This window comes from Nerophis lumbriciformis, linkage group LG27 (assembly GCF_033978685.3).
Source record: "Nerophis lumbriciformis linkage group LG27, RoL_Nlum_v2.1, whole genome shotgun sequence".
Taxonomy (NCBI): domain Eukaryota; kingdom Metazoa; phylum Chordata; class Actinopteri; order Syngnathiformes; family Syngnathidae; genus Nerophis; species Nerophis lumbriciformis.
Genome location: NC_084574.2, coordinates 26,322,756 through 26,394,844, shown reverse-complemented (window position 1 = coordinate 26,394,844; position 72,089 = coordinate 26,322,756).

The following is a 72,089-nucleotide window of genomic DNA, read 5'->3' as shown; positions in this document are numbered from 1 at the left end:
TATTATATTATATTATTATGTAATATATACAATATATAACAAATCCCAATATATGCTTCATTTATCCATCCATTTTCTACCGCTTGTCCCTCTCGGAGTCGCAGTGGTGGCTGGAGCCTATCCCAGCTGCACTCGGGCAGGGCCGACACAGACAACACATGGCTATTATTACGGTGTTCAGTTTCAGTTCAGTTTATTCACTGATACAGCACATTTAAAAACAACCCCACTTGGCCAAAGTGCTGTACAGACATGAGAACAATTTCTGTGAGTGGAAGGACCCCAAAATGGCACCTATTGGAAGACATTATCTGGCGTTTTGTTTCGCCCTATTATGCAAAACCAACTCTTTCTAACCTATTGGTACCTGCTGATGTGTTTTTGCGATCTGCATAAATTCCGAAAATTTGCGCTCGTCCGCCATTGTAGTCCGCGCCGTAGTCAAAGTCAATAAGCTTCGTCTGTTTCTTTATCCTCCTGTTGTGGAGCATTCATCCTCTGCTGTTGCCATTTCTAATACAAAATAGTGTACAGTTCTAACTTATATCTGTCATTTGGCGAGTTCTTTGCAGATTTTGCGAGAATTCATGTTTTTTAATTGCCCGTGTGTTCTATAAGACACATACACAGGCCTCTCTACCGTTATTTTATGCTTTAATTCAGGATGTGACCATAGGAAAATGTAATATAACAGTCATTTTCGGGGTCGCAAGGAGGTACTGGAGCCTATCCCAGCTGCACTAGGGTGAAAGGCGAGGTACACCCTGGACAAGTCGCCACCTCATCGCATAGACGGATAACATTCACACTCGCATTCACACACTAGGGCCAATTTAGTGTTGCTTCACGGGGAGTGTTCTGGCAGGTGTTGTGGTGTCCCATTCTGTTCAGCAGTTCTTGAACGCACCGTAAAAAAATGGTATTCCTCTGAGTGCAGAATGATCGCTCTGGTCTAAAGAGAGCTCAGCTTGTAGGTTAAATGTGCACACTGGGATATCATAGTTGTTCAGACAATAATGTGTTTATATAACTTTAGATTGGGCTATGTTGCCTTTGTATTCATCTTAGCATGAGGGCTAGCAAGCTGGCGGCAGTCAGTCGGTGAGTTTATCAAAGTGCAGATATCAATCCCTTTTGTTTTTATTTATTTTAATTTGAAATAGTAATACCGACCGTCGAGAGTTTTACCGCAGTTATCATAAATACCATATTTTCCGGACTATAGGGCGCACTTATAATCCTTTTTTTTCCTCTCAAAAGTCGACAGTGCGCCTTATAACCCGGTGCGCCTAATGTAAGGAATAAGTTTGGTTGAGCTTACCCACCTCAAAGCTATTTTATTTGGTGCATGGTGTAATGATAGGTGTGATCAGTAGATGGTAGTAAAACATAAGAGATACATATAGGCTGCACTATGTAAACAACACCAACATTTTAAATGTTCCATTGAAAATATAGAACATTACACACGGCGCTCAAAAATCTATCAAAAAGTTTCAGTACGACTTTGGTAAACTATGAAGCCGCACCGCTTGAATTATTGCCGGCGCATTAAACATATGAGTATTATTATGGTGTGTGTACAAGGTAAGAAATATTATCTGGCTTTTTGTTTCGCAATATAATGCAAAAGCTACTTTTCTTACCTTCTGGTACCTGCTGATCTGTATTTGGGATCTGCATAAATCCTGAAAAATTGAGCTTCTTCTTGTTCTCTATCTTCTTGTTATGGGACATTCATCCTCCGCTGTTGCCATTTGTAATATAAAGTAGTGTAAAGTTCTTACTTATATCTGTCAGTAAACTCGCTATGAAAGCGCTAAAACATACCGGTATAGTGAGTTTACATTATTCACCCAAGGAACTTTAGTTATTTGAGTTCCGGACGGATTTTCACGGGACACATTTCCTGTGTTGTTGTTTCCGAATGAGGAGATGCTGCTCTGTTATTGATTGAAGTAAAGTCTGAATGTCATTAAAACAGTTAGCTCCATCTTTTGACACTTCTTCCACACCCGTCCTTGCACGCTACACCGCGACAACAAAGATGACGGGGAGAAGACGCTGCCGAAGGTGAGCCAAGTAAATAAGACCACCCACAAAACGGCGCATCCTGAAGCGACTGTCAGAAAGCGACTTGAAGATGATCTATGCAACATTTTGACCAAAGAACCACCATCACATGTTATGTAGACCACAAGGAAGTGTTTTACATTTAGAAAAAAAAAATAGTAATATGACTCCTTTAATGCGCCCTATAATCAGGTGCGCCTAATATATGAAAAAAGATCAAAAATAGACCATTCATCGGCAGTGCGCCTTATAATCCGGTGCGCCCTGTTTATTGTTACATACCTAGTTCTAACTAGGAAAGTATTCAATGTATCAATAATAAACCTATTTCGCGGAAATGTATTTAACATGGTCAGCCCTGGAACCAATTAGCCTGGATAAAAGAGAGATAACGATTCTGCTAATGCTGTCTTTCTCAAATAGTGGGGCTAAACCCCCATCCTCCCCCAACCCCTGGGTACGATGCCGGGGAGGTAAGGGTGTCTTCGGGTAAACATGCTTTTGCCGGACTAAAATATGACAGTGTATTGTGTATTGGCTTCACTATGGCCACGGCTGGAGACCGGTGTGTTCGTTTCTCTAATGTTGATAAGGATACAGTGGTATGCAGAGGTGTACTTATAACAATTCTACAGACAAATGATACTATTTAAAGTCGCAGTGGAGAGTGCAGGGGGCGCAACATATTTTCTTCCTGAGAAGGCACTGTTTAAATGCAAGAAGACGGACATGCTAAAATAGGATGCAACTATTATGCAACTTATAGTCGTAAATCAACAAAGTTACAACCTAACGCAGTGTTTTTCAACCACTGTGCCGTGAGAGATTATGCAGTTTCACCGATTTGGGTTAAAAATATTTTTTGCAAACCAGTAATTATAATCTGCAAAAAATGTGCCGTTGTTGAGTGTCGGCGCTGTCTGGAGCTCGGCAGAGTAACCGTGTTATACCATACCATATCAGTAGGTGGAAGCCGGTAGCTAATTGCTTTGGAGATGTCGGGAACACGTCGTGTGAGACGACAATGGTTTGTCGTGATCACAATATGCAGGTGACAGCGGGAGGCAGAGTGCAGGTAAAAAGGTAGCTAGTGCTTAAACCAAAAAATAAACAAAAGGTGAGTGGCCCTATGAAAAGGCATTAAAACTTAGGGAAGGCTATGTAGAACGACACTAAAACTGAACTGGCTACAAAGTAAACAAAAACAGAATGCTGGACGACAGCAAAAACTTACAGCATGTGGAGCAGAGACGGCGTCCACAAAGTACATCCGTACATGACATGACAACAATGTCCACACAAAAAAATATAACAACAACTTAAATATTCTTGATTGCTAAAAGAAAGCAGGTGCGGGGAATAGCGTTTAAAGGAAGACATGAAACTGCAACAGGAAAAGCCACCAAAATCGGAGCGCGAGACAAGAACTAAAACACTACACACAGCAAAGCACCAAAAAACTAAAAATAAGCCACGGCGTGATGTGACAGGTGGTGACAGTACACCTACTTTGAGACAAGAGCTACATTGATGCATGGTTGGTCATGGTTTAAAGTCATATCCAACAATTGCGACAACAACTTTTTACTGTCTACTGAGTTCCATTTTTTTAATGATTTCTGCAGGTGGTGTGCCTCCGAATTTTTTCAATGAAAAAAATGCGCCTTGGCTCAAAAAAGGTTGAAAAACACTAACCTAATGTACCCAAAATCGCTGATACATTCCGGTATATTGGGGAACGCAAGATTTTCAGTACTAAAAATCGGAAATGTGACCTTACAACTGAACGTACCAGTACCGGGCTTTCTGCTACGCCGCTACCAGTCTGTGGAACGCTCTCCCTGACCACCTGAGGGCACCACAGACTGTGGATGCTTTTAAAAAAAGGCTTAAAAACCCTTCTTTTAAAAAAAAAACAACATTTTTTAGATATACGTGTGCTATTTCTAGCTATTAGGCTGTTCTAGTTTTAATTTTTTTACTATTTATTTTACTTGTTGGTGGCAGCTTTTTGTGGTTCTAGCATTTTAAATGCACTGTAGCACTTTGAGGTTTTTTTGTTCAATGTAAAGTACCTTTACAAATAAAATCTATTATTATTAGTATTGGGCAGCACGGTGGGAGAGGGGTTAGTGCATCTGCTTCACAATACGAAGGTCCTGAGTAGTCCTGGGTTCAATCCCGGGCTCGGGATCTTTCTGTGTGGAGTTTGCATGTTCTCCCCGTGACTGCGTGGGTTCCCTCCGAGTACTCCGGCTTCCTCCCACCTCCAAAAACATGCACCTGGAGATAGGTTGATTGGCAACACTAAATTGGCCCTAGTGTGTGAATGTGAGTGTGAATGTTGTCTGTCCATCTGTGTTGGCCCTGCGATGAGATGGCGACTTGTCCAAGGTGTACACCGCCTTCCGCCCGATTGTAGCTGAGATAGGCTCCAGCGCCCCCCGCGACCCCAAAGGGAATAAGCGGTAGAAAATGGATGGATTATTAGTATTATCACCAAATCGTGAATATTGCATATCATTACACCCCAATTTTCTAATGAAACAATTGTATTAGATTTATCACAAGAGGCATTTGTATTTGTACTGGAAGAAGATAGATGTTTTTGACAATATGTAATTGCTGTTATATTTATTTGGTGAAGCAATGCAAATATAGCTGTTCCATATTATCCTGAGTTTTGTGTGTGCCTTCCATCATGTAACCCCAATCCACTATACCCCGAATAAAACTGAGGAGTAAGAGAGAGAAGACGAAGGACCTTTGAACCTCATTTATTTATCCGGACGCATTCCAAACACGCATTCTATACGGCCGTACTCCGACCGGGGCGTCGATGCATATACACCGAGCTCTAACAAAGCAAATTGCGGTTCATCCAACTCCATGGCCCCAATCTTATTCGGGGGAGGCAGGCTCGTCACTCACATAGATAAGGTTGAATTAGGGTCTCACTCAGGGTTTTACATTTCAATTTAGCCTCCGGCTTCAGAGCCATTAGGGGCCTAATCTAAAGCCTCGTCCGCAGAGTTCTCTTTCCCCACCCAGCCATCACAATATTGTTGTATTAACTTGCAGCAACCTATTCTTGAATACAGCTCTAACAGATTCATTATTTCACATTAAATTCATATTAGGGTTACTTGTCGGAAGACCTCTTGTTCAGGAATATGCAAGCAATCAATGCGACGGTAATGCAGTGCCGCAGCAGCTCCGACTGGTTCATTTGAGCAGGTAGTACAGTGAGGCTAATTGCAAGTTGATAATGTGCCTGGGCATGCACAATGACCAAGATGGCTCTTGGCAACCAAGCGCGGAGTAGAGAAGGAACACTCTCTCACTCGCTCTCTCTCTCTCTCGTTCCTTCTCTCTGGTGTAATGTCAAATGGGTATTGTGCGTCTCCAAAGAAGTCCCTTAGCATATGGTAAGAAGTATTGTTGATAATGCATAATGGATAAATACTACCCAATGGTAATTTTTTTTAATGAGATGTCAGACTTCCATCAGCAAATCTTGCAAGACATTAGTTATAGTTTTAGCGTTTTTATTCATGTTTGAATAGAAACAACCTCCAACTGGGTGGCAGCATTGCTCAAAAATATGAGAAAGTATAGTTAACTCTGGTAGGGTTGTACAATATACCGGTATTAGTATAGTACCGCGATAATAATGAATCATATTCGGTACTATACCGCCTCTAAAAAGTACCGGTCCCCCGGCCCCATGTCGTCGTCACGTTGTGTCATTGCTGGTTTATGAGAAGACGAGCATGTGCGGCAGCGCACAATCACGGAGTACTTACAAGCAGACACAGTGTGTAGACAGAAAAGGGAGAACGGACGCATTTTGGCTGAAAAACTAACGATAAAGGTGAAGTTATAACACTGAAACGCCCTCAGGAAGAGGTGCTTTAAGACAGTGGTCCCCGACGTTTTTGTAGCTGCGGACCGGTCAACGCTTGAAAAATTGTCCCACGGACCGGGGGGGATGGGGTATTTTATTTTATTGTATTATTATTTTTTTTTTCATAAAGAAATACAATCATGTGTGCTTACGGACTGCATCCCTGCAGACTGCATTGATATATATTGATATATAATGTATATATTGTGTTTTTTATGTTGATTTAATAAAAACAATTAAAAAACAATTTCTTTATTTTTTTTTTTTTTTTAATTTCTTTATTTTTTTATTTCTTTTATTTCTTTTATTTCTCGTACCGGTCCTCGGCCCGGTGGTTGGGGACCACTGCTTTAAGACATGGCGAGCTAGTAATAAAGTAAGTTTCTTACAAGTATCATCCCTGCAGGACGAGGAATAGCTAAACATGCTTCACTACACACCGTAGCTCACCAGCGTCAAAATGTAAACATATGCTATGTTAGGTGTAGATTCACCCAACATCTGCTGTAATGATACCAAGTATAGGAACGTATCTAGTCGATACTACTATGATTACGTTGATATTTTTTGGCATCTCAACATTTTCTTTCGTTTTTTTTTAAATGTATATTATGTTTATAAACTCAGGATATATGTCCCTAGACACATGATAATTTTGAGTATGACCAATGTATGATCCTATAACTTCTTGGTATCGGATTGATACCCAACATTGTGGTATCATCCAAAATTAATGTAAAGTATCAAACAACAGAAGAATAGTGATTATTGCATTTAACCAGAAGTGTAGATAGAACATGTTAAAAGAGAAAGTAAGCAGATATTACTAGTAAATGAACAAGTAGATTAATAATTAATTTCCTACCACTTGTCCTTAATAATGTAGACAAAATAATAGAATGATAAATGACACAATATGTTACTGCATACGTCAGCAGACTAATTAGGAGCCTTTGTTTGTTTACTTACTACTAAAAGACAAGTTGTCTTGTAAGTTCACTATTTTATTTAAGAACAAACTTGCAATAAGAAACATATGTTTAATTTACCCTAAGATTTTTTTGTTAAAATAAAGCCAATAATGCAATTTTTTGTTGTCCCCTTTATTTAGAAAAGTATCAAAGTACTGGAAAGTAATGAAAAAATGTTGGTACCGGTACCAAAATATTGGTATCGGGACAACACTAAACTCTGGGGTTTACTGTGAATACAATATTGTAGCTGTCAGAGTATGTTGGTGACAAACCCCAAGATGCAGAAATGACGGCAGGCATTGAGCGAGAAAACATGATTTAATTTAACACTATAGCAAAAACACAAACAAAAGGGTACAAACAAAAGGCGCGCACAAGGCGGAGAACAAACTTGGCTATGAACAAAAATAGCACAAAGGCTAACTGTCGACAAGAAACAAAAACACTTACTGTGACACGAAGGAACTATGACATGAGCTGAGTGAACAAAAGTAGACAGAGCTACAACCACAAGTATTATGACAGGTAGTAGTGACAATGACAATGACACTAACCCAGCACTGACTGCAGCGGAAGGCAGGTTTAAATAGCAGCTGGCTGATTGACACAAGGTGTGGCCAGGTGCCAATCAGCCACAGCTGAGAGGAAGGAGCACTCAGGGAGACAATCAGGAAATGAAGACAAAATAAAAGCGCTGACAGGAAACTAAGACACACGCAGAGGAAAAACTAAAACAGTCAAACTGTCAGGGACAAGCCTGACAGTAGCTAGGTAAGTACAATACGGCCTTTATTTGGAACATGTGTTCCAAATCAACAACCAGTTTGACAAATGCAGATACAGTAACTACATACCAATGATCAGGTTCTCAATAGTACCTGAATTAAAAAAAATAAGTGTCCTCTAGGGAGGGCGTGACAATATATAATAGCAAACCACTGCTCTACACAGACCGACATGATGCTAGAAATTCATACAGTATACCTCTAGAATTTAATGCATAGCGGACCAATACGATTTTTTTGGCCTCAGATCCGATTTCGAGTCTGGATTCGACACTTTGACAAAAGATTATTGAACGGAATATGTTTTATAGCAAGTACTTGAAGTAAACGCCAACACATTTTCACAAAGCTTATCTTATTCAATTTAGAATGTACTAGTATTGTTGTAAATTAAATTATGTATTGACTGTGTGGTATTGAATGCTACATAACATTTTTTTTAACAAAATAAAGTGGCTACCGTAGTGCACAATAACTAAACAAAAGCGAAAACTACTATTGGCTCCTATTTAAATCATGTGGGTTTTGTTCTCAAAGCCTTCCTGTGTCCAGAGACTTACTCCCTTCATTTGTAAACAACAACAACAAAAAAGAACACATTTTGTCAAAATAAAAACAAGAACAATATTGATGGAATCAATTTAGTATTGTTTATATACTAATACTAAACTAGTTATTAATATCATCGACATCCGGATCGATCACCCCTACTTTACATTAAAGTTTAAAATCCTGCTCGGTGTGTGTGTGAGTGTGTGTTTTGACAATGCTTACTTAATGGGGACATTGCTCTGTTTACACAGTCACCTTTAGGGGACCTCTGACGGTATGTGGACAAAAAAAACCCCGAAAGGGAAAACTTTTTAAATGATAGTCTTATCCATTCTGAAGACGCCTAAGTGATTTTTAAGCTTTGGCCCATAAAATATGTCTACTGGTTAGTTTGGGTGTGAGACATTTGCACAGCAGCCCCCTCACCGGGCTGTCGCTGGTACATTTAAGTTGTAAAACTTCCTATAAGAGGACAGCTGTAGTGCTGTATTCTGAGGATCATGTCATATTCGGTTTGAACTTTTTTTTTTTTTTTTTAAATGGTCCTCAGTAGTCACGTACAAATTTGTGTGAATTATGCAAAATTATTTAAATTTGGTCCCCATGAACCATATTAACTCTTTTTCCCCCAGGGTCCCCAGTAAGAATGATCAGCACATTACTTCATCAATCCAGAGATTTAAAGACGTGTATGAGCTAACTGGGCAGTGGTCATTTTACCTTTTTTTTTTTTTATACCTCCACAACCTGTAGAAAGGGTGGTCCCCACAAGTGATGATCAAAAACTTGGTCCCCATTCCAAATGATAACCAGTATATGTGTGTGTGTGTGTGTGTGTAGCATGCTTAGCTATTTAGTTTCCTCTAGTCCCGCAGTAATAATAATACTTGGAGGAAACTTCATTTATTATCCGCCATGGTGGTGAGGATTAGTACCCTAGAAGCTGCTTCACATTGTGGATAGACGACGCTTTTGTTGCAGCTTGCCCTCAAATTCAAGCTGGTGTTCTGGCAAAATGCACCCTCCTTTAATCTATGCACCTCCTGCATGTGTGTAACGAGGACTATGAAAATGTCATTGTAAATCCCTGAGTATGCATCTATTTTGAAGGAATTGTTCATGTGAGTGCAAAAATGTACCACTATGTAAAAACTGAGGTAAAATCGGCTGAGCTTGGCATCTCATCAGTAAAAAAAAGGCAAATATCGGCCCCTAGTCTAAACCCATTATTGGGATCGGGATGTATCTAGTTAAAACAAATTAGAACAGAGTAAAATTGTATTAACTGCATAATAATTCATATATTAAAACACCTACATAGCAATCGTATGTCTGAACAATCGAGTCTTTAATTGAAATTTAAAAGCATTAAGCTCCATGGTTGATTGCTGTTTAGGCTTTAGGGCACTTGTGTCGAACTCACGGCCCGCGGGCCAAATCTGGCCTGCCGCCCTATTTTATGTGGCCCGCTACAGCCTGGAAATAATATGCGTAATAAAATGCTTAATCTTTTCTTACTAAATATATTTTTTCTCACCCTTTTGACATTTAAAAGCATGTACTGCATGCAATCTTTTAAAATTAAAGTATCAATGATTGTCACACACACACTAGGTGTGGTGAAAATTGTCCTCTGCATTCGACCCATCCCCTTGATCACCCCCTGGGAGGTGAGGGGAGCAGTGGGCAGTAGCGGTGCCGCGCCCGGGAATCATTTTTGGTGATTTAACCCCCAATTCCAACCCTTGATGCTGAGTGCCAAGCAAGGAGGTAATGGGTCCCATTGTTATTGTCTTTGGTATGACTGCGCTGGGGTTTGAACTCACAACCTACCGATCTCAAGGCGGACACTCTAACCACTAGGCCACTGAGTAGGTTGTTAAAATTCAATATGATCAAAATCTAAATATTATATTGGCATGTATTCCAAAAAATTTTTTGGTTTAAATAAAGATAAATACTGTACTTAAATATCTGCTTGACTTATGATTTCAAAACAAACTATCAATCAAATTGTAAACTGTAAAATTGACAATAGATTTTACGGTTAAATTCCGCCGACTGACTTTTTTACCGTAAAATCAACTTTGGTACTGTTTTTTTCCATATACAGTAAGACACTAAAACATTAAAAAAACAAACAAAAACAAAAAAAAAACATTAAAACAACAAGATTTTACGGTAAAAAAAAACAAAAACTGGCAGTTCTGTTACTTGAATTTTAACGCTAAAAACAGTGGTATTGATTTTCCATTCCAATCCATTTATTCCATTTTTTTATATGCTGTAAAAAACCCACTGCTTTTGCTGTAACATTCTGGTGACTGAGCTGCCAGTTTTTAAGGTCAAATTTAAATAGTAAAAATAGATATTTTTAATGTATTATATTTACAGTCGTGGTCAGAAGTTTACATACACTTGTAAAGAACACATAAACTCAGGAAATACGTCCCTGGACACACGAGGACTTTGAATATGACCAATGTATGATCCTGTAAGGACTTGGTATAGGATTGATACCTAAATTTGTGGTATCATCCAAAACTAACGTCAAGCATCCAAACAACAAAAGAATAAGTGATTATTAAATTTTAACAGAAGTGTCGATAGAACATGTTAAAAGAGAAAGTATGCAGATATTAACAGTGGATGAACAAGTAGATTAATAAATCATTTATTTTCTACCACTTGTCCTTAATTATTTTGACAAAATAATAGAATGGAAAATGACACAATATGTTACTGCATATGTCAGCAGACTAAATTAGGAGCCTTTGTTTGCTTACTTACTAATAAAAGACAAGTTGTCTTGTATGTTCACTATTTTATTTAAGGACAAACTTGCAATAAGAAACATATGTTTAATGTACCCTAAGATTTGTTGTTAAAATAAAGCCAATAATGGAATATTTTGTGGTCCCCTTTATTTACAAAAGTATCAAAAAGTACCGCAAAAATCGAAATCATTTTGGTAACGGTACCAAAATATTGGTATCGGGACAACACTAAACTCTGGGATTTACTGTGAATATGGTATTGTAGGTAGGTAAGTAGAATACAGCCTTTATTTGGAGCAAGTGTTCCAAATCAACAACCAGCTTGACAAATGCAGATACAGCAAATACATGCCAATGATCAGGTTCCCAATAGTACCTGAATTAAAAAAATAAGTGTCCTCTCGGGAGGGCGTGACGGTATATAATAACGAACCACTGCTCTACACAGACCGACATTATGGAAGAAATGTATACAGTATACCTCTAGAATTTGGGCCTCAGATCCGAATTCGTCTGACATTGACTCTCTCACTGTCTTCATCCTTTTAATTCAATAAACTGCCATCTGGAGCAGTTTTAACCTAACATGTTGACCAAGACCTGTAGTCTAACATCTAGAAAATCAAAGGATGCCTGTTGATCCAAAACATTTAAGAGCGTGGTAGTAATAAGATGATAGGGCATCTTATTATCAGTTTTTATTACATTCATAATCCTACTAACTGCTAGAGCATTGCCAATGTTCCATACATACATAAGCTGGGTCACTTTACTTCACTTTGGGACTTGTGTTGCAAAGTCCAGCCTCTGCAATGGTGGCAGGGGATGCTTGCCAATAACAGTGTGTATATATGTGTTGGTGTGTGTGTATGAAAGGGAGAAAGAAAAAGGGGGGGAACATGTGGAAGTAATCTGGCTGTTTTACTGTCTGGCTCTGGTGGTGAAAGTGTTGGGCAGGGGCTACGAGCGGTCTGGATCGTGTCAGAAGCCGCCAGAGTCAGGTTACTCTGACAGACCAAGCTGGAGGAGAGCTAGGTTTGGATAAAGCGAACTAGAGATGAGGGGTAAACAAGAGTGTGAGGGATGGGACTGAGGGAGTGAGATGAGAAGCCAGAAACCTCTGACTTATTATGTCCTCCCCAGAACATTTTTAATGCACGTGTATGTGTGTGTGTCTGTGAACCTGGGCCAGAGGGCTCCAAAAGACGACCACTTGAACTAGCCCCAGCTGAGAAAACAAATGGCCTCAAATTCGTCTCTCCCTTCTCCTCTTTTCCCCTCATCCAATTTTCATCTTCTATTTTCCACGACGATGGGCATTTAATCAAGTAAGGGAGCTAATCAAAGCCAGAGAAAGGCTCCTGAACCCTCAACTATCTCCTCCCTAATCCTAAAGCTCTGCTTCTCATTTGCCATTGACCTAGAGGACCAGACTTGTTCACGGAACACACCACGGGGACATACAGGGGGGAGGGAGCTGGGCAGCTTTTTAGCGGTGAGTAAAAGGTTACTGTCTGTGAGTGTATGTATAAATCCATATTCTAAGGCACAGTCAAATGGGATGTCAACCAACCTCTTCAACTGCACTGTATACAACTTGCAGTTGCTGAGAGGGACGGGGGTTATAAAATGGGAAGGGTGAAAAGAAGCGAGAAGGAGAGGACGGTGGAGGCACAGGGGTCGAGGTGATAAGTCGCCTGCTGGGGAATTAATAGGGAGCAGATGGAGCTACCTTTACTTAATGTAAGGTTGTGGACACAAGGGGAGAGATTTATCAGTCTATATGAGGCTGCTGGTCCTACGTTCCTCCTTCATATGATCTGTGGGATAACGTGTGAGCTGGATTCTTGTCGTTAGTTTGTGATGGAATGAATGGTTTGATTTCCGATAGATTTGTATACATGTATGTTTAGTTAAGGATACGACCCAACTCAACGAAAAGACATTCGATAGATCGCAACTGGACTGTTTGAATGGGAGACGAAACATCTTCAAAGACGAACTGAACAGTCGAGTTGCGATCGATGAAATGCAAATAGAATACAATGACCTGGATCGGAATCAGAATCAGAATAGTTTTATTGCCAAACACATATAACACAGAATAGGTAATAAAAATTAGCTGTACCTGAGCTATCAGATCTTGTTATTGTTCATGTGTCTGATGGCCGAGGGGGAAAAAACTATTCAGGTGGCGGGAGGTGTGGGTCTGGATGGGCCGTAGTCTCCTGCCTGAGGGGAGAAGGGAGAATTGTTTGTGTCCAGGGTGAGAAGAGTCAGCTGTGATTCGACCCACACGCCTCCTGGTCCTGGAGGAGAACAGGGAACCTGTTGCCAATAACCTTCTCAACAGTATGTACGATGCGCTGCAGTCGATGCTTGTCCCGGACTGTGGCGCCGGGGAACCACACGGTGACGGAGGAGGTGAGGATGGACTCGATGATGGTCGAGTAGAACTGCACCAGCATCTCGGTCGGCACCTTAAGTTTCCTCAGCTGCCGCAGGAAGTACATTCTCTGCTGAGCCTTCTTGATGAGGGAGCTGATGGTCGGCTCCCACTTGAGGGCCTGGGTGATGGTGGTGCCCAGGAAACGGAAGGAGTCCTTGATGGAGACGCGGATGGGAGAGTCCATCAGGGTGAGGGGGGGATGGTGGGACTTTGACTTTCCTGAAGTCCATGATCATCTCCACTGTCTACTGGGCGTTCAGCTCCAGGTTGTTGAGGCTGCACCAGGACGCCAGCCGGTCCACCTCTCTCCTGTAGGCGGACTCATCACCATCCGAGATGAGCCCGATGAGGGTGGTGTCGTCCGCAAACTTGAGCAGCTTTACGGACTGGTGACTGGAGGTGCAGCAGTTGTATACAGGTGAACAAGAACATGAACATGAACAAGAACATCCATTGACAACTCCATTTCGGAATCTGTCTTTTCCATCCACCGTCATTGGTTCCCCCTCTTAGTTAGCAACCTGAGAGCAATCTTTAACTGCCTGCGGTGGGCCTTCCTTTGCCCTTCCATCTCCCTGAGTAGCCTGAATGTTAAGGTGAGGACAAACCCTCTGCAGTCCACTTCCACTAGGCAAACCTGTGCTTTCCAGCCTCGTTGTTGTTGCAAACGCAAAGACAATCAATGACTTTCTAAAAATATATGCTTGACATTTCCAACAAAAATATTTGAAGTAGTTTATTGTTGTGGTCTCTAGCATTTCAGCCCTCATGTAACTTAAAAAAGTCACCAAAATATTGGAAAAATGTTTCTCTATAATGCAAAAAACCACAATACTAAATACGATGAAATCAAATAAATAAAATGAATACCTCTTTGACTGTGTCAATCAAAACTGAGCATCTTTGTGAGGACCGTTTTTAATTCAGCTCTTGTTTTGAAATATAATTCGATTGTGAAAGGTCCTATTGTGTGGCTGGCGAGGTAATGTGTTTTTGTTACAAGCATGAAACCACATTTCCTAGTTCATGGAATACACAGTTTCCACCTACCATTAAACTTGCATAGCGATATTAGAAATATTAGAAGTACAGTATGTCAGAGATTTTTAATCTTCAACCCCCACAACTGACGAAATAAACGTGTTTACTTGACTGAAACGAGAGCAGTAATTTTGGACCATGTCAGGTTCCTGTCAACTTGACCCAGTCACAGTTATTTCTATGGATACAGTCAAAGAAGCAAAGGAACATGAGTGGGCCAATCACTCTTATCACTTCACTCATAATGGCCGTCACATAAAAGATGACCCGTTGAACTCCTCAAATGCCAAAGTGGCCCAATTAGTAACTATGCATTTCATACAATTTACAAAGGGCAAATGTTCCCAAGCTGTAATTATGTATTCACTTTGCCCACCCTGAGTGACCTGCCAACCAGTCTTGATGTCCATCTGTTGTAAAGGTAGCCACGACAGTGCTGGGGAAAAAGCACCTGGGTCCATCATTTTGTCTGTAATTGGTCAACTAGCACTTGTTAGCTGGTACACATACTGTAGGAAATGTCACCACGGGGGATTACCATGGCATTAAGTATGGTGCTCTTTGTTTTATGGACTCTTTCAACATCTCTGGAGCTCTTTCAACATCTATAAGTGATGAAGTCAATGAAAATGTCATCGTTCAGCCATTGTCATGCACTTTTTGTGGTTCTAAGACGCTCGTCTTGATCGTTGTGCTGGTCTACATACTTCATCTCCAGGATGACCAGCTAACAATCGCAGAAGTTTGTTTTTCCATGTAGTCCAAGAGGTTTTACCTTGACTAGAAACCACAACAGTGGCCATGTTATCTTTGATCCTGTAGTCAGGGCAACATCTTAACCCAAGGTTGCATCTCAGGGCCAGCACATAAACACTAAATACAGTTGTTTAGGGCCACAACCCCTAAGGGGGTCACGTGATTATGGTGCTGGACTTTTAATTGTATAGATTTAGTTTTTTTTTTAAATTTTGACGTCATAAAAATAAAAATAAAACATTGCTGTCAAAGTTCAATAATATGGTTGTTTGAATTAAACAATGAATATGTATGACTATCCACACCCCCTTGCAAAATGTAGCTTGGGACAAACTGCCCAATTCACTCAACAGACGTCATAAGTGACACCTAATTAACATTTAAAAGTGCACTGAAACAGTGGTTGAAAACTAATCAGACATGCACGCACGATTAGATTATCCACATGTTTGTTTTTGTTTGTTGTTTGTTTTATTTTTTTGTCCATGGTCTGTGCTTATGGTATGCTTGTAATGTGTAATGTCTTGTGATTTATGTATTATTTTGTATCATGACCTGTTGAATGTTTACTGTATTAACCTGCCTTAGGACAACGGATGAAAATTAGCTATTGTGCTAACTCCGGAATATTTAAATTGTTGCTCTATGTGGATGAATATGCACTGTCCTAATTCAAATAAATAAATAAATAACATCTTCAAAAATCACATTTTTGCATTCGCACACAACGCCGTTTAATGGAATGATATAGGTATATATACTGTAGGTAAAATATGATAAAACTTTTTCTGGCTGCATCAGACAAAGTTATGTCCAGGGTTCCCTTTTGCATCTCATAGCACATAACTGTGGTGCAATCAAGGAACCTTGATTTAAGTCGAAACAGAGGTGTCATTAGTTTTTTAAAGACAGGGGATCCTTAACTCCCAGTAAATGATCTAATAATATTATATAGATGTACCGTATTTTCCAGACAATAGGGCGCACCGGATTATAAGGCGCACTGCCCATGAGCGGGTCTAGTCAGGTCTGTTTTCATACAAAAGGCGCACCGGATAATAGTGAGCATTAAAGGAGTCATATATATATATTATTATTTTTTCTAACTTTAAAACATTTCCTTGTGGTCTACATAACATGTGATGGTGGTTCTTTTGTCCAAATGTTGCATAGATTATGTTTTACAGATCATCTTCAAGCCGCTTTCTGACAGTCGCTTCAGGATGCGCCGTTTTGTGGGCGCTCTTATTTACGTGGCTCACCTTCGGCAGCGTCTTCTCCCCGTCATCTTTGTTGTAGCGGTGTAGCGTGCAAGGACGGGTGTGGAAGAAGTGTCAAAAGATGGAGCTAACTGTTTTAATGACATTCAGACTTTACTTCAATCAATAACGGAGCAGTATCTCCATCTGTGGCTCACTAGTGCAATAACAACGGCGGAAATGTATCCTGTGAAAAACCGTCCGACCAGAACTCTAATAACTGAAGTTCCTTGGGTGAATAACGTAAGCTCACTACACCGGTTTGTTTTAGCGCTTTCATGGCAAGTTTACTGACAGATATAAGTAAGAACTTTACACTACTATATATTAGAAATGGCAACAGCGGAGGATGAATGTCCCATAACAACAAGATAGAGAAAAAGAAGAAGCTTATCGACTATGGCGTTGGCACCAACTACAAAGGCGGATTGGCGCAAATTTTCAGGACTTATGCAGATCCCAAATACAGATCAGCAGGTACCAGAAGGTAAGACAAGTTGCTTTTGCATAATAGTGTGAAACAAAACACCAGATAATATGTCTTACCTTATACACACACCCTAATAATACAATCCATCAAGCGGTGCTGCTTCATTGCTTACCAAAGTCGTACTAAAACAGTGTAATGTTCTATATTTTCAATGGAACATATAACATTTTGGTGTTGTTTACTTGAGTCATATTGCAGTCTACACATATCTCTTATGTGTGACTGCCATCTACTGGTCACACTTATCATTTCACCATGTACCAAATCAAATAGCTTCGAGGTCAGTTAGCACAACCGAAATTATTCCGTACATTAGGCGCACCGGGTTATAGAGCGCATGTCGAGTTTTGAGAAAATGAAAGGATTTTAAGAGCGCCTTATCGTCCGAAAAATACGGTACTATTATGATGTCAGAAAATCTCTGCCTTACACTTTGAAGTAAAGGGAAACTTGATAAGTTTGTAATCATATTTATCCACTCCAATCCAATCCACTTTATTTAGATAGCACATTTAAACAACAAAATGTTTACAAAGTGCTGCACAACAATATTAAAAACAATATTCAAATATTATCCTTAGCTCCACCAATGACTGAATAAAAACAACAAATAAATACATACTGTATATAAAACAAAACAATATAAAATAATATGATTAAAAATGATTTCAACGCGTAAAACCAATTAAAACAGTAAATATAAATCAACATTTTAAAAACACAGAGGAGAACAGAGGACCACACAACTCACGTAGTGTTAAAAGCCAAAGAATAAAAGTGGATCTTAAGACGAGACCTAAAACACTCCACTGTGGGAGCAGTTCGAACATGGAGGGGCAGAGTGTTCCAGAGCTTAGAGCCGACCACAGTCCACTGTCTCCCCTGGTTTTAAGTCTGGTCTTGGGCACCACAAGCTGGAGCTGGCTCTTGGACCTCAGAGCGCGCGAAGGATTGTAAATTTGGATGAGGTCCGAGATATACTGAGGTGCCAGTTTTGGTGGTAGCGGGGGCGTATTTTGTAGCGTCCCGGAAGAGTTAGTGCTGCAAAGGATTCTGGGTATTTGTTCTGTTGTGTTTATGTTGTGTTACGGTGCGGATGTTCTCCCGAAATGTGTTTGTCATTCTTGTTTGGTGTAGATTCACAGTGTGGTGTATATTTATAACAGTGTTAAAGTTTTTTATACTGGCACCCTCAGTGTAACCTGTATCGCTGTTGATGAAATATGCGTTGCATTCGCTCGTGTGTGCGTACAGAAGCCGCACATATCTTGTGACTGGGTCTGAACGATGTTAGAATGGATGAAAAGTGGACGTGACGAGAGCTCGTAGAGTACGTTAAAGGTTAATTTGTTCAACATTGGCTCGCGGCTTTGTTCAGTTTAAAATTTTGGCCCACTCTGTATTTGAGTTTGACACCCCTGGTCTAGAGCCACACAAAGCCTAGGGTCTACCCTGGTTGCATGGTTGCTATTGCCTCTGCTGACCATGCCTGTGGTACAACTGAAATAGATGTTTTACTGAGTAAGGTTGTCAAAAGTAACAATAAAGTAGCAATACAAAAATGTTGTATCTGGATACAATACTCTTTTGCAAAAGTTAGTATAGTATAGACATTCCCTCCCCTCTCCCAGCCAACACTGCACTCCCGTCACTCCCACAGCAGCAGTAAGCGCCCATGTCCTCCTTATCACGGAGTGACGTAAGTAGTGCAAACATAATAACAGAATGATGAATACATTTTAGATGTCTTATTACAGTATCAGCAATTAGCCGCAGCTAGCCGTTAAAGGCTCACATCACGGTAATTAAATAACATTTAAAAAAAAAAAAGCAGTCATGCCCATCTATTATGTTCGTAGACAGTGTCAGTGTACTAAGGTTACCTAAATGTTGGTGACTGAAAATCAAGTAATTTTATTCATTTTCACTCCGGTAACCTAAAACTTGTTTTTATATTTGCAGTTTTTTTGGTGCATTTATTCTTTATATATTTTGAAATGTTTAATATTCATATTTATTCTCTGGTTTTGTTGATTGTTACAGATTGTTACAGATTGTTACCACATTCTACAGAGGCACTATAGAGAGCCTACTGAACCAACTGCATCTCTGTCTGGACTGGAGCCTGCAATGCCTCAGACTGTAAGTCTCTGCAGAGAGTGGTGAGGACGGCAGAAAAGATCATCGGGACTACTCTTCCGCCTATCCAGGAAATCGCAAAAAGCCGTTGCCTGACCAGGGCTCAGAAAATCTGTAGAGACTCCTCCCACCCCCACCAAGGACTGTTTTCACTGCTGGACTCTAGAAAGAGGTTCCGCAGCCTCCGTAGCAGAACCTCCAGGTTCTGTAACAGCTTCTTCCCTCAGGCCATAAGATTCTTGAACGCATTATAATAATCCCCTCAATTACCCCCAAAATGGATTAACTCGCTGGAATATAAAGACAATATAACATACATCCATAAACGTGGATGCATATGCAAAAGTGCAATATATTTATCTGTACAGTAATCTATTTATTTATATCTGCACATTATTTCTCTTTTATCCTGCACTACAACATTTCTTCAACGTTCTTATCTGTACTGAAAAGTTCATATTTGAATGACAATAAAAGGAAGTCTTAGTCTAGGTATTTAGCATTGTGACAACTCTATTGCAAACAACTCTGTAACTCACCACCTCATCAACAAACAAGCTTTACTGTCAGAAAACATCACATTTTTTAACCAACACAACGTCCCAGTACACTTCACAACAGGCAACCCCCAAAGACAGAGACTAGTGCATCCTAAAGACCGGACACCCCACACCCACAAAAACCATCTGGTGTATGCTATCCAGTATAATGATGAATGCACTGATTCATATATTAGGGAAACAAAACAACCATTAAGCCAAGGTATGGCACATCATAGACAGGCAAACTCTTCAGGTCAAGACTCAGCTGTCTACCTGCACCTCAGGGAGAAACAGCACTCCTTTGAGAACAAAAATGTGCAGATTCTGGACAGGAGCAAGGGAAGACATCTACGTCAAGGTTGAAAAACATCCCTGAACAGAGGAGGTGGTCTGCGACACCACCTGCCTCCCACATACAACACTGTCCTTTCAACCCTAAAGACTGCAATTTGGCCTCCAAAAAATAACAGGAGTTACAAACATTCTGGTCACGGAATGTACGGAATAATTCTGGCTGTGCTTACCGACCTCGAAGAAATTTTATTTGGGACATGGTGTCATACAGTAAGTGTGCGTCCTTGAGTTGTTGCAGTATTTTTAAACAAGATTTTATGTGTGGAGGAAGACCAACATATTTTTATTTGAATAGTTATTTTCTCCATGTTAAAATGTTTAAACTGGAATAGAAAAAATAAAAAATTTTACGCTAAAATTGTGACGTGGAGTGAATTATGTATGTGTGTATATGTCAGAGATGTCCGATAATATCGGCCTGCCGATATTATCGGCCGATAAATGCATTAAAATGTAATATCGGAAAATATCGGTATCGTTTTTTTATTATCAGTATCGTGTTTTTTTTATTTTTTTTATTAAATCAACATAAAAAACACAAGATACACTTACAATTAATGCACCAACCCAAAAAAACCTCCCTCCCCCATTCATTCACACTCATTCACACAAAAGGATTGTTTATTTTTGTTATTAATATTGTGGTTCCTACATTATATATCAATATATATCAATACAGTCTGCAAGGGATACAGTCTGTAAGCACACATGATTGTGTGTGCTGCTGGTCCACTAATAGTTCTAACCTTTAACAGTTAATTTTACTCATTTTCATTAATTACTAGTTTCTATGAAACTGTTTTTATTTTGTTTTACTTTCTTTTGTATTCAATAAAATGTCTTTAATATATTTATCTTATTTTTATTTTTTATTTTTTTTAAAGTACCTTATCTTCACCATACCTGGTTGTCCAAATTAGGCAAAATAATGTGTTAATTCCACGACTGCATATATCGGTTGATTTCGATATCGGTTTATATCGGTATCGGTAATTAAAGAGTTGGACAATATCGGAATATCGGATATCGGCAAAAAGCCATTATCGGACATCCCTAATATATATATATATATATATATATATATATATATATATATATATATATATATATATATATATATATATATATATACAGTAAAGGCAAGTTTGGACACACCTTCTCATTTAAATGTGCTTTCTTTATTTTCATGACTATTTACCTTGTAGATTTTCACTGAAGGCATCAAAACTATGACACCTGTGAAGTGAAAACCATTTCAAGTGACTACCTCTTGAAGATCATCGAGAGAATGTCAAAAGTGTGCAAAGCAGTAATCAGAGCAAAGGGTGGCTATTTTGAAGAAACTAGAATATACAACATGTTTTCAGTTATTCTACCTTTTTTTGTTAAGTACATAACTCCACATGTGTTCATTCAGAGTTTTGATGCCTTCAGTGACATTCTACAATGTAAATAGTCATGAAAATAAATAAAACCCATTGAATGAGAAGGTGTGTCCAATCTTTTGGCATGTACTGTATATGTATACATCCAAGAACACAACAACAGTAACTATAGGTGGAAGCTGGAATCAAACCATTGCCGCTGTACCCTCTGAGCCACACCGCCCAATTAATGAAATATTGATTAAATTAAGATTAGTCAATGACTGAAAATAAGTAAATAGCTTTTAAAACTCGGGACATTTTTAGTAATACAATTTTAAAACCTTGGGAAGTGGCAAATAAGTGTCAGTGTTTAAATGTCAATCTAGAAAAAAACAAACAAGTCCTTATATATATATATAAAACATGCCTTACAAATAAAGATCATTGAATCATTGGTCTGGCCATAAGCTCACCAACTGCACTCGTCAGAGCTGTGAGTCTAAGAGGGAATGATGGATTGATGTTGTTTCTTTGCAGCACAATGGGGTATATGTCACCATGAATCCTTTCTATGTGCAGTAGAAGAAATGAAAGATCCAAAGAGACATTTTCAGATCAGTGGTTTTCAATATCAGAACTAGAGACCCACACATTTACATACAAGTTTGAACAGCAATGGTACAATGGCAAATATGGAAACGGGAGTCCATTTTTTTAAATAAATAACTCCAGTTTCACCTGCCACTGAGGTCCAGCAGATATCAGTGCACACTGCTGTGAGGTAGGGCCTCGCTAATGTCTCCATTGCCTGCACCTGACCCCAGGAGCCAGTGGTGGCCAAATTTAGTTTGGAAACATGCCACCATGTGAGAGCCGACAGACCCATTAATCAGCAGGAGTCTTCCCCCCCGGCCTATGGTGCAGGTCAGAGAAGGAGCAGCGCACACACACACACACACACACACACACACACACACACACACACACACACACACACACACACACACACACACACACACACACACACAAATGCACAACACACGACGACTAATCAAATGATTGCTGAAACTTAGAAATAAGTCTGACAGTGCTGTCTGCACTTCCCTCGACACTACACATCCCAAATCCTCCATCACCTGCTTTCCGCGAACACACCTTGGCCACGGCCCTCCATCACTTCCCGTCTGGTCCATTCTAATATCCTTTTCGTCGTCTGAGCCAGATTGTCTGTAAGCCCGGGGCCCCTGGTCCTGAGGGGTTATTTACACACCTCTATCCTTGGAATTAACTGCGGAGTTAAAACACACAGTCAAACACTCACATCTAAACCTTAAGGTAGATTATGATGAATTGATATGTTGGAGTGGGAGAGTTCTGGCAGCACTGGATGGACACATACTTGTGGAAAAAAAATATGGATGCATGTGGTGCAAAGCCAGATTGAATGTGACATTTCCTATTGTGTCTGGGATGAACTCACAGTGCTCTCGACTTTGGGAAGATTTGCAGCAAACGGTGAAAAAGTCTATCTTGGTCTGCGGTACGGTATACCGGTATTAGTATAGTACCGCGATACTAATTAATCATTTTCGGTACGATGCCGTCTCTGAAACGTACCGGTCCCGCAACCAAGTCAAAGTCACGCCATGTCATTGCTGGTTTACGAGCAGACGAGCATGTTCGGCGGCACACAATCACGGAGTACTTACAAGCAGACACAGTGTGTAGACAGAAAAGGGAGAACGGACGCATTTTGGCTTGAAAACTAACGATAAAGGTGAAGTTATAACAACAAAACGCCCTCAGGAAGAGGTGCTATAAGACATGGCTAGCTAGCTAGCAGCTAACGTCCATCCGCCGTCGGCAGTGTTTTAGCTACTTCTAAATCAATAATCCTTGCCTCCATGGCGACAAATACAGTAAGTTTATTACAAGTATCATCCCTGCAGGACGAGGAATAGCTAAACATGCTTCACTACACACCGTAGCTCGCCGGCGTCAAAATGTAAACAAACATCAACACCTAACATCCATTGTAATGATATCAAGTACAGGCATGTATCTAGTCAATACTACAATGAATATGTTGATATTTTTTGGCATCACAACATCTTCTTTCGTTTAAAAAAATATATATTATGTTTATAAACTCAGGAAATACGTCCCTGGACACATGAGGACTTTGAATATGACCAATGTATGATCCTGTAACTACTTGGTATCGGATTGATACCCAAATTTCTGGTAACATCCAAAACTAATGTATCAAACAACAGAAGAATAAGTGATTATTACATTTTAACAGGCATGTACATAGAACATGTTAAAAGAAAAAGTAAGCAGATATTAACAGTAAATGAACAAGTAGATTATTAATTAATTTTCTACCACTTGTCCTTAATAATGTTGACAAAATAATAGAATGATACATGATACAATATGTTACTGCATACGTCAGCAGACTAATTAGGAGCCTTTGTTTGTTTACTTACTAATAAAAGACAAGTTGTCTAGTATGTTCACGACTTTATTTAAGGACTTAAATGCAATAAGAAACATATGTTTAATGTACCCTAAGATTTTTTGTTAAAATAAAGACAATAATGCAATTTTTTTGTGCTACCCTTTATTTAGAAAAGTACAGAAATAATTTTAGTACCGGTACCAAAATATTGGTATCGTTACAATACTAGTCTGCAGACCCCCCCCCTCCTCCCATCTACTGTTTTTGGAAACTGAAACCACAGCTAATTGACTTGCAATCAGTGTTTACTATCTGGCAATTAACACTCGGAGACAACGAGATCAGAGGATGTGACACCAGCAGAAGGCATCTCTTGGGCAGTATCTCTGAGGTGAGGAAAGACGCCAGGAAGTGGGAAGAATCTATGTGATAGCCGCTCAGCATTTATATGCAATGTCAGTGCCGCACTTATCCTTTCCAATGCGAAACTGTGCCGGGAGACGAATTGCGGGATTGCGCTAGATTAATGAAGGTTACCAAAGTCCCAGATGTTTCTGTGGTAATTAGAAGCATTTGTTTATCAGGAAAACAAGTCACATCAAGAGCAAAGCTTTCATTACAATTTTTCATAATCTTAATAATTCAAGTGTTGCTGCTTCATTTTGTACCCAATGTATCATGCTAATGTTTTGAATACATCTGCATAACTTTACCACGGATCACTGGCTCGGTAACAGATGTGTTGTATTGCAGCTTTGGTTTTGTTAGATATCAAATGTATACTTGCAGCTATCAACAAATTCAACATTGTTATAGCTTATAGTGACTATGTTAAACCAACTGTTCAGTAGAAACTCGTCAGCTTTCACAGCAGCTTTGGCGCTTTTGAGCAGCATAATGTCAAATGTCCTCTGGACTGATGATATCACATTAATGAATAGTTTGATGGAAATAGCTTCACTCTCACCAACAATTACCACAGAGAGTTCACTAGAAGTTAATAGATGACAATATTACATATTTCTACTTAGGGTTGTACCGTATACCGGTACTACTATAGTACCGCGATACTAATGAATCATATTCGGTACTATACCGCCTCTGAAAAGTACCGGTCCACCCCCCCCCGCCGAGCTCCCGTTGTCGTCACGTCGTGTCATTGCTGGTTTACGAGCTGAGGAGCATGTTCGGCAGCGCACAATCACAGAGTACTTACAAGCAGACACAGTGTGTAGACAGAAAAGGGAGAACGGACGCATTTTGGCTTAAAAACTAACACAAAGGTGAAGTTATAACACTGAAACGCCCTCAGGAAGAGCTGCTTTGTAGCTACTTCTAAATCACTAATATTCGCCTCCATGGCGACAAATGAAGTGAGTTTCTTACATGCTTCACTACACACCGTAGCTCACCAGCGTCAAAATGTAAACAAACGCCATTGGTGGATCTACACCTAACATCCACTGTAATGATACCAAGTACAGGACCGTATCTAGTCGATACTACTATGATTACGTCAATATCTTTTGGCATCACAGCATCTTCTTTTGTTTTAAAAAAAATTTATATTATGTTTATAAACTCAGGAAAAATGTCCCTGGACACATGAGGACTTTGATTATGATCAATGTATGATCCTGTAACTACTTGGTATATATACATCCAAAACTAATGTAAAGCATCCAAACAACAGAAGAATAAGTGATTATTACATTTTAACAGAAGTGTAGATAGAACATGTTAAAAGAGAAAGTAAGCAGATATTAACAGTAAATGAACAAGTAGATTGATAATTAATTGTCTACCACTTGTCCTTAATCATGTTGACAAAATAGTAGAATGATAAATGACACAATATGTTACTGCATATGTCAGCAGTCTAAATTAGGAGCCTTTGTTTGCTAACTTACTAATACAAGACAAGTTGTCTTGTATGTTCACTATTTTATTTAAGGACTAACTTGCAATAAGAAACATACGTTTGATGTACTGTAAGATTTTTTGTTAAAATAAAGCCAATAATGCAATTTTTTGTGGTCCCCTTTAGAGTATCGAAAAGTACCGAAAAGTATCGAAATCATTTTGGTACCGGTACTGGTACCAAAATATTGGTATCAGGACAACACTATTTCCACTGCTTTATTGTGTGTACTGCAAAATCAATAATTCCTCTTACCAATCTTAAAAAAATGACATTTGATCGGTCAATGTACTTAAAGGCAAATATGTTACATGCACTGCACAACTGTCCTGTGCTCATTTCTAAAAGCAACTCATGCCAATAGATGTTGATTGTATAACCTAATAATAGGCCATGTGAAGTGGCTCCCATCCATCTATTTTATATCGGTTATCTTGTTCGGATTGTGGTTAAGCTGGTCCCAGATAAATGTGGGCGAAAGATAGAACAGTCGTTCTTCATTCATCACGGCCATTTGGTTCCTGCACTGACCATGGTAAACACATTTCCGCGAAGTAGAATAATTATTTTTACGTTTATTATGTTCATCATTAGAGCGTATAAATATGTTTTTAACTTTCTAAATATGTTTTTAACATGATTAGAGTCCTCTATACCTGGGGTCTTCAACATCATCTAGGCCAGTGTTTTTCAACCACCGTAAGATACAGTCTGGTGTGCCGTGGGAGATCATCTAGTTTCACTTATTTGGGTTAAAAATATTTTTTGCAAACCAGTAATTATAGTCTGCACATTATGTGTTGTTGTTGAGTGTCGGTGCTGTCTAGAGCTCGGCAGAGTAACCGTGTAATACTCTTCCATATCAGTAGGTGGCAGCCGGTAGCTAATTGCTTTGTAGATGTTGGGAACAGCAGGAGGCAGCGTGCAGGTAAAAAGGTGTCTAATGCTTAAACCAAAAATAAACAAAAGGTGAGTGCCCCTAAGAAAAGGCATTGAAGCTTAGGGAAGGCTATGCAGAAGAAAACTAAACTGAACTGGCTACAAAGTAAACAAAAACAGAATGCTGGACGACAGCAAAGACTTACTCTGGAGCAAAGACGGCGTCCACAAAGTACATCAGAACATGACATGACAATCAACAATGTCCCCACAAAGAAGGATAAAAACAATTGAAATATTCTTGATTGCTAAAACAAAGCAGGTGTGGGGAATAGCGGTCAAGGAAGACATGAAACTGCTACAGGAAAATACCAAAAAAAGAGAAAAAGCCACCAAATTAGGAGCGCAAGACAAGAACTAAAACACTACACACAAGAAAACAGCAAACAACTAAAAATAAGTCAGGGCGTGATGTGACAGGTGTTGACAGTACACCTACCGTACTTTGAGACAAGAGCAACATTGATGCACGCTTGGTTATGCTTTAAAGTCATACCCAACAATTGACTTTAAACTTTTTACTGTCGACTGAGTTTCGTTTTTTAATGATTTCTGCTGGTGGTGTGCCTCCGAATTTTTTCAACGCAAATAATCTGCCATTTGAAACGTTGAAAAACACTGATCTCGGCAAAGTACCCTAACTTACCTCTTTACCCTTGCAGCGAACCTTGGTGCTGGTATAGATTAAGTTTGGGGTTAAATTAATTAATTTATAATTAATTACACTGGTCCAAAAGGATTTTCAAGTAATACAGTATAACCCGGCTAATAGGTGGCAACTGGCGCGCCAATCGGTAGCTAGCAAATACAGTGCTAAACAATTGATATCTTCAATCAATCAAAGTGTATTTATATAGCCCTAAATCATGAGTGTCTCAAAGGGCTGCACAAGCCACAACGACATCCTCGGCTCAGACCCCACATCAGGGCAAGGAAAAACTCAACCCAATGGGATACAATGAGAAACCTTGGAGGGACCCCCCCCCCCGCCCCTGGGCGATCAGTGCAATGAATGTTGAGTGGATCTAGTTAATAGTGTGAGAGTCCAGTCCATAGTGGGGCCAGCAGGGGATCATCTTAAATGGAGACAAGTCAGCAGCGCAGAGACGTCCCCAACTGATGCACAGATGAGTGGTCCACCCCGGGTCCCGACTTTGAACAGCTAAAGCCTCATCTGTGGTCACCTAATAGCCTCTCCACGCAGGAGAGGGGGGCAGAGCAGATAAGAGACGGCAGATCAACTGGTCTAAAAGGCAGGTCTATTTAAAGGCTAGCCTATACAAATGAGTTTTAAGATGGGATTTAATGCTTCTACGGATCTTATATCGTATATACTAACATGAATATAGCAATATAATTATTTATTCATGTTGTGAGGAACCCGCATGGCTGCGGTAGTTGTGACCCCAAGATGCAGGAAACAGGAGAACGACGTGCATGTAGGAGTCTTTATTATACTCAAACACCACTCAAGATGATCCCCTGCTGGCCCCACTATGGACTGGAATCTCCCACTATGGACTGGCCTCTCACACTATTAAGTAGATCCACTCAACATTCATTGCACCGGTCGCCCAGGTGGGGTCCCCACATCTGCGGTCCCCTCCAAGTTTCTCAGTGTATCCCATTGGGTTGAGTTTTTTTCCTGACCTGATGTGGGATCTGAGCCGAGGATGTCGTTGTGGCTTGTGCAGCCCTTTGAGACACTTGTGATTAAGGACTATATAAATACACTTTGTTTGATTGATGATTGAAACATAGGAGGAGCAGTCACAAAAGGTCCCTGACATAGTAAATCCTCCGGCACTGAGGAACAGGCAAGGCAGGCATAAATAGCCGCCTCATTGGCAACTGCAACCAGGTGTGCCTGGCTGCCAATCATGGACAGGTGAGAGAAACGAGCGCTCAGGGAGAAATGCAGGAAGGGGAACAAAAATAAGAGCGCCGACAAGAAACAAACACCAAACAAGGAATGCCCACCAGAAGTGAAGTGACAGATGAATTGATTAAACGTGGACCCCGACTTAAACAAGTTGGAAAACTTATTCGGGTATTACCATTTAGTGGTCAGTTGTACGGAATATGTACTGTACTGTGCAATCTACTAATAGAACCAAACAATTACACAAGGCGAATCAGTAAAGAATCTGGGTATTATCTTCGACCCAACTCTCTCGTTTGAGTCACACATTAAGAGTGTTACTAAAACGGCCTTCTTTCATCTCCGTAATATCGCTAAAATTTGTTCCATTTTATCCACTAGGGACGCTGAGATCATTATTCATGCGTTCGTTACGTCTCGTCTCGACTACTGTAACGTATTATTTTCGGGTCTCCCTATGTCTAGCATTAAAAATTACAATTGGTACAAAATGCGGCTGCTAGACTTTTGACAAGAACAAGAAAGTTTGATCATATTACGCCTATACTGTATATACCTTTATATACGTATATATATATATATACCTATACTGGCTCACCTGCACTGGCTTCCTGTGCACTTAAGATGTGACTTTAAGGTTTTACTACTTACGTCTAAAATACTACACGGTCTAGCTCCTATCTTGTCGATTGTATTGTACCATATGTCCCAGCAAGAAATCTGCGTTCAAAGAACTCCGGCTTATTAGTGATTCCCAGAGCCCAAAAAAAGTCTGCGGGCTATAGAGCGTTTTCTATTCGGGCTCCAGTACTATGGAATGCCCTCCCGGTAACAATTAGAGATGCTACCTCAGTAGAAGCATTTAAGTACCATCTTAAAACTCATTTGTATACTCTAGCCTTTAAATAGACCCCCCTTTTAGACCAGTCTTTTCTTTTCTCCTCTGCTCCCCTATTCCTTGTGTGTGTGTGTGTGGGGGGGGGGGCACAGGTCCGGTGGCCATGGATGAAGTGCTGGCTGTCCAGAGCCGGGACCCGGGGTGGACCGCTCGCCTGTGCATCGGTTGGGAACATCTCTGCGCTGCTGACCCGTCTCCGCTCGGGATGGTGTCCTGCTGGCCCCACTATGGACTGGACTCTTACTATTATGTTGGATCCACTATGGACTGGACTCTCACAATATTATGTCAGACCCACTCGACATCCATTGCATTCGGTCTCCCCTAGAGGGGGGGGGTGGTTACCCACATATGCGGTCCTCTCCAAGGTTTCTCATAGTCATTCACATCGACGTCCCACTGGGGTGAGTTTTTCCATGCCCTTAGGTGGGCTTTGTACCGAGGATGTCGTTGTGGCTTGTGCAGCCCTTTGAGACACTTGTGATTTAGGGCTATATAAATAAACATTGATTGATTGATTGATTGATTGATTGAATACAAGTTTCAATCAATCAATCAATCATCACACGTTTTTATTTTAAACCAAGGTCCACCACACCACTGCCATTTCCAAACTACACTAGAGTGTGTTGGATCAATTTCAATGTTTATCAAATACATTTAAAATTTGTGGAAAAATTGCAAGCAGATATAACAATTATATTACAATTAAGTCTAATCAACCAAAAATATCACGACCCCCCCCCAACAGTACCTCTGCGGGGTTATTCCCCTGTTGAGAATCTCTGCTCTAGACATAAAATAATCATCCATTTTACACTCAATTTACTCATTATAGTAGTATTGATTGTGTTCAATTACAGTACTCATCCGTGTCGTTGCTCTGGATGACATCTGGCCACTGCACCACGGCCAGGACCTGGAAATACTTCATTACATCCTGGGTAATTCCTCTAAGTTAGAACTGGGCTTACATGTGCGGAAACCACAGAAATGTGTCTTTCTGCAAGAACTTGCTCAACTTGACAGTCGAAGCTGCAGCCACTGACTGTGTTGTTAGCATTCTGTTTGGTTAGCATCGCGTACCCTGCAATTTCATTTCACATCTCTCACGCCTACGCTGTTATTTATGTCGAAGATGAAGAGCATCTTGAATCAACAAAGTATGTCGATGTGTTATTGATTGGGCTGGAGTTAAAGATTAAGTTTAATCAAAAAGTCGTTTTGCCAAAAGTTTTAAATTGGTGAGGACAGCACTGATTTGCCGTTGTGTTGTTATTGTCACCTCTAACCCAGAAAGGGATGTCCCGTTTAGCCCAAACATCATAATAGAAAATAACACCAATTGTGCACTGTAATACATATAAAACATAAATGATGTAATCCTTTAATATTAGGCCATTAATATGTAAAATATGCTTAAACTAGTGTTGTCTCGATACCAATATTATGGTACCTGTACCGGTACTTTTCAGTACATTTCGATACTTTTCTAAATAATGGGGACCACAAAAAAAGGGCATTATTGGCTTTATTTTAACAAAAAAAAACATGTTTCTTATTGCAAGTTTGTCCTTAAATAAAATAGTGAACATACAAGACAACTTGTCTTTTAGTAGTAAGTAAGCAAACAAATGCTCCTAATTAGTCTGCTGACATATGCAGTAACATATTGTGTCATTTATCATTCTATTATGTTGTCAAAATTATTAAGGACACGTAGTAGAAAATGAATTATTACTTAAACTTGTTCATTTACTGTTAATATCTGCTTACTTTCTTTTTTAACATGTTCTATCTACACTTCTGTTAAAATGTAATAATCACTTATTCTTCTGTTGTTTGATACTTTACATTAGTTTTGGATGACACCACAAATTTGGGTATCAATCCGATATCAAGTCGTTACAGGATCATACATTGGTCATACTCAAAGTCCTCATGTGTCCACGTTTATTACCATAATATATATTTTTTTAAACAAATAAAGATTTTGTGATGCTAAAAAATATTGATGTAATCATAGTAGTATCGACTAGATACGCTCATGTACTTGGTATCATTACAGTGGATGTCAGGTGTAGATCCACCAATGGCGTTTGTTTACATTGTGACGTCAGTGAGCTACGGTGTGTAGTGAAGCATGTTTAGCTATTCCTCGTCCTGCAGGGATGATACTTGTAAGAAACATACTTTATTTGTCGCCATGGAGGCGAGGATTAGTGATTTAGAAGTAGCTAAAACACTGCCGACTGGGGCTGGACTTTAGCCGCTAGCTAGCTAGCCATGTCTTAAAGCACCTCTTCATGAGGGTGTTTCAGTGTTATAGCTTTACCTTTATCGTTAGTTCTTAGGTCAAAATGCGTCCGTTCTCTCTTTTCTGTCTACACAGTGTCTTCTTGTAAGTACTCCGTGATTGTGCGCTGCCGAACATGCTCATCTGCTCGTAAATCAGCAATGTCACGACGACGGGGTGGTGGGGGTGTGGGGGACCAGTGCATTTCAGAGGTGGTATAGTGCCGAATATGATTAATTAATATCGCGGTACTATACTAACACCGGTATACCGTACAACCCTAGCTTAAACATAGTCAGAAAAAAAACATTGCGATGTAGCAAAGCTGAATATTTGAAGCGTGATGTAGCGATGGACCACAACACACTCGGGATTGGTCAATAACAGGACACATTCTGCATACACCAACATTCATGCTAAACTTCACACTTCCCTTCACCGAGTGGGAATTGAAGTCAGTCGTATGCACTACCAATAAGCGCGTCCTCATAACGTATTATGAAATAACAAAATATTCAACTGTGGAATAACTGAAAATGTACTATATATGAGACTTTTTTTCTGTTAAGATTAAGAAATAACCTTTCCTGTTACGTTTTTGGTTGGTCTGGAACCCAAAGATGAAGTGACAGCATTACAGATAAAAATGTATTTAATTACAAAAAACAAAGATATGCAGCTGGGAAAGGCACAAAGAGCAAACACTGTGAAACGCAAAGCTCGCAAAGCAAAACAAAGATCTTGCCCTATTCTGCTGACGAGGCTTGCTTGACAGGCCTCCTGATTGGCAACCAGGGACAGGTAAGAGAGAAAGCACTCTAAACAGAGAAGTGGCGGAAGCAAACAGGAACTAGAGCTTAACTGAACCAAAACAAAACAATACAAAACACAGGAACATAAACAAAGTCCAAGCCTGCCATGAGAATGATGTTCTCCTGTTACTGATGTATGTGATGTACCGTATTTTCAGGACTATAAGGCACACGTAAAATCTTTTTTTTTTCTCAAAACCTTATAACCCAGTGCGCCTAATGTAAGGAATATGTTTAGTTGAGCTTACCCACCTCAAAGCTATTTTATTTGGTAAATTGTGAAATGATAAGTGTGACCAGTAGATGGCAGTCAAACATAAAAGATAAGTGTATATTGCCACGATGATGGCAATATGTCTCAAGTAAACAACACCAACATTTTATTACGACTTTGGTAAGCTATTAAGCCGCACCGCTTGAGGGATTGTCGGCGCATTAAACATACAAGTATTATTATGGTGCGTGTATAAGGTAAGACATATTATCCGGCGTTTTGTTTCGCAATATTATGCAAAAGCAACTTTTCTTAACTTCTGGTACCTGCTGATCTGTATCTGGGATCTGCATAAATCTTATCCACTACGCCGATGGTGTAGTGGATAAGCTTATTTTTTCTCTCATCTTCTTGTTAATGGACATTCATCCTCCGCTGTTGCCATTTCTAATATAAAGTAGGGTAAAGTTCTTACTTATATCTGTCAGTAAACTCACCATGAAAGCGCTAAAACATACAGGTGTATTGAGTTTACATTATTCACCCAAGGAACTTTAGTTATTAGAGAGTTCCAGTCAGACGTTTTTTCACGGGGTTCATTTCCGGTGTGGTTCTTTCCGGATGAGGAGATGCTGCTCCGTTATTGATTTATATATAGCCCATTATGGCTACCATGGTCAGATATGGTGTGTGTACAAGGACAGCAAAATGGCACCCTTTAGCAGACATATTATCTGGCGTTTTGTTTCACAATATTATACAAAACCAACTTTTCTTAACTTCTGGTACCTGCTGATGTGTATTTGAGATTTGCATAAATCCTGAAAATTTGCACACATCCGCCCCTGTAGTCCATGTCGATGCCGTAGTTGAAAAGCTTTTTCTTTTTCTCTATCTTCTTGTTATGGGACATTCACCCTCTGCTGTTGCCATTTCTAATATAAAGTAGTGTAAATTTCTAACTTATTTCTCACTATGGAAGCGCTAAAAAATGCCGATGTAGTGGGTTTACATTATTCACCCCCGTAACATTAGTTATTAGAGATATCCGGTCGGCGGGTTTTTCACGGGACACATTTCCGGCGTTGTTGCACTTGTGAGCCACGGATGAAGAGATGCTGCACTGTTGTTGATTTAAGTAAAGTCTGAATGTCATTAAAACAGTTAGCTCCATCTTTTGACACTTCTTCCACCCCCGTCCCTGCACGCTACACCGCTACAACAAAGATGGCGGGGAGAAGACGCTGTCGAAGGTGAGCCACGTAAATAAGACCGCCCGCAAAACGTCACATTCGGAAGTGACTGTCAGAAAGCGGCTTGAAGATGATCTGTAAAACATAATCAATGCCAGTGTTTTTAGACTTTTTTGAGCCAAGGCACATTTATTTCATTGAAAAAATCCGGACGCACATCACAAGCAGAAATTATTAAAAAACGAAACTCAGTCTACAGTAAAAAGTCGTTGTCGCAATTGTTGGATATGACTTTAAACCATAACCAACCATGCATCAATATTATTATATTATTCTGTACACATATTATGTATATATTCGTATATATGTTAGATTTTTTATCGCTATATTAGTCTATTTATACCTGCATTGTCCTTTCCATCCTTACACTTTCCATCATTGAAACTGAGCTACTGTGTTGAACAATTTCCCTTGTGGATCATTAAAGTTTGTCTAAGTCTAAGTCTAATATAGCTCTTGTCTCAAAGTAGGTGTACTGTCACGACCTGTCACATCACGCCGTGACTTATTTGGAGTGGTTTGCTGTTTTCCCGTGCGTAGTGTTTTAGTTCTTGTCTTGCGCTCCTATTTTTATGGCTTTTCCTGTTTTGTTGGTATTTTCCTGTAGCAGTTTCATGTCTTCCTTTGAGCTCTATTTCCCGGATCTGCTTTGTTTTAGCAATCAAGAATATTTAAGTTGTTACTCTCCTTCTTTGTGGAGACATTGTTGATTGTCATGTCATGTACGGATGTACTTTGTGGGCGCCGTCTTTGCTCCACACGCTGTAAGTCTTTGCTGTCATCCAGCATTCTGTTTTTGTTTACTTTGTAGCCAGTTCAGTTTTAGTTTCGTTCCCTAAGCTTCAATGTCTTTTCTTAGGAGCACTCACCTTTTGTTTATTATTATTAGATACCTTTTTACCTGCACTTTGCCTTCCACTGTCGTCTGCATATTGACATTTCTGTCAAACCATGTTCTGGACATCCACAAAGCAATTAGCTACCAGCTGCCACCTACTGATATGGAAGAGTAACATTGTTACAATGCCGAGCTCTAGACAGCACCGACACTCACCAACGGCAAATTAATTGCAGACTATAATTACTGGTTTGCAAAAAAATATTTTTAATCCAAATAGGTGAAATTACAGAATCTCCCATGTCACACCAGACTGCACAGTGGTGGAAAATCACTGATATATGCAACATTTTGACCAAAGAACCACCATTACATGTTATGTAGACCACAAGGAAGTGTTTTACATTTAGAAAAAATAATTATAATATGACTCCTATAATTCGGTGTATATGAAAAAATATAAAAAATAGACCATTCATCGGCGGTGCACCTTATAATCCGGTGTGCCCTATGGTCCGGAAAATGCGGTAATTTTGAATCCAAATGTGTTAAGCTTCACCTGACAACCCTTTCCTTTGTAACCACAATTCTCCAAGCTCATGTTAAATCAGGAATTAGTGTTTGGAATTCAGAAAGTGTTCAGCATCATCAGCATATCTAGTCGACTGATACCTAAAATGTTAGCATAGCAAAATGTAAAAGGTTAATACAGAGCAAAGACCACAACAAACCCAATGCTGACGACAGTAAAGCGACATGAACACAACTCTATCTTTGCCGTTTCAAGTCATCTATTAGTTAGACTTAGTCATCTGTGGCGTTGAAGGGTCAGCTGGACAGTACATGCCCACATTTTGTCTTGCCCCAATTGCCTTGTCAGAAATCAATCGCAGATCAAAACGTGGCTTTGGAATGGGAGGTCAGTCCACACTACAGTGTAAATATTTCATCCCGGACTCACGTCGAGGGGCTTTTAAAGATGTGTGCTGGACCATGCTCCCCTCTTGCTGCCCTCTGAAAGCGACAGGGCTTGCGTTTTAGCCCACTTAAGGGCCAGGTTAAATCAATTAAAATCTATTATTCATTCGGCAGCGCCGTGACCTCACTGAAAGCCCCGACGATTTCAGAATAGAAAAGGAGAACAGGCACTGGCAGTGAACTTTGGCTTCTCCGGTTTTCAAGAGAATACAGGAAACAAGTGACCTCGTTTTCAAAACTCCGAGGCCTTGAAAATAAAATTGGCGCTTGAAACATAATGTTCCAAGACACTGAGTCACAGCCCTGGGCAAATCATGAATGCCGGGTTGTATTGAAAGAGCTTTGATGATCCGGACCGTGTGTGCATGTGCACCAGTGGCCCCGTGCATATTCGAAAGAAAATTGGCAGCACATTTTGGATTGCAGATAAATACAGCCACTCTTTGACTGGGGCATATCATCTTTGCATCCGAGCTTAAAATCACCTAAGATCACTCAAAACGAACGTGGCGCTCTGAAGGCACACCTGGCAGGCCTCCTGCTATTGTGCTCTTGTGCAAAGTGCAAAGGAAGACTTGAGTGGTATGAACCCCATGCATGACAGCATGCTATTTATTCCTATAATAAGCAACGAGGAGTCCGAGGGAGAGAAGTCATTAAGACCCGCTCGCATATAATCATCCTATTGCCATTCCCATGTCTCGATCTGTATTTTATTCTGAGCATCTCTCCCTTTGCACACAGCCTACTTTTTATTTGAAAGGGGAAGGCTCTGAAACGATGAAAAGTGATCCTGACGCCGTTTGCCACATTAGTGAGTTTCCCCGTATCTTTTTAGGCCAACGATGCATTTTGCACATCTCCAAGTTAATGTATTGTTGATTAAAACTAGGGAAATACTGTAAATGAGAGCAGCAGGAACATTAAAAAGATGATAAAAACATGTGCTTTGTGTTGTTTTTGGATAGGCTTGTCCTATGCTAATACAATACCAATATTTAGCAGGAATAAGGTAATGGGTGTCACTGAGTGAGCGCCATCGGCAATGCATGTCCTACCAATACGTCCACTTAAAGGGGAACATTATCACAATTTCAGAATTGTTAAAACCATTAAAAATCAGTTCCCAGTGGCTTATTATATTTTTCGAAGTTTTTTTCAAAATTTTACCCATCACGCAATATCCCTAAAAAAAGCTTCAGAGTGCCTGATTTTAACCAACCGTCCATTTTCCTGTGACGTCACATAGTGAAGCCAACACAAACAAACATGGCAGAAAGAACAGCAAGCTATAGCGACATTAGCTCAGATTCAGACTCGGATTTCAGCGGCTTAAGCGATTCAACAGATTACGAATGTATTGAAACGGATGGTTGTAGTGTGGAGGCAGGTAGCGAAAACGAAATTGAAGAAGAAACTGAAACTATTGAGCCATATCGGTTTGAACCGTATGTAAGCGAAACCGACAAAAACGACACGACAGCCAGCGACACGGGAGAAAGCGAGGACGAATTCGGCGATCGCCTTCTAACCAACGATTGGTATGTGTTTTTTTGGTATTAAAGGAAACTAACAACTATGAACTAGGTTTACAGCATATGAAATACATTTGGCAACAACATGCACTTTGAGAGTGCAGACAGCCCAATTTTCATCAATTAATATATTCTGGAGACATACCCTCATGTCAGCAGGCCAGGGAAGCTAGGGTCAATATTCTTCTCTTGATCATCTTCGGGACGGTGTGAGCCAAGACATCCAGGGGGGTTTAGCTCGCTCGTCTGCGGGAACAAACTGCCGCCATTGCTTGCCGTGCTACCGAGTTCCTTTGTCCCTGAATTTCTCACACACTCCGGCAGATTCAATGGGGGTCTGGCGGCAGATTTCTTTGACTTTATCGTTGGAAATGCATCTGCTTTGAGTGTCGCAGGATATCCACACATTCTTGCCATCTCTGTCGTAGCATAGCTTTCGTCGGTAAAGTGTGCGGAACAAACGTCCAATTTCTTGCCACTTTCGCATCTTTGGGCCACTGGTACAACTTGAATCCGTCCCTGTTTGTGTTGTTACACCCTCCGACAACACACCGACGAGGCATGATGTCTCCAAGGTACGGAAAACAGTCGAAAAAACGGAAAATAACAGAGCTGATTTGACTTGGTGTTTGAGAAAATGGCGGATTGCTTCCCGATGCGACGTCACAACGTGACGTCATCGCTCCGAGAGCGAATATTAGAAAGGCGTTTAATTCGCCAAAATTCACCCATTTAGAGTTCGGAAATCGGTTAAAAAAATATATGGCCTTTTTTCTGCAACATCAAGGTATATAATGAGGCTTACATAGGTCTGGTGATAATGTTCCCCTTTAATGACAATTGCAATGTTAGGTTAGCCCGGGGGTCAGCAACCCGCTCTAGCGCTGCCCTGGACCTCTTTAAGAGATGTGTGAAAATGTAAAAATATATTTTTTGTTTTAATATATTTTCTGTAGGAGAACAAACATGACACAAACCTTCCTAATTGTTAGAAATCCCACTGTTTCTATTAAACATGCTTTACTGATTAGAGCAGTGGTTCTTAACCTTGTTGGAGGTACCGAACCCCACCAGTTTCATATGCGCATTCACCGAACCATTCTTTAGTGAGAAATAAAATGTTTTTTTTTCAAATTCAAGACAAAATTATATGTTTTTTACTGGTGCACAAAATGAACCGTGCATGAACATCACCTTGTTCAAAGAACAAAACCAACACAGTGCATGAACTCACAACAAAGTACACCCCTGCAAATCAGATGGAAAATTAGAGGGAACATTGTTTGGGGGTATCCATAATACTCTACAGGGAGAAGTTTTTATTTACACGATGAGTCTGGTGTTTCTTGACCTCTGCGGCAGAGGCTCCGCCGAACCCCTGAGGCCGACTCACCGAACCCCTAGGGTTCGATCGAACCCAGGTTAAGAACCACTGGATTAGAGTAATTGGCAAGCACCATTTTGTCCTACTAATTTCAGCGATCCTTGAACTCATCGTAGTTTGTTTACATGTACAACTTTCTCCGAAACTGCCACCGAAAGATGTGTTTTATGCCACTCCTTCTTTGTCCACCAAAAGTTGTATGCTGTGCGTGAATGCACAAAGGTGAGCTTTGTTGATTTTATCGATTTACTGGAGTGCTTATCAGGCATATTTGGTCAATCCATGACTGCAAGCTAATAGATGCTAACAGGCTGTTTAGGCTAGCCGTATGCACATATTGCATCATTATGCCTCGTTCGTAGGTATATTTGAGCTCATTTAATTTCCTTTACTTACGTCCTCTGTGTATTTAATTTATATTTGCATGTGTCATGACACATTATGTGTATGTAATATTGGCTGTATTTCTCATAGTTGTTTGTGTGCCATGTTGTTCCAGACCACAGCAAACGTTAACCAGCTTGCAAAGATTGGAATAAATCTATTAAAAGAAGACACCCTGCCCTTTCCTTAAACTTGGACACACACATCTATACCTTTGGCCATTCTGAGCCAGTAATTTCGAGGAGTTATCTCATCCTGCGAGAAGCCTCCATTTTACTAATGTTTTCCAATGTTGCAAAAATGTGTAGAATGAAAATTTAAATAAAACATTTCTGTCAACGCAGATTTGCGGCAGCCTTTGATAGTAGGCTAATATAGCTAATATAGACACTTACATCATGTGTTGCCTTGGGTGTAGGGTGACCATTATAATAGTAGTGTGATTATCAAAAAGCTAGACACACTATGTATATGTTTAACATCTTAGATACACAAGTGGCGTTTTGAGGACACAGTATCATTAGTATAACAACAACAAGAGAGCTAAAAAAGTGAGTTAGCAATACTAATAATTTAGCACCTACCTCGTAGACGTGATAGCCACATGTAACTCAGACAATTTCACTGGAAAATGTCATTGTCGTAAAAAGTAATATTTGTAGTCCGATTGCCAGAAGCTCGACAAATCATTTTACTGAGCTACTGAGCTGGTGTTGATTGTGTCAAAATGCACACATAAACCGCATACAAGCAACAACATAATGGAGAGGAAGAATGGCAAAAAACTGCAATTCTACTGGTTAATAAAGAGGGTGCATGAAGCGCAATATGGAGGTATTTGGGCTTCAAAACTAACGTAAAAAGGTGAAGCTTTGAATAGAGAGGCTTTAAAACACACCCCGCCAAAAGTGGCGATTAGTATTACAACCTTTGCTTCAAACATAGTCAAACATTTATACAATAAGCATTCAGATCTGCACAAGGAGTTATAAAGAGTGACAGGTAATAATGTAGTTGTTAAAAATGTTCCTGCTGTTCAGTTCCGGTGCAGACCGTAGTCAAGGAGCACAGGGCACACGTTCTCTCCAAAGCCAATGTTTTCATCGGGGGTAACACCCTACACTTTACATGGCAATAGGTCTACTAAGCTCTGCTTTTGGGTCAGAATGACGAGGTCGCTGATTCGTGAAAATCCGGTTGCTAGTTTTGCAGGACACAACCAGACCCGTTCATCACTCTACTGCGCAGTGCACATGGTACCTTTCTCTCTCTTTACTTGCCCACTCGCTCACTGATGTCATTCAGCCAACACAATGACATGCTCACAAACACACAAACTGTACGCTACTCTTCTAAGTTAACCAGCTCCCCTGCTGTGCACATGTAGATACGCAGACAGCTGCTTGGCTTCATGCCAAATATTAGCGGAGTTAAAACCGCCCAATTTGCGTCAACTAATGCAAGTGAAATGACAATATTTTGTAACAAATTCGTACAATTTGTGTTTTATCTTTAACAAATGTGTGTTTTACCTGCTACATGTCTTATCTGTGTACTTGTATCCATAGTTTTGTTTTTTTGTACTTACTAATGATTGTATTTTTCTTTAAGTACAGTGGCAACCATAAATCATGAAGCATTTCATATAATGTCAGTAAAACTTTCTAACCTAATTCATGATTATGGCAGACTATATGTCATATGGAACATTGTAAATTGTTCTTTTAAATTAAAAAAATAAATAAACAAGGCAACAGAATGTAAATTGAAGCTTTTTCTATTCAAATTTCTGTATTTTCCAGGTTATAAAGTGCACCTAAATATAAGCCGCGCCTACCCACTTTTTGAACAAATTTGATCTTGTATATATATTTATTTTCTGTAAGCCACAGGTCCACACATTGAAACATGAAATATTTACACAGGCGCTTGCGTTGTTTCACAAACATAACAAAAGACAGTGCCTATAACCTGGCACACAGTGGCCTACTAAATAAGTCATTGAGCGCAGTCCGCCCTCTCGGGGCCCGTTAGTGATGGTAGATCTCCATTCCGTGGGGCAGCTGTTTCCTTTTTCGATGGCTTTCGATGGGTCGATCTTCTTCGGCTTTGGGGCTGTGCTTTGTGCATTTTTGTAGTTTCTTCTCCATGATGAGGGTGAGTCCGTAACGCACTAAATGGCTGACTCAACGATTGTGTGAGTGCCATTGATCTAATGTCAACAATTGATTTGGTCCACCGTGACCAGTTTGACAATTTCATTGGTCTGATATGACAAAGCTAAATTTATTGGCGGCGTGTGAAGCTCATAAGTCCGCAAAAAAACAACCCGCATCATTGTAAAAAGCGGAGGGGAGAAAAGTAACAGTAATCGATTAAATGCTGCAGCCCAAGACTAAAAGATTAATTCCGCATGCTCTTGGAGCTGTAATTTCTGTTCTAGTGCATGTGTGAATGGGGAGAGTGTGCATACTGAACAGTTTAACACATCTAGTGCAGGTGTCTTTGTGGCCCACACACCTCCAGGGCACCTGCAAATGGAGTCTCCTATCGTTTCGGATGGTGTAGCGCGTCGACCAATCACAAGATCGTACGCCCCTTTTATACCCTCTGGCCTCGGCTGGTGTCATGGCATTATTACAGCAGCCATTTACGCACACACTGCACATGCACGTCACCCTCATTTGGCTCGAGGGACATCCACTTTTTGTATCTGACCTCTTTCACCGACATTGTGTGACGGTGTTTCTGCGAGGTTGGACATTGTCATGGCCCAGAAACCCCTTAGGAGTGACTAACGCCCCGTTTACCGTTAACCGGATAAGGTTATCCAGGGTAAATCACACCTAACCTTATCTGTGTCCACACACAACAATGCCACCATTTAAAACCCCCGCCCCCTTCCGTCCGCCGGCGCAACGCGACCTAGTATGCATGCGCGGAAAATGCCCACGTCATAGTCACCTCCAGTGTTGCTTTGTGTGCAAGTTCTTAAATATAACTTATCTGAACAATATCCAGTGTTGTGGTATTTCAATGAACTGGAATCCAGTGTGCTGTGGAGCCCTATTGTAGTGAATCACACCTGAGCCATCATAAATTAATCAAATCTTTATTAGACACGTAAAAATGTGATAAAGAACATTTAACATTAATCAAACTAGGGATCTAGATATCTGGTCAGGACACTCCTCACTCTTTTGCCTTCACCTTCATTGTCCATTCCTTTTTGGTGACTTTATATTATCTGGACTTAGACGTTGAGTCCGCGACATACGTGGCGGACAATAACTGATAATGTTTGCTTTGCCAGTCCAAATGCATTTGCCGTTTTCCTCGACGGCCAGGTAATACAAAGCACACGCTACCCTTTTTATCACAACCACGGGAGCCTGCATTCTCGTTGTCTCTCCTTCAACAAATGGACAAAATTTTTCGCTAAGTAGCATCAGAAGTGTTGTATCCCAAATAGTTGCAATCGCTTTCTCTTAAAGGGGAACATTATCACAATTTCAGAAGGGTTAAAACCATTAAAAATCAGTTCCCAGTGGCTTATTTTATTTTTCGAGGTTTTTTTCTAAATTATACCAATCACGCAATATCCCTAAAAAAAGCTTCAAAGTGCCTGATTTTAACCATCGTTATATACACCCGTCCATTTTCCTGTGAGGTCACATAGTGATGCCAATACAAACAAACATGGCGGATAGAACAGCAAATTATAGCGACATTAGCTCGGATTCAGACTCGGATTTCAGCGGTTTAAGCGATTCAACAGATTACGCATGTATTGAAACGGATGGTTGTAGTGTGGAGGCAGGTAGCGAAAACGAAATTGAAGAAGAAACTGAAGCTATTGAGCCATATCGGTTTGAACCGTATGCAAGCGAAACCGACGAAAACGACACGACAGCCAGCGACACGGGAGAAAGCGAGGACAAATTCGGCGATCGCCTTCTAACCAACGATTGGTATGTGTTTGTTTGGCATTAAAGGAAACTAACAACTATGAACTAGATTTACAGCATATGAAATACATTTGGCAACAACATGCACTTTGAGAGTGCAGACAGCCCGTTTCAGGCGCGCTAAGAACATATAGTTTTCCACGATTTCAGCACTCAGGTTAACCATACCTAAATAGACACAAAATACTGCATAACACAAGACTACCCGAATGTACCCGAATGATTGAAAAAAATAAATGTTTTTAAGCTAAATTATTGGTAAACACAGTTTATGTATAATCCATCCATCCATTTTTTACCGCTTATTCCCTATATTCTGTAGACATATCCTCATCCGCTCTCTTTTCCTGAAAGCTGATCCGTCCAGTTTTGGAGTTGATGTCAGCAGGCCAGGGAAGCTAGGGTCTTTATCGTTGGAAATGCATCTGCTTTGAGTGTCGCAGGATATCCACACATTCTTGCCATCTCTGTCGTAGCATAGCTTTCGTCGGTAAAGTGTGCGGAACAAACGACTGACCATTTCGTCGGCTTTCCCCACACCCTCGTATTTTGAACAAATTTCGTCCAATTTCTTGCCACTTTCGCATCTTTGGGCCACTGGTGCAACTTGAATCCGTCCCTGTTCGTGTTGTTACACCCTCCGACAACACACCGACGAAAGTGAGAAAATGGCGGATTGCTTCCCGATGTGACGTCACAACGTTTGTCCGAGGGGGGGAACCTTAAACGATGGTTTAGTGTGGCTGAAACGGGGCTTAGGCTAAATAATTATTTGTTTAAGGGGATAAATGACTTAGTGTAGACATGGCCTAAAATATAATAGGGCCATTTAAAGTTTTAAAGTTAAAGTACCAATGATTGTCACACACACACACGAGGTGTGGCGAAATTATTCTCTGCATTTGACCCATCACCCTTGATCACCCCCTGGGAGGTGAGGAGAGCAGTGAGCAGCAGCGGTGGCCACGCCCAGGAATAATTTTTGGTGATTCAACCCCCAATTCCAACCCTTGATGCTGAGTGCCAAGCAGGGAGGTAATGGGTCCCATTTTTATAGTCTTTGGTATGACTCGGCCGGGGTTTGAACTCGCGACCTACCGATCTCAGGGCAGACACTCTAACCACTAGGCCACTGAGTAGGTACACTTCAGGTGTACAATAAAATGGTAGATAAATCCTAACATGGCCCGTTTGCATTTCAAATTCGGGGCGGTATAGCTCGGTTGGTAGAGTGGCCGTGCCAGCGACTTGAGGGTTCCAGGTTCGACCCCCGCTTCCGCCATCCTTGTCACTGCCGTTGTGTCCTTGGGCAAGACACTTCACACACCTGCTCCCAGTGCCACCCACACTGGTTTAAATGTAACTTAGATATTGGGTTCGCTATGTAAAAGTGCTTTGAGTCACCAGAGAAAAGCGCTATATAAATATAATTCACTTCACAAATTCGTAGAAAATAAGATGACAAAAAATATATAGCGACTGAGAAAATATCACGTTCACAGCCTTATTTATTTGCAGCTTAAACTATTGCTTGCCTTGCTGTACTTAAAAGGTACTATCCACTTACTTCAGTAGAGTAAGCATATTGTTTCTATCTAATTGACACTAAGCTCATGGCTATTACCATGTCAACACTGGATTACTGCTGCCTTTGAGCTTGTGGAGTGGTCGACTTGGCCCGCATTCAGGCCTTGTTTTCCTTTCCACTCTTGTCCTCTGCTGCTTGCACACTTCTAGTCGGACGAGCTCACGGGCTCATAGCACCACATGTGCACACACACACACACACACACACACACACACACACACTGAAGGAGACACATGGAAACACTCTCTGTCTCACATTTCTGTCTTTCCACCCCTGTCTTTCTTCCTCATCTCCCTTACACAAACCATGTTCCAGCATCGGACGAGCGTTCCAAGGCCAATTCCGCCATCCCTGTAAAGTCCCTCTCTTACAGATTCCTCTCAGTTCGGAGACGACTGATTGGGCAGTCGGAGGCTGGATTAGTTGGGGACTGGCCAGGAAGGGCCTCTGGTGAACGGTGACAGTAATTAGCACACGGCAACCATTAACCAACACAGATTAGGCCTGAACCCGCATGGCATGCTCCCATCATTGTGGTATAAATGTGTGTGTTTGCATTAGTGCTGTAACGATACCAATATTTTAGTACCGGTACTAAAATTATTTCGATACTTTTCAGGACTTTTCGGTACATTTCTAAATAGAGGGGACCACAAAAAAATTGCATTATTGGCTTTGTTTTAACAAAAAATCTTAGGGTACCTTAAACATATGTTTCTTATTGCAGTTAAGTCCTTAAATAAAGTAGACAACTTGTCTTTTATTAGTAAGTTAGCAAACAAAGGCTCCTAATTTAGTCTGCTGACATATGCAGTAACATATTGTGTCATTTATCATTCCATTATTTTGTCAACATTATTAAGGACAAGTGGTAGAAAATGAATTATGAATCTGCTTGTTCATTTCAATCAATCAATCAATCTTTATTTATATAGCCCTAAATCACAAGTGTCTCAAAGGGCTGCACAAGCCACAACGACATCCTCGGTACAAAGCCCACATACGGGCAAGGAAAACTCACCCCAGTGGGACGTCGATGTGAATGACTATGAGAAACCTTGGAGAAGACCGCATATGTGGGTAACCCCCCCCCCTCTAGGGGAGACCGAAAGCAATGGATGTCGAGTGGGTCTGACATAATATTGTGAGAGTCCAGTCCATAGTGGATCCAACATAATAGTAAGAGTCCAGTCCATAGTGGGGCCAGCAGGACACCATCCCGAGCGGAGACGGGTCAGCAGCGTAGATATGTTCCCAGCCGATGCACAGGCGAGCGGTCCACCCCGGGTCCCGACTCTGGACAGCCAGCACTTCATCCATGGCCACCGGACCTGGACCGATAATCAGCATTTCCGTTTTCTTGGCGTTGAGTTGCAAGAAGTTAGCGGACATCCATTGTTTACTGTTAATATCTGCTTACTTTCTCTTTTAACATGTTCTATCTACACTTCTGTTAAAATGTATTCTTCTGTTGTTTGGATGCTTTACATTAGTTTTGGACGATACCACAAATGTATGTATCGATCTGATACCAAGTAGTTACAGGCAACGTTCCCTCTAAGGTGCGCACCTGCGCAATTGCGCACTGCTCACGAGTCCTCTGCGTACAGCAAATCTATGCCGCGCACAAAATCAAATCCCACTCTAAACAAAATAAACAAATACTTTGTTTTGTATGATATTGCAATGCAACTGTGAGTAACAGGTGACGAAAGGCGGCCACAACAGATAAAACAATGTTTGTCAACACGGTTAAATTATTGTAACGTCTGTGGAGACACTTTAAGGAGGACAGGAATTCCATCGGTCCTTTTATTTAGCGAAATTGTTTGTCGGCCATAACCACACCAAAACAATGTGTAAAATTGTATCTAGCAAAACTGGTCGTTGTCTACCGTACAAACCAAGCCAAAAGCAACTCTTTGTAATCTGTTATATGAACAGCAGCTGCTTGCTCTCTCTCTCTCTCTCTCTCTCACTTGCACCAACACATACCAGGGGTCGTCAACCCGCGGCTCCGGAGCCACATGCGGCTCTTTGATCACTCTGATGCGGCTCAGCAGCTTACTTGCCGAACCCCCCGATTTTCCCGGGAGACTTCCGGAATTCAGTGCCTCTCGCAGAAAACTCCCGAGATTAATACTCATCAATTTTCACCCTAATAATTATAATAAGGGCGTGCCATGATTGTACAGCATTTGGCGCCCTCTACAAACTGTATTAATATCGTGCAAGCCCAACCACTTATTATTCAGTATGCATCTTCTGCTTGCACACGTACATGACAGCAAGGCATACTTGCTCAACAGCCACACAGGTTACACTGACGGTGGCTATATAAAACAACTTTAACACTCTTACTAATAATGCGCCACACTTTGAACCAAAACTAAACAAGAATGACAAACACATTTCGGGAGAACATCTGCACCTTAACACAACATAAACACAACAGAACAAATACCCAGAATCCCATGCAGCCCTGACTCTTCCGTGCTACATTATACACCCCTGCTACCACCAAACCCCGCCCCCACCCTCACCCTGCTCCTTCACACATAACCCCCCCCCCCCCTGTGCGTCGGTTGAGGTGGGCGGGGTTTGGTAGCGGGGGTGTATAATGTATCCCGGAAGAGTTAGTGCTGCAAGGGGTTCTGGGTATTTGTCCTGTTGTGTTTATGTTGTGTTACGGTGCAGATGTTCTCCCGAAATGTGTTTGTCATTCTTGTTTGGTGTGGGTTCACAGTGTGCATGGCGCATTATTAGTAAGAGTGTTAAAGTTTATTTTATACCGCCACCGTCAGTGTAACCTGTGTGGCTGTTGAGCAAGTATGCCTTGCTTACGCCCAAGTGAAAGCCCCATACAACGTGTGGCTGATCAGGCACGCTGGTTGTCGTGGGTGCAACATGCTGTACCTTCACGGCACGCATGACGTTGACAAGCGCCATTCGTAAAAAACCCGTGTGCCGCACCAGCATTTAAATTCCATATTAGGGTGTGGGCAGCGTGTCTGAGACCCCTAGTTTATACATAGCACAAAGCAAAAAACAAACTTTGTGTGCAGTGTTATTACAATTTAAAATTCAAAACATTTTTGTGGCTCCCATTGTTTTCTATAATTTGTGAAACTGGTCAAAATGGCTCTTTGACTGGTAAAGGTTGCCGACCCCTGCACTATGGCAATTAGCCACTGGTGCGTTTATGGCCACACAAAAAATTGGAAAACTCTAACACTACACGTAAAGTGTAAATCAGGTCGTTTTACTATGACTCCTCAATCAGTGTGCTTATTCTACTTTCATTTGTTAAGAATGTTATTTTTTTAATATTAATCATGAAATTATGTTACAGCACTACAGAATTGCTAATAAAAATATTTATGTTACGGACAGAAAGTTAATAAACACTTCATCTCATGCAACATGTGAATGTTTTAAGGGGAACTAAATGTGATCTCTGAGAGGGGTACACAATATTTCCAAAGCAGGACCCCCACCCAGGCATAAAATAATATAGTGCATAGCTGATTAAAAAAAAAAAAAACAATATCTAAGTGGGCCAAATCACATATATTAGAAAATAATCTCTTGAAAAAGACTACTGTCACTTGATTATAATAATAAGACATTTAAATTGTTATGTCAGGTTTGAGACAATTGTGCTGCTAGTATGGCCACAGTGTGCATGTCTGTATTCCACTGAATGCTCAGAGTGTTTGTGTGTTTTCTCACACACATGGAAAATTATATGGAACATTGCCAATAGGCATACCTTGGTAATATGTCTCCGCTTTAGTTTTGGCCTTACATTAGGCTGATAATCATGATCTACTTATTTTCACCAGTACAACCATTGCTAGCGTTGGTTGTAGTTTGTTTTAGTCTTTGTTTTCTGATACAACTGACAATAACTGTTGGACAATTTGCTCACGCATTTGTTCACAAAGTGGTGACCCTCGCCCCATCCTTTTTTGTGAATGACTGAGCATTTCATGGAAGCTGCTTTTATACCCAATCATGGCACCCACCTGTTTTCAATTAGCCTGTTCACCTGTGGGATGTTCCAAATAAGTGTTTGATGAGCATTCCTCAACTTCCTCAGTCTTTTTTGCCACTTTTTTTTTAACATGTTGCAGGCATCAAATTCCAAATGAGCTCATATTTGCAAAAAATAACGTTTTCCATTTCGAACATTAAGTATCTTGTCTTTGCATTCTATTCAATTGAATATAGGTTGAAAAAGATTTGCAAATCATTGTATTCTGTTTTTATTTACCATTTACACAACGTGCAAACTTCACAGGTTTTGGGTCTTGTATTAAGAATGTTAATTTAAGCATAGTAATCATGAAATGCAGTTACCAGATTAGATAAATGCTGATAAAAAGTATGTAATGATATATTTTACAGACACAACGTTATCCACTATATCCCATGTTTGTGCTACAGCCCACATCTCATTGTGCTAAATGTGAATATTTCAAGGGGAACAAATCGTGATCTCTGAAGGGGTACATGTCTTAAAGGGGACGGCGTGGTGAAGTTGGGAGAGTGGCCGTGCCAGCAATCTGAGGGTTACTGGTTCAATCCCCACCTTCTACCATCCTAGTCACGTCCGTTGTGTCCTTGAGCAAGACACTTCACCCTTGCTCCTGATGGGACTGGTTAGCGCCGTGCATGGCAGCTCCCGCCATCAGTGTGTGAATGGGTGAATGTGGAAAATAGTGTCAAAGCGCTTTGAGTTCCTTAAAAAGGTAGAAAAGCGCTATACAAGTACGACCCATTTACCATTTACCATTTAAATTATTTTACAGCAACCCCCAAGACATACAATATACAGCTCCTAAAAACTTTTTTTTAATTTCCATTTTGATTAATTAATCATTTAGATTAGAAAATATTATAATGGAAATAACTGCTGTTATTTGATTAATAAAACATTGAAATTGTTATGATGTCAGCTTTGGGACAGGTGTGATGCTGGAATGGCGACAGCGTGCATGTCTGATGTCGCTCACATGTCGTCCAAGGAATGCTATGGGAGTTTGAGCGTTTGCTCAGACACATGAAAAATTAGAGGGAACATTGGTTACAGGATCATACATTGGTCATATTCAAAGTCCTCATGTGTCCAGGGACATATTTCCTGACTTTATAAACATAATATACATTTTTTTTTTAATGAAAGAAGATGTTGTGATGCCAAAAAATATCGACGTAATTATAGTAGTATCGAATAGATACGTGCTTGTACTTGGTATCATTACAGTGGATGTCATGTGTAGATCCACCCATGGCATTTGTTTACATTTTTACGCCAGTGAGCTACGGTGTGTAGTGAAACATGTTTAGCTATTCCTCGTCCAGCAGGGATGATACTTGTAAGAAACTTACTTTGTCGCCATGGAGGCGAGGATTAGTGATTTAGAAGTCGCTAAAACACTGCCGACGGCGGATGGACGTTAGCCGCCAATTAAGCTAGTCATGTCTTAAAGCACCTCTTCCTGAGGGTGTTTCAGTGTTATAACTTCACCTTTATCTTTAGTTTTTAAGACAAAATGCGTCTGTTCTCCCTTTGCTGTCTACACACTGTGTCTGCTTGTAAGTACTCCATGATTGTGCGCTGCCGAACATGCTCCTCTGCTCGTAAAACCAGCAATGTCATGACGTGACGACGGCGGGTATTAGTATCGCGGTTCTATACTAATACCGGTATACCGTACAACCCTAGTTTGCATGTGTGTGTGAAGAAACATATTCCCAAGAGTCCCACTTAAACGCTTAAAACTTGTTTGCATTATACACCTTGATTTCTTGGGCTGTCACAAAGCGTGACAGTGAAAGTCATTATTGGTTATGATTATGTGTGTGTTGCCAGCGTACTTTAAATAGGACTTAAAAGGCACTTGGCAACCAGGTGACTGAAATGTCACTTTGCTCCTGAAAATAAACCTGGCAATCATTTCCCATAATATTATTACTTTTCGAATGATCGGTACATGACTAACTGTACTAGGGATGCCCCTTGATTTACTGCCCCCTTTTGGTGGGATGTCATTCATAAGACTGTAGTCCTTTAACCCGCATAGACCGTTTAAAGTATGAAGTGTATGTTTATTTCGAACATGTATAACGTTTCAGTACGATGCATCAAATATTGTACATATTTTAATTTTTTTTCCTTACAACATCTCGAAAAAGGAGCAGGAAGAAGCAAAACTTATTTAACCCTACCCCTTTCTACTTCACAACAATTACTAACACATATGTTGACTTCCCATTCTCAAGTTGTAGACAGTTTACCGTATTTTTAGGACTGTAAGGCACACTTAAAATCTTTTTTTTTTCCTCAAAACTCGACAGTGCGCCTTATAACCCGGTGCGCCTATTGTACGGAATAATTCTGGTTTTGCTTACCGACCTCAACGCTATTTTATTTGGTACATGGTGTAATGATAAGTGTGACCAAGTAGATGTCAGTCAAACATAAGAGATACGTGTAGATTGCAATATGACTCAAGTAAACAACATCAACATTGTATATGTTCCATTGAAAATATAGAACATTACACACGGCATTCAAAAATCTATCAACATGTTTTAGTACGACTTTGGTAAGCTATGAAGCCTCACCGCTTGATGGATTGTACTGTGCTTCAACATAAGAGTGTTATTATGGTGTGCGTATTATCTGGCGTTTTGCTTCTCAATATTATGAAAAAGCAACTTTTCTTACCTTCTGATACCCGCTGATCTGTATTTGGGATCTGCATAAGTCCTGCAAAATTGTGCGAGTCCGCCTTTGTAGTCTGTGACGATAAGCTTCTTCTTTTTCACTATCTTCTTGTTATGTGACATTCATCCTCCGCTGTTGCCATTTCTAATATAAAGTAGTGTAAAGTTCTTACTTATATCTGTCAGTAAACTCGCCATGAAAGCACTAAAACATACCGGTGTAGTGAGTATACATTATTCACCCAAGGACGGTTTTTCAAAGGACACATTTCCGGCAGATGAGGAGATGCTGCTTCGTTATTGATTTAAGTAAAGTCTGTCTTTAAAACAGTTAACTCCATCTTTTGACACTTCTTCCACTCCCGTCCTTGCACGCTACACCGCTACAACAAAGATGACGGGGAAAAGACGCTGCCGAAGGTGAGCCACGTAAATAAGACCGCCCACAAAACGGCGCATCCTGAAGCGACTGACAGAAAGCAGCTTCAGGATGCGTAATGCTTAATTTTGATATTAAATAAGGTAAAATATGTGTTAGATTATATGACAATATGTATATTGTATTGTGCACTTATATTGCCATATATCAGCTACTGTGTGGAAGTGTGGGGGAACACATATAAGAGTAACATAAAGGCATTGTATCAACTACAGAAAAGAGCTATATGGATTATTCATAAAGTAGATTACTTAGAACACACTAACATATTACTTATTAATTCTGGTTTATTGAAACTACAGGAGCTAGTAAAGTTACAGACAGTATGTGTCATGTTTAAGGCTAAAAGTAAAACATTACCAGCAAATTTACAAAAAATATTTGTCATCACTTCTGAGAATGAAGAGCATAGAAGAAAAGGTCATTTTCAACATCAGTATTCAAGGACAACTTTAAAACAAATGTTAATGGGGGTTAAACTGTGGAATTCTCTTTACAATGAGATAAAAGACTGAAAAAATATATTCCAATTGAAAAAAATATATGAAGACCGAACATTAATATCATATGGACAGCCATAAGTGTTTACATTTTGCTTTATATTTATTATTTTACTTATTTTTTTGCCTGGTTTTGTATTTTTTTTGTATCATCCCGTGGGGTGTATATTACTTTTTTTTTGGTTCGGTTTGTACTTCATGAAGTTTTGCATTTGTTGTGTGTTTTTTGTTTATTTTCATTATATTTGGATACATTTGTTTGGTTTGTATGCTATCCATTAAGTAAGACTACATATTATGTTGAAGGGGGCAGGGAAATATAAGATTTTCTTCATCCTGCTCCTTCTCAGGCATTGGTGTGTAAATGTGTGTTTAGTTGCTGAGGTTTAATTGTCTATTGATCAAAGATGCACATCAATGAAGGAGATAAATAAAAAATATAAATGAATGAAAAATGAAAATGAAGATGATCTGTAAAACATAATCTATGCAACATTATGACCAAATAACCACCATTACATGTTATGTAGACCACAAGGAAGTGTTTTACATTTAGAAAAAACAAAAAATAATATGACTCCTTTAGTGCGTCTTATAATCAAGTGCGCTTTATATATGAAAAAAAGATCGAACATAAACCATTCAGCGGCAGTGCGCCTTATAATCCGGTGCGCTCTATGGTCCAGAAATACGGTACATCAAATCACAATAAATACGACAGTTCTCTTCATAAATAGTTAAAGGGGAACATTATCACAATTTCAGAAGGGTTAAAACCATTAAAAATCCGTTCCCAGTGGCTTTATTTTTTTTTAGTTTTTTTCAAAATTTTACCCATCACGCAATATCCCTAAAAAAAGCTTCAAAGTGCCTGATTTTAACCATCGTTATAAACACCCGTCCATTTTCCTGTGACGTCACATAGTGAAGCCAACACAAACAAACATGGCGCATAGAACAGCAAGCTATAGCGACATTAGCTCGGATTCAGACTCGGATTTCAGCGGCTTAAGCGATTCAACAGATTACGCATGTATTGAAACGGATGGTTGTAGTGTGGAGGCAGGTAGCGAAAACAAAATTGAAGAAGAAACTGAAGCTATTGAGCCATATCGGTTTGAACCGTATGCAAGCGAAACCGACGAAAACGACACGACAGCCAGTAACACGGGAGAAAGCGAGGACGAATTCGGCGATCGCCTTCTAACCAACGATTGGTATGTGTTTGTTTGGCATTAAAGGAAACTAACAACTATGAACTAGGTTTACAGCATATGAAATACATTTGGCAACAACATGCACTTTGAGACTGCAGACAGCCCAATTTTCACTAATTAATATATTCTGTAGACATACCCTCATCCGCGCTCTTTTCCTGAAAGCTGATCCGTCCAGTTTTGGAGTTGATGTCAGCAGGCCAGGGAAGCTAGGGTCAATATTCTTCTCTTGATCATCTTCGGTGGCATAAGGGACGGTGTGAGCCAAGACATCCAGGGGGTTTAGCTCATTCGTCTGCGGAAACAAACTGCCACCATTGCTTGCCGTGCTACCGAAGTCCTTTGTCCCTGAATTGCTCACACACTCCGGCAGATTCAATGGGGGTCTGGCGGCAGATTTCTTTGACTTTATCGTTGGAAATGCATCTGCTTTGAGTGTCGCAGGATATCCACACATTCTTGCCATCTCTATCGTAGCATAGCTTTCGTCGGTAAAGTGTTCTTGCCACTTTCGCATCTTTGGGCCACTGGTGCAACTTGAATCCGTCCCTGTTTGTGTTGTTACACCCTCTGACAACACACCGACGAGGCATGATGTCTCCAAGGTACGGAAAACAGTCGAAAAAACGGAAAATAACAGAGCTGATTTGACTCGGTGTTTGAGAAAATGGCGGATTGCTTCCCGATGTGATGTCACATTGTGACGTCATCGCTCCGAGAGCGAATAATAGAAAGGCGTTTAATTCGCCAAAATTCACCCATTTAGAGTTCGGAAATCGGTTAAAAAAAGATATGGTCTTTTTTCTGCAACATCAAGGTATATATTGACGCTTACGTAGGTCTGGTGATAATGTTCCCCTTTAAGTCAGTTTTGATTCACTTAATGAAACTAATGATATTGTCATGATCCGTTACCCGTTATGTTGGTAATGTTTCTGTTTTAGTCTGTTTCCTGGGTGCACCCTCTTTCCCTGTTTACTGTTGGTTTCCATGGGCACTGATTCGCCTCAATCTGTTACGTCTGCGGGGACGCATAGCTGCGCTGGTAGCGTTCTATAGCGAGGAGAAAAAACAGGAGAACATAAATGTTGCCTACAGCAAACATTGACCCGGCAACTACTGCTGGGTGACAGGAAACTATAAAGGGGAGTGATTAACCAAAACACCTGGTGGGAACACTAATTGCTAAACTAAGACAGGTGAGGAGAATCAGTGCCCATGGAAACCAACAGTAAACATGCCATGATCCGGGTAACGGATCATGACAGATACAATATATCCTTTTCAATAATTTCAGGACATTTATCATAATTCTGTTTCTTAAACTGGATCTTTGTTTGACTTTTTTTGTTTAATCCATTTCATAATTTAATTCCACATACAGATATGCTAAATGTTTTAGGTGTTGCACATGCATACAAATGTTTTGAGTTAGATTTTTCTCTAAGGTTATATTTCTCTTCTTTTCTTGAAAATAACTGTTGTACATTTTTGGGTAGCAGGTTATAGTTTGCTTTGTGCATAATTTTAACTCTTTGAAAATTTACCAAATAATTGAATTTCAATATTTTGGATCTAATAAATACAATCTTTGAATGTTATCTATATCCAACATTATAGATTATTCCAACTGACTTTCTTTTTTTCCCAACACAGTTAGTCAATGAAGTGTACTTTTGTAGTTATTTCCCCATATTTCTGCACAATAACTCAGATATGGTAACACTAGTGAGCAGAAGAGAATATGGAGTAATTTTGGTTAGGTACATATTTTGCTTTAAAAGTTAAAAGTTAAAGTACCAATGATTGTCACACACACACTAGGTGTGGCAAAATTATTCTCTGCATTTGACCCATCACCCTTGATCACCCCCTGGGAGGTGAGGGGAGCAGTGGGCAGCAGCGGTGGCTGCGCCCGGGAATCATTTTGGTGATTTAACCCCCAATTCCAACCCTTGATGCTGAGTGCCAAGCAGGGAGGTAATGGGTCCCATTTTTTTTATAGTCTTTGGTATGACTCGGCCGGGATTTGAACTCCCAACCTACCGATCTCAGGACGGACACTTTATTCATTATAGAAATATTTCTTGCCACTTTATGTTGCATATTTTTTATATGAGATTTCCAATTAATTTTATTATTTATTATTACACCCAAAAAGTTTTTTTATTTTACTCTTTTAATGTCTACTGCCATCTATTTGTATTTGACTTTTTCTTCTACTGTTACCAAATAGCATTATTTTTTTTTTACTGAGATTCAAAGATAGTCTGTTTTTGGTAAACCATCTCTTTATTTTGTTAATTTCTTCTGGTACTATTTGTATTAGCTTCTGTGTGTTCCCTCCTGAATAAAAATCAGTTGTACCATCTGCAAATGATACTAAGTCTTTTGTAACTTTACAAATGTCGGTTGTGTAAATATTAAACCATTTTTGTCCAATTGTTCATCCCTGGGTTACGCCACAAGATCTATTTAGCACTGTTGACATATGTTTACGTATCTTTACGTATTGCTTCCTGTTGGTTAAATAGACCAGCCCTCTGATGCCATATGGCTCCAATTTATTGATTAAATGATCATGATTAATGGTGTCAAATGCTTTAGTTAGATCAATAAATACTGCTGCTGCAAATGTTTTACTATCTATTGCATTGGTCATTTCCTCTGTTATTTTGATTAAAGCTATTGAGGCGTTAGCTCTGTATCCGTCATCGTTTTTTGCGAGTGCTCCACTTTTGTTTATGAATTTGTCCAATCAGTTGCTGAACATTTTATAAGCCGCAGGGTTCAAAGCGTTGGAAAAAGTAGCGGCTTTTTGTCCAGAAAATGCAGTCGACTGTAGGGTATTCAATGTCAGCATGTCTGTCATGATCCCCTGCCCGGATCATGTTTGTTTAGTTTTTGACTCCCTCAGTTCTTGTTTTGAGTACCCCTGGGTTTGTGTTTTAGTTGCCATGACTGCAGATTGTTTTCACCTGCCTCTGATTAGTGTTCGGAACACTCACCTGCTCCTGGGCACTAATCAGAGAGCTACTTATTCCCTGCTTTTCGTCACACTCAGTCTGGCTTTCTTATTTGCTTCCATGCAACAAGTTGCGTTGATTTACCTTTGGATTCCTGAGCTAAGCTTAACCATTTGTTTACTTGTTAGCTATTCCATAAGCTCCCCGTTGTATCGGCACGGTGTACTTTTGTATTTTTGAATGATTTATGGACATTAAATCATTTCCTTACCTGGACATGGCCTCCGGAGTTCCGTCTGCATCTTGGGAGAACGATCTACGCATCACCATGTGACCTCGTCGTGACAATGTCATGAGTATTTTCCTAGTCTTATGAAGACATTTTAATGCGTGTTGTAAAGCTGCTGTGAATGTGAATTTATTTGAAAGATGAATAAAGTATATCTGTATGTTCTTTCAGCATTTTCTCAAGTGCAATTCAACTCAACTCAAGGTACAATTCCAGCAATAAAATATCAGTAGAAGAGGAAGCAAAATAGAATACCCGCCGCTTATCTTATTTTTCTCCGCTTTTTTAGCGCAGGGGTGATCACAGACGAGCCCGTGTCCCCCTGCCGTGAGCGTACGTAATGTTTAGAATATTTTTTTCCCGCAGGTTTTGACTGAGTTTTTTTTCACCCAATCAGGATATTTTGCTATTATCTTCAAATGCTGTGTCAAAAAAACATGATTTGAGATGATGATGCGACCAAACAATATACAATGTATGCAGCTGAGATAGGCTCCAGCACCCCCCGCGACCCCAAAAGGGACAAGCGGTAGAAAATGGATGGATGGATGGATGAAATTGCTTTCAGTCTTTTGTTGTTGGAACTAAAAGTAGGCGTTCGAAAATGTACCGAAACTCAATAGAAAATAAACCTAAAAAAAATAATAAACATAATTATTAGGTTGCAAACTATAAAATAAGTGCCAATGTTGTCAGCGTTAGAAGGGCCCTTTGAAGGGGCTGTTTGCGCTCCCTGCATGTGCAAGAGAGAGGTGAACGCCAGACAGATTTCTCAGACCAACAAGCAGTGTTGTATTTATTATAATTAGCAATTGTGAAGAATATAGACACTTTAGAAATATATGTGTTCTGTTAAAACCACTAATTGTGGCGACATACTGGAAGCTATCGGTGGTTTTCTTGTAAATATCTTTTGGTTTAAAAAATGTGACCTTGAGCAAGTTGCAAAAACAGCCCTAATAAGACATTTGTAGGAAAACCTTGTGTGTAGTAAGAACCAACAAAGAAACGGTCACATTTCAGTTGGGATTTTCTAAAAACAGAATAATTTTTCTTCATTTCAAAAACAATTATTTACAGATGTAGGCAGCCATGGCCTTGTTGTATTTGTAGTTTGACAGTTGTAAACAAAATGAGGACTATAAGAATGAAGATATAGTCCTGTTGAACTGAGTCCGATTAATGTGTGCATGGATCAAAATTGTATCGGCTTAATTTTGCAGTAAAACGACTTAAATATGAAATGTCCCGTGAATATAATGCTTTGAAGACACTCTGAGCGTTGTGAACACATCTTATTATACACATTACTGAATGCTCAGGAGTCTAAGCTACCCTAATGAACCATTATTAGGGGAATGCACCAACTATGACTTTGTGTTATATTAGATAAACACAGTCTATTATTGAATTGTTCTTTTTTTTAGTTTGTTTATTTTGGCTTTTCCCTGACAGGGGTCGTCACATCAAGTCAATCTCTTGAATAGTTTTGGCTTACCGTATTTTCCGGACTATAAGGCGCACTTAAAATCTTATTTTTTTTCTCAAAACTCGACAGTGCGCCTTAGAACCCGGTGCGCCTAATGTACGGAATCATTCTGGTTTTGCTTACCGACCTCTTAGCTACTTTATTTGGTACACATTGAAATGACAAGTGTGACCAGTAGATGGCAGTCAAACATAAGAGATACGTGTAGACTGCAATACGACTCAAGTAAACAACACCAACATTTCTTATGTTCCTTTGAAAATATATAACATTACACACGGCGCTCAAAAATCTATCAAAATGTTTTGTACATTTAATAGAAGACTTTCCTGACTCAAGCGTGACCATGAATCAAACCCGTGCCGCCTGGCATGAAAGGCAGGAGTGTGAACCTTTAGACCACCAGGGATGTATTCCTGGCTGGAGCTATTGATTATTTTAGTAATCGAGTAACCTATTGATTAGTTTATTCGATTAATCAAATCATCAAATAAAACACACTCTATGCTCAGTGCATATTCTATGGGAAATAATTGAAATAACAATTGTTCTGCTATTCATGCCTGCCTCGCCTGTTCCTCAGTGCTCAAGGATTAATTATGTTTGAGAACCGCTGTATGCATGACTGTTTTTCCTCTGTTAAATATATTAAAATCCTCTTACCTACGCATCGATCTCCTGGTTCCTGCATCTTGGGGTCACAACAACGTGGGTTCATGACAATAACATCAGCATTGAAATTACACTTTCAACATGTGTGCATTATTGAAAACAATTCTTGTGTCTGCGCTCTTTTGCAGCAGCCGTGCGGAAACTACTGTATGTCCGCGTAGATAATGTTCTGGGCACTCCATGCAGTTTTGATTTGATTAATATTTATTAGTTACATACGGACCTCTTAGCTATTTTATTTTGTACATGGTGAAATGATAAGTGTGACCAGTAGATGGCAGTCAAACATAAGAGATACGTGTTGACTGCAGTATGACTCAAGTAAACAACACCAACATTTAAAATCTTTTAGTTACATACCGAACTCTTAGATATTTTATTTTGTACACGGTGAAATGACAAGTGTGACCAGTAGATGGCAGCCAAACATAAGAGAAATGCGACCCGACCTCGGATAAGCGGAAGAAGATGGATGGATGGATGGACATGGTGAAATGATAAGTGTGACCAATAGATGGCAGTCAAACATAAGAGATACATGTAGACTGCAATAGGATGGCAGTCACACACAAGAGATATGCGTAGACTGCAATATGACTCAAGTAAACAACACCAACATTTTATATTTAATAGTTACATACCGACCTCATAGCTATTTTATTTTTTACATGGTGAAAAGATAAGTGTGACCAGTAGATGGCAGCAAAACATAAGAGATACATATAGACTGCAATATAATGGCAGTCACACACAAGAGATATGCGTAGACTGCAATATGACTCAAGTAAACAACACCAACATTTTATATTTATTAATTACATACCGACCTCTTAGCTATTTTATTTTGTATATGGTGAAATGATTAATGTGACCAGTAGATGGCAGTCAAACATAAGGGATACGTGTTGACTGCAATATAATGGCCGTCACACACAAGCGATACGCGTAGACGGCAATATGACTCAAGTAAACACCACCAACATTTTACATTTATTAGTTACACACCAAACTCTTACCTATTTTTTATTGTGTACATGGTGAAATTACAAGTGTGACCAGTAGATGGCACACACATGGACCACAATGGAAACAAGCCTTTTGGCTTTTTGTACCATCCATTTGCCTTTTTAAAGCATTACATGGATTCAATTCTTTAAGATGTCAATAAACTTCTCAATCAATCAATCAATCAAAGTCAAACATAAGCGATACGTGTAGACTGCAATATAACGGTCGTCACACACAAGAGATACGCGTAGACTGCAATATGACTCAAGTAAACAACACCAACATTTTATATTTATCAGTTACTTACCGACCTCTTAGCTATTTTATTTTGGATGTGGTGAAATGATAAGTGTGACTAGTAGATCAACATTCATTAAACAATGGATCAAAGCAATTGAATATAAATAAATAAAAAATTATAATCTAATGAATTGATTAATTTGATTAATCTTCAGATGTATAATGTATTATATTATGCAAAACATTAAAGATGCACGACTGACATGGAGCGATGGCTCCATTGGAGATGTGTTTTTTTGTGCTGAATCTGTAATTTCTTGTTCGTTCCTATTAAATTATTTGAAAACATTTTAATTGGTCCTGGGACTGTTTTGCTTGAAGTGCCCCCGACTACAGCACTGCACCCCCACATGCAATGTTTGCAGTCGTATCAATGCAAATTTGCGTGACCAATAAAGCACTCTTCTTCACTTTTACATATGCATACATACTGTTTGTCTTCATCTATGTGTGCACGTATGTTCTTGTTCAGCCTCATTTTGTCTCTGTGCCCGTTGGTCACTTTTGGCATTTGCAGAAAAAAAAAAGATGCTTTTCATTCCCCAAGGCTCCTTCACTTCCAGTCCTGTATTAGAGAAGGGGCTATGATTATGTGGAAATTATTAGTTTAACCGCCAGAAATCGCTGATTCCCACCCCATTTTTTTCTCTCTCTCTCTCGCTTTCTTTTTTTCTCCTTCTCACCCTTCCTTCTTCTCCCCTCAAAGCTGGTGAATCCGCCCTGCTGTGTGCGCTTAATGAAAGATAAGAAGGGTCCTCCACCATTGACACTGAGCCACGGACCCTCAGAGGACCGCGCTAATCTGCTTGGCTCCTAATGGAGGCCACTTTGTGTCTGCCGAGGATCATTTCATATCAAACAAATTGTGTCCTGTGAAACCCATTACATTTTGGGCCCTTTAGAGATGCTTCACCCTTAGCTGACACATAGAGGACATCCTCAGCCTGACTTTTGATGCCATAAACATTCCCTAAGATGTTCCTCTGCGGAGCAGCACTTTGCAAGTTCAAAGATGGGCTTTGTGCATGGTTAAACCTGTTCGCACTTACATTAAATAGCAAAGGGGAGGACTGAACTACGAAATGTGAGAGTCCCTGCACAGAAACAGTACTACTTATTTTCAAATAAAGCACAGAGAGATAGTCGTGACTGGTGTGGGCTAAACAAACTAGAAGTTTTGTAATTGTCTTTGCATGAGATCCTCCAACAGGATGCTTTAAGCAAATATTAAACAAATCTTACAATTGAATGTCTTTAAAGGGGAACATTATCACCAGACCTATGTAAGCGTCAATATATACCTTGATGTTGCAGAAAAAAGACCATATATTTTTTTAACCGATTTCCGAACTCTAAATGGGTGAATTTTGGCGAATTAAACGCCTTTCTATTATTCGCTCTCGGAGCGATGACGTCACAACGTGACGTCACATCGGGAAGCAATCCGCCATTTTCTCACTTTCGTCGGTGTGTTGTCGGAGGGTGTAACAACACGAACAGGGACGGATTCAAGTTGCACCAGTGGCCCAAAGATGCGAAAGTGGCAAGAAATTGGACGAAATTTGTTGAAAATACGAGGGTGTGGGGAAAGCCGACGAAATGGTCAGTCGTTTGTTCCGTACACTTTACCGATAAAAGCTATGCTACGACAGAGATGGGAAGAATGAACCGAAGATGATCAAGAGAAGAATATCGACCCTAGCTTCCCTGGCCTGCTGACATCAACTCCAAAACTGGACAGATCAGCTTTCAGGAAAAGAGAGCGGATGAGGGTATGTCTACAGAATACATTAATTGATGAAAACTTTATTCATTACTTGCGGTTTTACGTAAATTATTATACATAAACTGTGTTTATCAATAATTTAGCTTAAAAACATTTATTTTTTTCAATCATTCGAGTACATTCGGGTAGTCTTGTGTAATGCAGTATTTTGTGTCTATTTAGGTATGGTTAACCTGAGTGCTGAAATCGTGGGAAAAAATATGTTCTTAGCGCGCCTGAAATGGGCTGTCTGCACTCTCAAAGTGCATGTTGTTGCCAAATGGGACGGCGTGGCGCAGTGGGAGAGTGGCCGTGCGCAACCCGAGGGTCCCTGGTTCAATCCCCACCTAGTACCAACCTCGTCATGTCCGTTGTGTCCTGAGCAAGGCACTTCACCCTTGCTCCTGATGGGTGCTGGTAGCGCCTTGCATGGCAGCTCCCTCCATCAGTGTGTGAATGTGTGTGTGAATGGGTAAATGTGGAAGTAGTGTCAAAGCGCTTTGAGTACCTTGAAGGTAGAAAAGCGCTATACAAGTACAACCCATTTATCATTATTTATTTATAAATGTATTTCATATGCTGTAAACCTAGTTCATAGTTGTTAGTTTCCTTTAATGCCAAACAAACACATACCAATTGTTGGTTAGAAGGCGATCGCCGAATTTGTCCTCGCTTTCTCCCGTGTCGCTGGCTGTCGTGTCGTTTTCGTTGGTTTCGCTTGCATACGGTTCAAACCGATATGGCTCAATAGCTTCAGTTTCTTCTTCAATTTCGTTTCCGCTACCTGCCTCCACACTACAACCATCCGTTTCAATACATGCGTAATCTGTTGAATCGCTTAAGCTGCTGAAATCCGAGTCTGAATCCGAGCTAATGTCGCTATATCTTGCTGTTCTATCCGCCATGTTTGTTTGTATTGGCAGGTGAGTAGATGGTCCTTGTAGTTCCCAGTGGTGGGCCGTGCGTTTCCCACCTAGGCCTTCAGTGATGTCCAACTTCCATGATTACCTCTCAAAATACCATAATTGATGTCACCACATGACCATTGCTGGAGAAATACTGTACAGAAACACATTTACACACTGCTGGGATTGAAGCACCTCAACAGTGTACAAAACGGGTTATTTTCTGTCGCATTTAAAAAACAATGAAAACGCATCAGCAATTAAAACATATCTCATGTGGTACTGTCAAAATTAAAATAGCAAAAAACATATAAAAAGCTAAAAAATAAAATATTTGAACTCACAACTTATAGAACCTATTCGACTTACCCCTTGTCGTCGGCTTATTCGAGTGGAAATGGCGAGCATTTCCCCATTTTATTGCCAGAACAGCTGAGCTAGCTTCCGGGGTTGGCCGACATCGTCTCACAAGAAGTAGTTTCTCTTTACATATCCTTCTTGAAAATGGCCTTGCAAATATATATCTGCCACATAATCAACGTTTTGTTCTCCTTCTCTGTTATCCCGGTCTGGCTAAGGCGCAACACTTCCTGCTAAATTGAAATTTGTGAATGAATACTCACTTTGAAATGACAAGTGAGTATCCAATCACAGTCTCGTTAACATCAGGCTACTTGGATAGGCTACTGTCAACAACTTCTGATCTGATTGGCTATCGCAACTGTCTATCAACTCTATGTGTTCTCAAATTAATCCGCTAACGGTCCCAGTGAGTATCCAATCACAGGACGCGTAAATGTCACGTTCACCGTGAGGCCATCTAGAAAGCCTTACTGACAACAACTTGTGATCTGATTGGCTATCACAACTGTCTATCAACTGTATGTCCCCGGCACAGACATCTGCATTGTTGATTCTGAAGGCCTCGGGCAGATTTGGTACAGCATGGCAACATAAGCACGCTGAATTCTGATTGTATACAAACTAAAACTAAAAACAACAGCACTGGAACGGAAAATAAATTAAAAAATAATTGTGTTTTTAATTATGATCATGATTTCTGGTAGCACGATGACACAGGGGTTAGTGCGTGTGCCTCACAATACTAAGGTCCTGGGTTCGATCCTGGACTCGGGATCTTTCTGTGTGGAGTTTGCATGTTCTCCCCGTGACTGCGTGGGTTCCCTCCGGGTACTCCAGCTTCCTCCCACCTCCAAAGACATGCACCTGGGGATAGGTTGATTGGCAACACTAAATTGGCCCTAGTGTGTGAATGTGAGTGTGAATGTTGTCTGTCTATCTGTGTTGGCCCTGCGATGAGGTGGCGACTTGTCCAGGGTGTACCCGCCTTCCGCCCGAATGCAACTGAGATAGGCTCCAGCATCCCCCGCGACCCAGAATGGGACAAGCAGTAGAAAATGGATGGATGGATGGATTTCTGGTTATGCTAGGCCAGCAGAGAAGGCCTTGCTGGCCCTGACAGCCCACCACTGGTAGTTCCACTCTGGCACCAGAGCCTTTAGTATCGGTTCTAACAACAATAACATTGTGTAAATGTAATTGCCGTCGTTAGACCTATTCTTGAGCCCCCATAAATAATTTGGTGTGATTTTTATTTTTTTAACAAAAAAATTGCAGAAAAAATTATACATACAAATGCAGGAGTATGAGTTTAAATAAATAATAATATTGGGATGATGCGTTGCCCGGATCATGTTTTGTTTTAGTTTAAGACTTAAGTCTTATTTATGTTTCAGCACCCCTGGGTTTGTGTTTCTTGGTTACCATGGGTGCTGATTATTTTCACCTGCCTCTGATTATTGTTTGGGACACTCACCTGCTCCCGGACACTAATCGGAGAGCTACTTATTCCTGCCTTTCGCCACACTCGGTCTGGCTGTTTTGTTTGTTCCTGCAACAAGTTATGTTAGCACTCCTTTGATTCCTGTTTCTATGTTAGCTTTCCAGTGCTAGTTTTCTGCCTTAGCTCCCCTTAGCTTCATCATTTTTGTATTATGGACTAATTTATGGAAAATATATCATTGTTGGCCTTGCGATGCGGTGGCAACTTGTCCAGAGTGTACCCTGCCTACCGCCCGAATGCAGCTGAGATAGGCTCCAGCACCCCCCCTCCCTGACCCCGAAAGGGACAAGTGGTAAAAATGGATGGATGGATATCATTGTCCTACCTGCACACTGCCTGCAGAGTTCCGTCTGCTTCTTGGGGAAATGATCTGTGCACAAACATGCGACCCCAATGTAACAAATACAACCATTATTCACTATGATTATAAATAATTTGAAGACCCTTTGTCTGCGTTTATTATCGAATCCAATCTGTTCTATCTGTAAAGCCTGCATTACAATACTGGAAATCCAGTCCACGTTTTCACTGTTACCTTCGCAAGGTCGAGCTACCATATTTTCCGGACTATAAGGCGTACTCAAAATATATTTTGTTTTTCTCAAAACTTGACAGTGCACCTTATAACCCGGTGTGCCTAATGTAAGGAATACGTTTGGTTGAGCTTACTCACCTCAAAGCTGTTTTATTTGGTACATGGTGTAATGATAAGTGTGACCAGTACATGGTAGTGATGGGTTGATGAGGCGTCATGAAGCGTTTCGACACATTGCAAAACTGTATTGATACTGTGTCGATACTGTGTCACTAAATACTGACATCTGCTGGACATTAAAAATCCCTACAGGCAACCAATGGACCGACTCAACTGACACTGATTTTATGACCTCATATATACAATAATATAAACCAAGTCATTGTATTTCATTTAGGATTATTTCATATCTTCATTTAAATAAAAATATATTTTTATCATTTTTAGATACAGTCAATAAATAATGTGAACATGTATCATAACATGGAAATCTAAGAGAACGTGTTGTGAATGAGGATGCTTGTGGATTGGGAATTTTTATTTTTATTTTTTTTACACATTTTTATAAAAAAAAAACAGTTTTTCCAACGTATTACATTTTAGACGATTTATCTTTTTAGTTATTATTTCTCCGGCTGTAGAAAAGACCCGCTCAAAGGGCACAGAGGAGGCGTCAGTGCGACACAGTTCGCGTATCGATCAAGTGACCGAAACAGCTCATGATCGGTCACGTGACTTTCTAAAAGCGGTTTTGGGGGTTTTGAGGGTTTTGCTCTAAGAGCTCGACGCATGCGCCGATGCATCGGTGTTGCCGGACCCATCACTAGTAGACGGCAGTCAAACATAAGAAATACGTGTAGACAGCACTATGATTGTAATATGTAAACAACACCATTATATTATATGTTCCAATGAAAATATAGAGCATTGCACGCGGTGCTCAAAATATATATCAAAATGTTTTACTACGAATTTAGTAAGCTATGAAGGCTTGATGGATTGTCGTCGCATTAAACATACGAGTATTATTATGGTGTGTGTATAAGGTAAGACATATTATCTGGCGTTTTGTTTCGCAATATTATGCAAAAGCCACTTTTCTTACCTTCTGGTACCTGCTGATCTGCTTTTGGGATCTGTAGAAGTCCTGAAAAAATGCTTGCGTGCGCGAGTCGATAAGCTTTTTATTTTTCCTTTATCTTCTTGTTATGGGACATTAATCCTCTGCTGTTGCCATTTCTAATATAAAGTAGTGTAAAGTTCTTACTTATATCTGCCTGAAAACACGCCATGAAAGCGCTAAAACATACCGGTGTAGTGAGTTTACATTATTCACCCAAGGAACTTTAGTTATTAGAGCGTTCCGGTCAGACGTTTTTTCACGGGACACATTTCCTGTGTTGTAGTTTCCGGATGAGGAGATGCTGCTCCGTTATTGATTTAAGTAAAGTCTAAATGTCATTAGAACTGTTAGCTTCATCTCTTCTTCTGCTACCGTCCTTGCACGCTACACCGCTACAACAAAGATGACGGGGAGAAGACGCTGTCGAAGGTGAGCCACGTGAATAAGACTGCCCACATCCTGAAGCGACTGTCAGAAACCGGCTTGAAGATCATCTGTAAAACATAATCTATGCAACATTTTGGCCAAAGAACCACCATTACATGTTATGTAGACCACAAGGAAGTGTTTTCCATTTAGAAAAAAATAATAATATGACACCTTTAATGTGCCTTATAAACCGGTGCACCTAATACATGAAAAAAGATCAAAAATAGACCATTCATCGGTAGTGCGCCTTATAATCCGGTGCGCTCTGTGGTCCGGAAAATACGGTACTTCATTGCGTTCACAACACTATACACACTATGTACACTATATAACAAAATAGGATGTCCAATTCAGATTTTTTTTTTGTCAAATTTGATCTTTTTATGTAGTTGTTCACATTACAAAACATGTGAATCAAATGTGAATGCAAACTGACCCGGATAAAGACATGGCGTCATGACGTCGCACGTCCTGCAGTGTTTACGGAAGTAAACTCGGAAACAGACAGGCTTCAATTCTAGTCGTCTCAGTAATGGCACTTTTGTGGCAATTTCAAGGATTTTTGCAATAAAAGCCAACATTTTCTGAGAGGAGATTATGAAAGAAGATGTTTTGGGGACATTTGCTTCGATGTCTGCTCTGAAGAGGGTGTTGGCGATCAGTGGTGGAACATTGATTGACGCGAGTTACTAAAACATAATTTTTTGTCTGTTGCTGCTAATTTGTCAACTATTTATTTTGTATCCGTCTATTTCGGTTAATAATGATGACGCTTATGATGAGCGCCATCATTATTCGCCATTGTGCGACTGGAGCGTGGGAGAGCTGAACTGAAGTGGCATCATAACACTATCTGATTGAGTTGTAATATAAAACTCATAATCATAAAATCTGTAATATTGCTGACCGAAAAATAACTTCCATTTTGTATGATAAGCAAAGCACACTACTACATCTTTGCGTACAGGTGTGCTACTTAAACTTAATTGATGTAGTTGAATAGCCTTAGTGTTATTAGTGTTTTGGGGGCTCTGAAGACTGGATGCACTGACAGACTCATAGTCAGTGGAGTTCTGTGGGTGTTTTTTATCTTCACTTTTATCGTTTTCACCATAATGTGATTGTAGTAAAGGGGAACTGCACTTTTGAAAACATTTTGCCTGTCATTCACAATCGCTATGTGAACCAAAAACACATGTTTTTCTCTTGTTTATGCATTTTAAGTTGTAATATTCAGCTTGTACTAACATTGTCGCTAATGGGAGTAATCTATTGTGGCCAAAAAAAATCCTCCAAAAATATTCAAAAACCGCCAAAACTACTCCATTTAAATGCCATGACCTGCATATTTACCACGTATTAACAACATTAATATTATATGAGCTAACGCAGAGGAAATACTTAGCAGTGTTTTGATCACAGAGAGGTAACCAGCTTATGCAGCTATTGACATACTGAGTTGGTGAAATGCTGCATCACCTCTTAATTGGTAAAACCTGTTTCTAGATTATAAATCATGCTGGGGGCGGTCTTCCCGTCCGGTTGCGGGGAGTCTCTGGGCCCCTCGGGCGGGGTGTGGTCTCTCGCTGGCTTGAAGGCTGGCTGTCCCCTGCTTCTCTCGTGCCTTGTCCTCTGCCGGGCGCGTCTGTCTGCGGCCTGCTGCTGGCTCTTCCGGGCGGCACGGTGGGCCGGGCTCTGGGGTTCCTGTTGCTGGCCCACCTGGCTGCGTGGGGCCGGTGGTCCCTTGTTCCCTGGGCGCCACACCTGCTGTTTGTGGGTTGGGCTCTCTGGGTGGCTGGGGCCGTACTCTGGCTCTCACACACACTGGGAGTCAAATATATTGTACATACAAATACACATATACTCACATACACACCGTTATTCATAAATACATACATAGGTATCTAAGCTCCCACATACATACACAAATACAGTACATACCTACATACTCAAAGTTTGTACATCCACACGCACATTCACTGTACAAACATACATATACACATACTGTACATATACATTCACTGTACAAACATACATATACACATACTGTACATATACATTCACTGTACAAACATACATATACACATACATGTACATATACATACATTGTACAAACATACATATACACCAGTGACGTGCAGTCACTAGACGCAGGTGAGGCGGGGCCTCACCTGCCATCATTGAAAGAAAAAAAATGTAAAAAGAAAAAAAATAAATAAATTGTTATATGTATCCAGTGATTATACTATAAAGTTATTTTCCATTTAACTTCACCAGTTTTAGATTATTTTTATTCAAAATCGCTGAATTTTCACATTTGCCGAGAGACGGTGCGGTGAACAGCAGCCAGTTGAGGCACGTCACTCAGTGCCGCAACATGGATTGCGCAATGACTCGGCTAACTGCTGGCCTGCTGTGCAGTGAGACTGTATTGCTATATGAACTATATTATACATTTCCATAGTTTAGTTAGCTGAAATATATAATGTACAATGTATTTTGTCAACAACTGTATGTGTGTAAAGTATTTCTTGTGCTGAGCGATCATAAAACGGCTGCAAAAGACGCACTGGCTGAGGCTCGCCTCCTGCACCCCCGCCGTAGAAGCCCACACTTAAAATTTCCACGTGCAAGATTGAATCTATTTAAAAAAAATTATTTCATAAGAAGCCAAAAAGTGCAAAAACAATAATGTTGGTGTTGGAGGAGTTGTGAATGACTGCAGGGACACAACATTAGATACACCTGCAGACTGCACGTGTACCTAATTCACAACTCCTCCAACACGAACATTATTGTTTTTTGCACTTTTTGGCTTCTTATTAAATAACTTTTGTAACCTATTTTCATGGGCTTTCCTCTTTGTGATGTTAAGTTCCTGTTATGCGCTGTTATACAGTATATGCCTTGAGCTCTTATTTTGAAGGCGCTAAGACAGAAGTGATGTCACGTTGTGGAGGTTTTTGAAAGAAAGTAAATAAAGTGGTCCTCGTGAAAACTTGAGCCTCCGTGTTTGTTATTTTGTAGTTTCATACAGTATAGGCGACATTTATAAACCCTCGGTTACACTTTTTTAAATAGATTCAATCTTGCACGTGGAAAGTTTAAGTGAGGGCTTTAGTTGCGGCGCATGTACTTAATTTCTAAGTAAAGGTAAGACCATAATAACGTTTTTTTTTTATTAAATGTGCTTTTTTGTGTGCTACAGTTTGTATGTGTAAAGTTAAAGTTAAGTTAAAGTACCAATGATTGTCACACACACACTAGGTGTAATGAAATGTGTCCTCTGCATTTGACCCATCCCCTGGTTCACCCCCTGGGAGGTGAGGGGAGCAGTGGGCAGCAGCGGCGCCGCGCCTGGGAATATTTTTTGGTGATTTAACCCCCAATTCCAACCCTTGATGCTGAGTGCCAAGCAGGGAAGAATGCTGGTATGAGCTTTTAAACATAACCCGTTAACTGCTGCCAATCAAATGGTGAATAAGATACTCTTTAGGGTTCATATGTTTGTAAATCTGACTGTGATGAAGTCAGTGCCTCACCAGCCATCAACCTCACCGCACATCACTGATATACACATACTGTACATATGCATTCACTGTACAAACATACACATACACATACTGTACATATACATTCACTGTACAAACATACATATACACATACTGTACATATATAAGTACATCACGTTTAATCAAACATAAATTAACGTTGTTGCCCTAGGGTAAACTGGGTAACACATGGCACACTGACAAAGATGAACCTAGTGTTACTATAACAATCTACAAGGTTAATATAGCTGGCTTCTCTTTCTTCCCCTCCATTTTTCTGCTTTCTTTTGTATCTCTAGTTATCATAACGTATATGTATTGTCGCATTTGAACAACTATATTGTTGATAATAGAGGTAAATTATTGGTATTGTTCATTATCAATAGCGCTATTTCTATTGGTATTTGTATTGCTCCATTTGTCATGTAATAATGCTTATTGTCATTTCTGTATTATTATTTATTTCACTAACTGCTTCTTTGCTATCACTTTTACCATCATATTTGTACATATCGTATTTGCTGATGTTTCTCTATTGTTGTTGTTACTGTTGTTGTTATTGTTTTTGTCTGTCTGTCTAATCCCCCTCTTGTCCCCACAATTCCCCCTCTGTCTTTTTTTTTTCTCTTTCTATCCCCTCCTGCTCCAGCTTGGCTGCACCAAATAATAATATAAATCCATATAATAAAGTCAAATACAAATAAGGCAACAAGAGAAGTATCCTACACTTCTCTTTTGTAAAGAAAATGTGTACAGCCGATATGGGCATCTACATCAACTATATGATCTGTCTGAGAAGCTGGCTGGACAAGACACAAACAAAAGATTATAAATCATGCCTCTCACCTGTATAGTAGAAGTTTGTTGCCATAAACAGAGAAGTTGGTCATATTTGTCATTCTACTTAGACCCGATGACATTGAGTGAAATACTTGTTCGTGCCCACCTTTTTTTCTTTTTCTTGTTTTTACTTGTGCTGGAAAATATAAACATCCCATCAGCCGGCATCTCATTGAGAACAGACATTGTTCGTAGTTTGTATTTCTTATGCAGCACTTAGCAATAGTGCTAAATGATGCTTGGTGTTTCACTAAAGCTGGCTCTGCTTCTAAAACTTTTCGCTCATCCTCTGTATTTTCAGGCTCAAAAATATATACTTCTGGATTATCATTTGTATCAAGGCAGTCGTTGTTGGCTCTCACAAAGTCTGCCATGAATGTGGCATGTTGTGTGCTTTATAAAAACAATAAACAGCCATATGCTTAAAATGACCAAAATACTGTTAAACGTTACATGTTACTATGAATGTGCCAGTTATTACATTACATATATGCTCACAGCATGCATATAAAACATTGATGGAGGTTTTAGGATGTTTTTTAGATCGAACCTCCATTACCTGCATTTTAGCCACCTACTGCTAGCGTTTAATGACGATTTAGAATGCATTGAAATAAATAAATGTTTTTTTCTCAAATAGGGA